The sequence below is a fragment of the Salmo trutta genome, chromosome 3, assembly GCF_901001165.1.
Source record: "Salmo trutta chromosome 3, fSalTru1.1, whole genome shotgun sequence".
In the NCBI taxonomy this organism is placed as follows: Eukaryota; Metazoa; Chordata; class Actinopteri; order Salmoniformes; family Salmonidae; genus Salmo; species Salmo trutta.
In genome coordinates, this window is record NC_042959.1 from 51,049,763 (window position 1) to 51,121,582 (window position 71,820).

The window sequence follows — 71,820 nt, forward strand, 5'->3', positions numbered from 1 at the left end:
CAGTTCCGTGTTTCCAGTTGTTTTGAATGCGGCAGAAGTCATGATGGATTGACAGCATGGCCAATGTATTCAACCTATTCTGGCCCATGGTTTTGCATGTGAATGTTTATCCTTTGAAGCTTGGAAAAAAAGATCCTCAAACCCACACTTGGACCACACACCCTCTCCACTGAATAGCAGGCTAGTGTTTGCTTTGCAAGTTAGCCACTGATTCCTTCCAAACTACTCACTGTTGAATTTGCAATTTCCAACTTGTTGTGTAACTCTTATGTCCAATGGTCGATGAGTACCGAAATGTTTTATGTATAATTTCTCTTCATATGACAAGGATTGAATAGGATTTGCAAGTAGATTGTCAACTAGATTCATGATGATGACTGCTTGTCTGGCTTGCTAGCTAAGATTTTGAAAGTATGATGTCGACATGATGTGTCCAATCAATGCTGATTTGACATCATTTTATCTGTAGACCTTGAGCCTTCTTGGATGGGCACTTCTAATGTAAATCTATGGCAGCACCCAAGGGGCTTGAATTTTCGAGCTCTACCCATAAATTTTGCGGTGCCGTAGTGTCCCCATGTGTGACCGAACACTGAGCCAATTGTGGCACAACTAGAGAACATTACCAAACCCTACGCTCCATATTTTCTGCTGGCTGCCCCACCACCAGAGAAAGGACTGAGCTAGGCTGAAACACCTGCATTTTGGAGATGCCTTACTCAAGAAAGCAAAAAAGATACCATGTTTATTAATTCAATTCTCTTTTTTTTTACATTGTTTGCGTACTGATAGGTGACACGTATTAATGCCAAAATAACATCCAAAACAGGCAACAGCATAAAATGTCTATATATAGTTTTTTGCTAAACAGGTACGGCTCTGCCCCACCTGCCCTGAAAGACGGGTCGCCACTTGATAGAGGACTCTAGAGCCCAAAGGCCGATTGTAGCACAGGCAGAGCCATTGAGGACTTAAACTATTTTGAAGTAGTCAACTGGGTGGGACTTCCTATGGGTTAAAAACGTCTTCAGGATTGGTGGGTCCTCTGCGGGACAGTTGAGCTAACATAGGCTAATGCGATTAGCATGAGGTTGTATGTAACAAGAACATTTCCCAGGACATAGACATATCTGATATTGGCAGAAAGCTTAAATTCTTGTTAATCTAACTGCACTGTCCAATTTACAGTAGCTATTACAGTGAAATAATACCATGCTATTGCTTGAGGAGAGTGCACAGTTTTGAACATGAAAAGTTGTTAATAAACAAATTAGGTACATTTGGACTGTCTTGATACAACATTTTGAACATAAATGCAATGGTTCATTGGATCAGACTAAAACTTTGCGTATACACTGATGCCATCTAGTGGCCAATATCTAAATTGCACCCGGGCTGGAATAATACATTATGACCTTTCTCTTGCATTTCAAAGATGATGGTACAAAAACAAACAAAAAAACGGGTTTTTTTTTCTTTGTGTTATCTTTTACCAGATCTAATGTGTTATATTCTCCTACATACCTTTCATATTTCCACAAACCTCAAAGTGTTTCCTTTCAAATGGTACCAAGAAAATGCATATCCTTGCTTCAGCTTTATACCTGTCCAGATAACACACTCTAGGTGGCAGTATGCACCATTTCAGTTTGTTTGCCCACTCAGAAGTTGGAAGAAGAAAATTCACTACTTCAAAATGGAGATGGCCTCAGATACAATGTCGAACTGAATCTGTGTCGAATGGATACGTGTTCCAAAGTCAACATAGAATAAATGGTGAATGAACTGAAATAGTTCTATAAAAAAAATATATTAATTTTGGAGAATAAAAAAATATTCAGATGAACATTTATACCAGGGATGCCAATTGGTGGAGGCCCCCCTTTTGTAGGGCCACGGATCAATTTCCAAAGAAAAAAAAATATATAATAATATTTTTGTGGAGGGAGTGGAACTCAGTCAGGGTCTCAGCTTACTGTTGAGAGTTAGAATAGTATAATACACAAGGTGTAATTTCGAAATGTGGTTTTGCATCAGCAGTTTCTCTCTTGTTATGTCAGTCACTGATAGTTACTCAATTAGCCCATGTCAGCAAAAAAAAAGATTGGTAAGTTAGTCTAGCGGCCAGCTATCTAAACTTGTAGTTATCATGGTTGAGTTATCGACCGAGGGGGCCCCATTGATTTTGCTAGTCACTCTCACTCAGATATCATATTAAAAGCTGCAAACATTTCTCTCCACCCTATGGCAAAATGTGTATAATTGCAGGAGGCTAACTATAAAACTGCACATTTTTCTCTCCGCCCCATGGGAAAATGTGTGGATTTGAAGCAAACTTGCTTTAAAACTGCAACCTTTTCTTTACACCACATTGCAAAATTTGTAGAATTACAGTAAATTAACTCTAAAACCTCATTTTCTCTCTCCGCCCTCAAGAGGGGAGACGTAAAATGTTGTGCTCGCAAGGTGGTGGAAACAACATTTAACTTAGGGCCTCCAAAAGGATACGGCCGGCTCTGACTTCATGTGTGTGTATGGATGTGGGTATGCAGACCTCTGACCCACTGAGGCCCCCTGTGATGATTTTTTTCTTGTGGCCTCCACCCCCATCAAAGTTGCCCATTCCTGATTTATTCAATTGGTAGCCTATAATTACTGTTGAATGAAAAATGGTAAGTTGGAAAATATACCATTTTTACATTCTTTTATTAACAGATTTCAGAGAACAAACAAAATAATATACAAAAAAAGATTGAGGTAGTGCCTCAATGTAAAACAATACTGCAATAATGCACACTTATGAATAGAAAAATATTCTCATAAACGGGTTAGCTGACAATGTCATGAAAACGATACGCACGTTTCAATGGGGCAGAAGACTGTGTGTTGTCGTGCTTCTGGATGGCCAGATATCTAGCAACAATGACACAATGCTGCCATGTGGGGAATTGTAGGTGGCTTGTTTCATCAAGTTGTATGTTGTTCTTGAAATGTCTTTTTGAGTGTGTTATTTGCTAATATGGCACAAAAAAATGCTACATAGCTAACCAACAACTAACAATGTATTTGAGAAACAACGTGCTCATTGTACAAATGTATTTATATTTTCAAACATTGGAGACTAAATATAGTTTACATGTTGTCAACAATCTAAGCCAACACGTCTGTTTTACCCCATAGTTGTGCACGCATCTGTTTGGTTGCTAATCAACCAACCTGTCTATAGCACACAACCATTAAAAGCATGATGTACTTTTTTTCTTGATTCATTTCATTTGAGCTCTCTGGCTAGCCCAAAATGAGAGTTCTTAATAACATTTTGCCAACATTTCGCCAGTGTATAAGAATAGTATTTACAGAAATATATTGATTACATCCACACATACTACCTAATATCCCCACCCACTTGTCAAATCAAAATGCTAAAATGAAAGGAAAGAGGAGAAAAAAAATATTAATGGTTTGACCTCTCTACTTTTCCAAACCACATCTTTGTCAGTCCTTCCACCTGGTGACAAAACATAATCATTACAAAAGTAAAATGACACATCCTTGAAAAACATTACCAAAACTTACTTATATGTACAACCAGAAAATATTCTTATTGAAAATATAAAACCACCAGATACATACAGTACCATCTGACACAGGGCTGTAAAATAAATCATTTACCAAAACTATTAACTACAGTAGTTTCGAAATTATACAATGTCTCTGTATTATCATAAAACATTCCAACTTGATTCAGCACATGAGGAAACAACACCAAAACTATGGTAGTTTCAGTTGAACAAAAGTCCCAGTATCAACATAAAACTTTCAATCTGGATTCAGGAAATGATATAAGAACACATGGCTATATAATGCTGCATGCTATCCCCAACGTTTCTAGCGAAAATTGCTTTGTCACTTACCACCCATAATAGCCTTGACATTGGAGTAAAGCGTTGTATTCTCATTTGTCTCTGCTGCTGGCTCGTTCTCCTCCTCGTCCATCACTCCACTCCCCTCTCCTCCATCTTCATCCCCTTCTTTCTTGTTCTCTCGTTTGATTTTGGCGTACTCTGACTCTGTTGTGGTGGTCTTCTTTTCTGCCTCCTCAGAAGTCTTCTTCAGTTGGGAGTAGTTGATAGCGGCGTAGTGCACATCTTTTGGTTCTTCCCCTTTGGCAGAGTTTCCTGCAGCTCCACTGGTCTGGGGTCCTGTGTTTTCAGCCCCCTCCATCAGCACCACCTGTAGAGGGGTCTGTTCGCCCCGCACAGCCCGTCATGCATCCGTCTATGGAGTAGATTACAGAAAGCACTGTGTTAGGAGTCTTTTGTTAGCTTGGTGGTCCCAGATCTGTTTATGCTGTCAATGCTAACTGAATGTTGGTAAAGATGAATAAAGAAATTAACTGATACTGCACCTGTTGGTCTTCACATGCCAACATCGCCACGTTCGTGAATGAGCTTTTGGAGTCTGAGTCCTTTGGGATCCTCTCTTTGCATCTAGGGAAAATATTATAAATAAAATGTCTCAATAACTATATGTTGGAAGGGTTAGCAAGCGCCTCCATTACAACATGGTGCAAGGCATTGCAACTTTTGACAATATATCTGATACTCTTGATAGGAAATATGAATTTCTGAAGACAATCACCAACACTCATATAACACTAACTGTACTTCAGTAACAGAATGCATGTACCTTTTACATTTCCCTGTCAAACACAGGAAGATACAACAGATGGTGGCTGAGAAGGCTGAACCAATCGCAAATGCAGCAATCAGTGGTGGGTTCAACAGCATAGCCAAGATGTCTTTAGATACTTCCTCTATGAAGAGAACAAAGCATGTATGTTTTCAGAAGCAGCTCACAATACTTTGTATCCTCTTATTTTCTTTTTAAATGAAAAAATAACATTTTATTTTCTCACTCTAAGCATGTAAATCCTCTATGCTGCATACACAATGGGTGGGATTGGGAAGCTGTTGCTCTCTAACAAAGTAACAACTTATATCTTTACCTCCTTGCTTTCCTTGGCTCTCTTTTTGGGTGACTTGCAGCTTCTCTCTCACTCTGCCCACTTCATTCATGCTGACACACTCCACAGTAGTGTTGGTGTGGTTTCCGACATGCATCCTGATGGTGGTGTTCACTGAGGACCTCAACACTGATTTAGTGAGGCAGTACTCCTCAGTGTTAATCCAGCCTATGAGAGGTAAGGGAACCCCCTGACTGACACACACACAGGTCATGACCTTTGCCTGGATGACACACCCAGAAGCATTGAGAATCACAGGACGGTCTAACGAGAGACAGAGGGGGAAGATATGTCATGGACAATTTAAAGTAAACAAGTTGCAAGCTATTTTCAGTCAGGTTTGTACAGTGTTGTTTGTACTCACACATCACAGTGACAACAATGGAAGCTGTCAAAGTCCTGTTGAGGTGTTGAGCTTTACACACATACTCCCCAGCATGTTCACTTGTCATGTTAGAGATGGTGAGAGCGCCCAGTCCAGAGTTATTCTGTTCCAAAGCTGTTGTCCCATTCTTACTCCAGGTGATAGAGGGTGGTGGTGGGTAGCTGTCAACAAAGCAAGTCAGATTCAGGGTATCACCCTCTCTCACTGTGTTACTACCAGAGATCTTGGGTTCCTTCACATCTTGAAAATAAAGTATATAATCAGTTAATCATGATCATGAAATATAACTGTTGAAGCACAACAAGATGTTGGGTTGTGCAAAGTAAGGTCAGATGATGTAGGCTACTTACGAGTCACATTCAAAGTCACTGTCTCCTCAGTGGTGATGTTCCCTTTGAATGTCACTTGGCACGTGACCTTGGTGGTGTGGTGCTCAGCTGAAGGTGTAAAGGTCAAAGTTGAGAAGTGGGTTATTGTGACGCTGGTCAGATCCTCTCTCTTTAGTGTAGTGGTGTTGTCTCTGAGCTCAGTGATGTTGTCTCCTGTCCCTCTCCATGTCCATGTGATGTTAGGAGGAGTTCCAGAGCAGATCCCTGGGCAGTGCAGGTCAGAGTAACTGGTTCTCCCTCTGTCAGAGGAGGAGTCAACACTGAGGGCTTCTGGGTCAGAGCTGGAGACAGGAAATAGAAACACAGACTGAGGCCTAAATTCAATCAGGATCGTGGAAGATCAGCACAATAGCGTGATTTACATTTAGAGACAATGTTCCCGTATTCATGGTAAATGCACATGTCGGCTCAATAGGAATTTACCTTTACATTTAAGTCACACTATAACATGGATTTTGTATCCATGTCGAAACCTGCAGAAACATATACTCATATAAATCAAATCAAAATCAAATCAAATTTATTTATATAGCCCTTCGTACATCAGCTGAAATCTCAAAGTGCTGTACAGAAACCCAGCCTAAAACCCCAAACAGCAAGCAATGCATGTGAAAGAAGCACGGTGGCTGGGAAAAACTCCCTAGGAAAAACTCCTGAGAAAGGCCAAAAACCTAGGAAGAAACCTAGAGAGGAACCAGGCTATGAGGGGTGGCCAGTCCTCTTCTGGCTGTGCCGGGTGGATATTATAACAGAACATGGTCAAGATGTTAAAATGTTCGTAAATGACCAGCATGGTCAAATAATAATAATCATAGTAGTTGTCGAGGGTGCAACAAGCACGTCCGGTGAACAGGTCAGGGTTCCGTAGCCGCAGGCAGAACAGTTGAAACTGGAGCAGCAGCATGGCCAGGTGGACTGGGGACAGCAAGGAGTCATCATGCCAGGTAGTCCTGAGGCATGGTCCTAGGGCTCAGGTCCTCCGAGAGAAAGAAAGAAAGAGAGAAAGAGAGAATTAGAGAGAGCATATTTACATTCACACAGGACACCGGATAAGACAAGAGAATACTCCAGATGTAACAGACTGACCCTAGCCCCCCGACACATAAACTACTGCAGCATAAATACTGGAGGCTGAGACAGGAGGGATCAGAAGACACTGTGGCCCCATCCGATGATACCCCCGGACAGGGCCAAACAGGCAGGATATAACCCCACCCACTTTGCCAAAGCACAGCCCCCACACCACTAGAGGGATATCTACAACCACCAACTTACCGTCCGAAGACAAGGCCGAGTATAGCCCACAAAGATCTCCGCCACGGCACAACACAAGGGGGGGGGCGCCAACCCAGACAGGAAGACCACGTCAGTGGCTCAACCTACTCAAGTGATGCACCCCTCCCATGGACGGCATGGAAGAACACCAGTAAGTCAGTGACTCAGCCCCTGTAAAAGGGTTAGAGGCAGAGAATCCCAGTGGGAAGAGGGGAACCGACAAGGCAGAGACAGCAAGGGCGGTTCGTTGCTCCAGCCTTTCCGTTCACCTTCACACTCCTGGGCCAGACTATACTTAATCATAGGACCTACTGAAGAGATAAGTCTTCAGTAAAGACTTAAAGGTTGAGACTGAGTCTGCGTCTCTCACATGGGTAGGCAGACCATTCCATAAAAATGGAGCCCTACCTCCAGCCGTTTGCTTAGAAATTCTAGGGACAATTAGGAGGCCTGCGTCTTGTGACCGTAGCGTACGTGTAGGTATGTACGGCAGTACCAAATCGGAAAGATAGGTAGGAGCAAGCCCATGTAATGCTTTGTAGGTTAGCAGTAAAACCTTGAAATCAGCCCTTGCCTTAACAGGAAGCCAGTGTAGGGAGGCTAGCACTGGAGTAATATGATCAAATTTTTTGGTTCTAGTCAGGATTCTAGCAGCCGTATTTAGCACTAACTGAAGTTTGTTTAGTGCTTTATCCGGGTAGCCGGAAAGTAGAGCATTGCAGTAGTCGAGCCTAGAAGTAACAAAAGCATGGATTTATTTTTCTGCGTCATTTTTGGACAGAAAGTTTCTGATTTTTGCAATGTTACGTAGATGGAAAAAAGCTGTCCTTGAAGCAGTCTTGATATGTTCTTCAAAAGAGAGATCAGGGTCCAGAGTAACGCCGAGGTCCTTCACAGTTTTATTTGAGACGACTGTACAACCATCCAGATTAATTGTCAGATTCAACAGAAGATCTCTTTGTTTCTTGGGACCTAGGACAAGCATCTCTGTTTTGTCCGAGTTTAAAAGTAGAACATTTGCAGCCATCCACTTCCTTATGTCTGAAACACAGGCTTCTAGCGAGGGCAATTTTGGGGCTTCACCATGTTTCATTGAAATGTACAGCTGTGTGTCGTCCGCATAGCAGTGAAATTTAACATTATGTTTTCGAATGACATCCCCAAGAGCTAAAATATATAGTGAAAACAATAGTGGTCCTAGAACGGAACCTTGAGGAACACCGAAATTTACAATTGATTTGTCAGAGGACGAACCATTCACAGAGACAAACTGATATCTTTCCGACAGATAAGATCTAAACCAGGCCAGAACTTGTCCATGTAGACCAATTTGGGTTTCCAATCTCTCCAAAAGAATGTGGTGATCAATGGTATCAAAAGCGGCACTAAGATCTAGGAGCATGAGGACAGATGCAGAGCCTCGGTCTGACGTCATTAAAAGGTCATTTACCACCTTCACAAGTGCAGTCTCAGTGCTATGATGGGGTCTAAAACCAGACTGAAGCGTTTCGTATACATTGTTTGTCTTCAGGAAGGCAGTGAGTTGCTGCGCAACAACTTTTTCTAAAATTTTTGAGAGGAATGGAAGATTCGATATAGGCCGATAGTTTTTTACAATTTCTGGGTCAAGATTCGGCTTTTTCAAGAGAGGCTTTATTACTGCCACTTTTAGTGAGCTTGGTACACATCCGGTGGATAGAGAGCCGTTTATTATGTTCCATATAGGAGGGCCAAGCACAGGAAGCAGCTCTTTCAGTAGTTTAGTTGGAATAGGGTCCAGTATGCAGCTTGAGGGTTTGGAGGCCATGATTATTTTCATCATTATGTCAAGAGATATAGTACTAAAACACTTTAGTATCTCCCTTGATCCTAGGTCCTGGCAGAGTTGTGCAGACTCAGGACAATGGAGCCCTGGAGGAATACCCAGATTTAAAGAGGAGTCCGTAATTTGCTTTCTAATGATCATGATCTTTTCCTCAAAGAAGTTCATAAATGTATTACTGCTGAAGTGAAAGCCATCCTCCATTTGCGAATGCTGCTTTTTAGTTAACTTTGCGACAGTGTCAAAAAGAAATTTCGGATTGTTCTTATTTTCCTCAATTAAGTTGGAAAAATAGGATGATCGTGCAGCAGTGAGGGCTCTTCGATACTGCACGGTACTGTCTTTCCAAGCTAGTCGGAAGACTTCCAGTTTAGTGTGGCGCCATTTCCGTTCCAATTTTCTGGAAGCTTGCTTCAGAGCTCGTGTATTTTCTGTATACCAGGGAGCTAGTTTCTTATGACAGATGTTTTTAATTTTGAGGGGTGCAACTGCATCTAGGGTATTGCGCAAGGTTAAATTGAGTTCCTCGGTTAGGTGGTTAACTGATTCTTGTCCTCTGACGTCCTTGGGTAGGCAGAGGGAGTCTGGAAGGGCATCAAGGAATCTTTGGGTTGTCTGAGAATTTATAGCACGACTTTTAATCTTCCTTGGTTGGGGTCTGAGCAGATTATTTGTTGCAATTGTAAACGCAATAAAATGGTGGTCCGATAATCCAGGATTATGAGGAAAAACATTAAGATCCACAACATTTATTCCATGGGACAAAACTAGGTCCAGAGTATGACTGTGGCAGTGAGTAGGTCCAGAGACATGTTGGACAAAACCCACTGAGTCGATGATGGCTCCGAAAGCCTTTTGGAGTGGGTCTGTGGACTTTTCCATGTGAATGTTAAAGTCACCAAAAATTAGAATATTATCTGCTATGACTACAAGATCCGATAGGAATTCAGGGAACTCAGTAAGGAACACTGCATATGGCCCAGGAGGCCTGTAAACAGTAGCTATAAAAAGTGATTGAGTAGGCTGCATAGATTTCATGACTAGAAGCTCAAAAGACGAAAACGTCATTGTTTTTTTTTTTGTAAATTGAAATTTGCTATCGTAAATGTTAGCAACACCTCCGCCTTTGCCGGATGCACGGGGGTATGGTCACTAGTGTAACCAGGGGGTGAGGCCTCATTTAACACAGTAAATTCATCAGGCTTAAGCCATGTTTCAGTCAGGCCAATCACATCAAGATTATGATCAGTGATTAGTTCATTGACTATAACTGCCTTGGAAGTGAGGGATCTAACATTAAGTAACCCAATTTTGAGATGTGAAGTATCACAATCTCTTTCAATAATGGCAGGAATGGAGGAGGTCTTTATACTAGTAAGATTACTGAAGCGAACACCGCCATTTTTAATTTTGCCCAACCTAGATCGAGGCACAGACACGGTCTCAATGGGGAAAGCTGAGCTGACTACGCTAACTGTGCTAGTGGCAGACTCCACTAAGCTGGCAGGCTGGCTAACAGCCTGTTGCCTGGCCTGCACCCTATTTCATTGTGGAGCTAGAGGAGTTAGAGCCCTGTCTATGTTCGTAGATAAGATGAGAGCACCCCTCCAGCTAGGATGGAGTCCGTCACTCCTCAGCAGGCCAGGCTTGGTCCTGTTTGTGGGTGAATCCCAGAAAGAGGGCCAGTTATCTACAAATTCTATCTTTTGGGAGGGGCAGAAAACAGTTTTCATCCAGCGATTGAGTTGTGAGACTCTGCTGTAGAGCTCATCACTCCCCCTAACTGGGAGGGGGCCAGAGACAATTAATCGATGCCGACACATCTTTCTAGCTGATTTACATGCTGAAGCTATGTTGCGCTTGGTGACCTCTGACTGTTTCATCCTAACATCGTTGGTGCCGACGTGGATAACAATATCTCTATACTCTCTACACTCGCCAGTTTTAGCTTTAGCCAGCACCGTCTTTAGATTAGCCTTAACGTCGGTAGCCCTGCCCCCTGGTAAACAGTGTATGATCGCTGGATGATTAGTTTTAAGTCTAATACTGCGGGTAATGGAGTCGCCAATGACTAGGGTTTTCAATTTGTCAGAGCTAATGGTGGGAGCCGTCGGCGTCTCAGACCCCACAACGGGAGGAGCAGAGACCAGAGAAGTCTCGGCCTCCGACTCCGACTCGCTTAACGGGGAGAACCGGTTGAAAGTTTCTGTCGGCTGAATAAGCGACACCGGTTGAGCATTCCTACAGCGTTTCCCTCCAGACGCCATGAGAAAGATGTCCGGCTGCGGGGACCGTGCGAGGGGGTTTATACTAACGTTACTATCTGTACTTGCTGGTGGCACAGACGCTGTTTCATCCTTTCCTACACTGAAATTACCCTTGCCTAACGATTGCGTCTGAAGCTGGGCTTGCAGCACAGCTATCCTTGCCGTAAGGCGATTGTTCTCCTGTATATTATGAGTACAACGACTGCAATTAGAAGGCATCATGTTAATGTTACTTAGCTTCGGCTGTTTGAAGTCCTGACGAACCATGTCCAGATAAAACCTCCGGGGTAGGAAAGTTGAAGGAAAAAAAAAGTTGAGTGAGGGAAAAAGTAAAAATATACGGTAATGAAAAAGTAAAAACCGTCAGGTAGCAAAGTAAAAACGGCAACAAAAACGCACAGCAGCGTAAACAAGTCTGCAAGTTGTGACCGGAGGTATACAGGGGTGTGAAATCATAGAGCCGGTTTAGAAAAAGAAACACTTTGAAATGGGAGACTTGGGAAATCTTGGGCTTTGTAAATTGGATCTACGTATGTTGCAGTCAGTGTACATGATTAATTACACTAAAGTAATACTCATGTCACTGTAACTAACAGTAATAGTCATGCTGTACCTTTCACTGCAATTTTCATTTTCTCTCGGAATGTAGATTTATTTCTATTTCCACTGTTCAATTTTTCGGACAGACTAAATTGATAGTCTCCATCATCAGTCTTAGTGATGTCGTTGATGATCATACTGCAGTTCTTCTTTGTCAGGTCTGTCTCCAGTAGGGACACTCGCCTTCTGTAACCCTCCTGAGCTATAGAGGAATTTTCTGAGTGGAAAATTGTGTCCATTTCGACTTTAATAGAACATTGTGCATCAGGGCATTTAAGCCATATTGCTATGCGAGGAATGAAGTCATCAGGGTGAGTGAACGAACATGGAATAACAGCACATAGTCCAGTCTGTGGTGTTATCTCTGCTGGACTGAAGGTGATGTTGTATGCTGCTGCAGGGGCCTCATCTGATGAAGGGAAATGAATACAGTCATGAGTAATACAAGAAGCACTGATACTACTTCACTTGTTTGTAAAAAATTGTTATGAGATAGTATCTGTGGGGATGTATGCCATGTGTGTATTAACAATAGTAGTGATAAAAGGGACCTTACTGTTGCACGTGGCTCTCTCTGTCAGAGAGAGAAGTAGAGCTGCCCAGATGAGGACCCACATCCTGCCTCTACTGCCTCGATGAGTCAATCACAGCACCGGGGTCTCTCTCCTCTTTCTCCTCTTTCTCTAATGGTCACTATTTCTGTCTGTGTCTACTGGTCTGGAGCACAAGACGAGTGTGAAATAGAATATGAAATGGTGTTGTGATAATATCAACATATAGCAATACACATATTAATATTTCATTACACCTTTATGAGTGCTACAGTGGCATTCATAACAACCTTCTTAGCACTTTTATTCAACTAAGATGTATTTTGCTGTAATGCCTAGAGAGAAAGTCATAGAAACATTTATGGTCAAGGTTTATATGAATGCCTTCTTCACAATTGCTCATAAATATATTTAACTGCATTCATAAATATGTATTCCTATGCTATTTAAAGCCTTATGAAGCAATGTGTTGTAATTCCATAAATGAATAATATTACCATTATATTACATAGCCATAATCAAGTTTTAACAGTCCTTCAATGTAACGAGACAAAAATATTTAATGGTTCAATAGCTTGTCTGTTGATCCATGCAGAGAATAAGACTGAATCAGCACATTACCTCTCTCTGTTACTCCTCCTTCTAACCTGGTGCTGCATCCAGGACGTCCCTCTGTACTGCATACCGCCCAGCCATACTGCATACCGCCCAGCCATACTTATGTAGACCATAATCAACCCAAACACATCATCCAACTCATCAAACCCCACCAAACCACACCTATCAACCAACCTTGATCAACACTGCAATCCCCTTGCCTTGTATACTCATATGGAGTTTTATTTTACTATATGATAGTTTCTATAAGATTTCTATAAGAAAATGTGTACATATTTCAAGATTGGCTGTTTGTAACATGTGCATGTGAATAATATGGATAATGCCTTGCATTGGATAGAGATAAGCTGGCAAGAGCCTCACTGTTTTTGATGCCCTCTGTGGTCTGAGAAATTAAACTCTGTCCCCAAAATGAAAGATCTGCTGCAAAAAGGGTACTGCCATATTCTATAGTAACGACCATATCTATAGTATCTGCCATATTCTATAGTAACTGACATAGTAACTATGGTAAGTATGGTGTTCTGAATGCACTTTTTTTGCATTCAGCTGTGCAACTGACTAGGTATTTCCTTTATTATCAACGTTAGAGGCTAATGGTTTGTATTCAATATATTTTTGTGATGGTTTATACCACAATCTTTCACGTATACAGACATATCAGACCCACTTTGGAAGAGTGATGATTCCTCTTTCACCGTTACATTATGTTGACCTAATAACAAGAAGACATGGTAATAATGCAACTGATCACAGCCTGAAATGGAAGAAATTGGTGACAACAACGCCTGATACTTTATCAATAATATGTAAACTGTCAGATGAATTTCAGTGTCAATTTGTGTAGATGTAATGGAAGTGCATGTAGTCATAAATAGTTTAGTTTATCTTCACACTTTGAGACTGATATTTGCTATATTTGTTAGGTAGGGTGTTACTTCCCCGAAATACTTACATTTAAACTCTACACCATGTTCCTTGAAGTATTCAGACCGCTTAGTTTTTTCCACATTTTGTTACGTTACAGCATTATTCTAAAAAGGATTAAATAAATAAAACATCTCATACATCTACACACAATACCCCACAATGACAATGATAAAAAGACGTTTTTTGCCTATGTTTGCAAATGTATTAAAAACAGAAATACCTTATTTACATAAGTATTCAGACCCTTTGCTATGAGACTCGAAAATTATGTTCAGGTGCATCCTGTTTCCATTGATCATCCTTGAGATGTTTCTACAACTTGATTGGAGTCCACCTGTGGTAAATGAAATTGATTGGACATGATTTGGAAAGGCACACAACTGTCTACATAAGGTCACACAGTTGACCGCGCATGTCAGAGCAAAATATAAGCCATGAGGTCGAAGGAATTGTTCGTAGAGCTCCGAGACAGGATTGTGCCAAGGCACAGATCTGGGGAAGGGTACCAAAAGATGTCTGCAGCATTGAAGGTCCCAAAGAACACAGTGGCCTACATCATTCTTAAATGGAAGAAGTTTGGGAACACCAAGACTCTTCCTAGAGCTGGCCGCCCAGCCAAACTGAGCAATCGGGGAAGAAGGGCCTTGGTCAGGGAGGTGACCAAGAACCCGATGGTCACTCTGACAGAACTCCAGGTTTCCTCTGTGGAGATGGGAGAACCTTCCAGAAGGACAACCATCTCTGCAGCACTCCACCAATCAGACCTGTATGGTAGGTTCGCCAGATGGAAGCCGCTTCTCAGTTAAAGGCACATGATAGCCCACTTGGACTTTGCCAAAATGCACCTAAAGGCTCTCAGACAATAAGAAACAAGATTCACTAGTCTGATGAAACCAAGATTTATCTCTTTGGCCTGAATGCCAAGTGTCAGGTCTGGTGGAAACATGGTACCATCCCTACAGTGAAGCATGGTGGTGGCAGCATCATGCTGTGGGGATGTTTTTCAGCGGCAGGGACTGGGGGTCTAGTCAGGATCGAGGAAAAGATGAACGGAGCAAAGTACAGAGAGATCTTTGTTGAAAACCCGCTCCAGAGCGCTTCGGACCTCAGACTGGGGCGAAGGTTCACCTTCCAACAGGAAAACGACCCTAAGCACACACTCAAGATAATGCAGGAGTGGCTTCGGGACAAGTCTCTGAATGAGTGGCCCAATCAGAACCCAGACTTGAACCTGAATAAACATCTCTGGAAAGACCTGAAAATAGCTGTGCAGTGACGCTCCCCATCCAAGCTGACAGATCTTGAGAGGATCTGCAGAGAGGAATGGGAGAAACTCCCCAAATTCAAGTGTGCCAAGCTTCTAGAGTCATACCCAAGAAGACTTGCGGCTGTAATTGCTGCCAAAGGAGCTTCAACAAAGTATTGAGTAAATGGTCTGAATACTTATGAAATGTGATATTTCAGTTTTTTATTTGTAATAATTTAGCAAAAATTTCTATAAACCTGTTTTTTCTTTCTCATTATGGGGTATTGTGTGTAGATTGATCGGGGGGGAAATAATTTAATTAACTTTAGAATAAGGCTGTAATGTAACAAAATGTGGAAAAAGTCAAGGGGTCTGAATACTTTTCGAATGCAGTGTATGTGTTGCTGCTGTTGAACAAGTGGTGTTAAGTACAGGTCTTTTGAGCAGGCCTCATTCTGTAGAAGGGACTGTAGAGCAATCAGTTTGTAGTAATCATGGTCGAATTACCGACCGAGGGGGCCCCATTGATTTTGTTAGTCCCTCTCACTCAGATATCATATTAAAAACTGCAAACATTTCTCTCCACCCTATGGCAAAGTGTGTAGAATTGCAGGAAACTAGCTATAAAACTGCTAATTTTTCTCTCCACCCACGGGAAAAATGTGTGGATTTGAAGCAAACTTGCTTTAAACTGCAACCTTGTCTCTACGTCCCATGGCAAAATGTGTAGAGTTGCAGGAAATTACCTCCAAAACCTACATTTTCTCTCTCCACTGTCAAGAGGGGAGACCTAAAATGTTGTGCTCGCAAGGTGGGGGGAACAATATATAGCTTAGGGCCCCCAAAAGAATAGGGCCGGCTCTGACTACATGTGTGGGTATGGATGTGGGTATGCAGACCTCTGAGCCACTGAGGCCCCCTGTGATGATTTTTTTCTTGTGGCCTCCACCCCCATCAAAGTTGCCCATTCCTGATTTATACAATTGGTAGCCTATAATTACTGTTGAACGAATTTTGTGGAGATGGTAGGTTGGAAAATATACCATTGATGCATTCTTTGCACGCTTCAATGGGGCAGAAGGCCGTGTGTTGTCATGATTCTGGATGGCCAGGTTGCTACAGTAGCAACAACGACACGAAGCTGTCGTGTGGGGAATCGTAGGTGGCTCATTTAAGCAAGTTTTATGGACTTGATTTTGTGTATTTTTTGTTGGTGGTATTTGCTAATATGCCCCCAAAAAATTGCTACCCAGCTAACCAACAACTGTAACAATGTATTTGAGAGACAACAAGTGCTCAATGAGCAAATGTATTTATATTTTCAAACATTGGAGACTAAATATAGTTTACATGTTGTCAACAATCTAAGCCACCCCTGTTTGTTTTGCACCATAGCTGTACATGCATCTGTTTTGTTGCTAATCAACCAACCGCTCTATAGCACACAACCTTTAAAAGCATGATGTACTTTTTTTCTTGATTCATTTCATTTGAGCTCTCTGGCTACCCCAAAATGAGAATTCTTAATAACATTTTGCCAACATTTTCGCCAGTGTACCAGTATTCTATTTACAGAAATATTGGTTACAATCACACATACTACTAATATCCCCACCCACTTGTCAAATCAAAATGCAAAACTGAAAGGAAAGAGAAAGAAAAATAAATGTTTTGACCCCTCTACTTTTCAAAATCTTTGTCAGTCCTTTCCCATGGTGAAAAAACAATCAATAAAAAAGTCAAATGACACATCCTTGAAAAACATTACCAAAGCTTGCTTCTATGTACAACTAGAAAATATTTTTATTGAAGATATAAAACCACCAGATACATACAGTACCATCTGACACAGGGCTGTAAAATAAAGTATTTTCCAAAACTATTAAGTACAGAAGTTTGTTATTAAATAACATCTCTGTATTATCATAAAACAATCAAACTGTATTCAGCACGAGGAAACACCAAAATGATTAACTACAGTAGTTTCAGTTGAACAAACGTCCCAGTATCAACATAAAACATTCAATCTGGATTCTGAAAGTTATATAAGAACACATGGCTATATAGTACTGTATGCTATTCCCCGCGTTTCTAGCTTAAATTGCTTTGTCACTCACCACCACCCATAATAGCCTTGACGTTGGAGTAAAGTGCAGTATCCGCATCTGTCTCTTCTGCTGGTTTACCGTTCTCTTTCTCCTAATCCTTCCCCATCATCACTACACCCCTCTCCTCCATCCCCTTTCTATCTATCTTTCTTTCTTTCTTTCTTATTCTCTCGTTTGATTTTGGCGTACTCTGACTCTGTTGTGGTGGTCTTCTTCTCTGCCTCCTCAGAAGCCTTCTTCAGTTGGGAGTAGTTGATAGCGGCGTAGTGCACATCTTTTGGTTATTCCCCTTTGGCAGAGTTTCTGCGGCACCACCGATCTGGGGCCCTCCGTTTTCAGCTCCCTCCATCAGCACCAACTGTAGAGGGGTCTGTTCGCCCCGCACAGCCCGTCATGCATCCGTCTATGGAGTAGATTACAGAAAGCACTGTGTTAGGAGTCTTTTGTTAGCTTGGTGGTCCCAGATCTGTTTATGCTGTCAATGCTAACTGAATGTTGGTAAAGATGAATAAAGAAATTAACTGATACTGCACCTGTTGGTCTTCACATGCCAACATCGCCACGTTCGTGAATGAGCTTTTGGAGTCTGAGTCCTTTGGGATCCTCTCTTTGCATCTAGGGAAAATATTATAAATAAAATGTCTCAATAACTATATGTTGGAAGGGTTAGCAAGCGCCTCCATTACAACATGGTGCAAGGCATTGCAACTTTTGACAATATATCTGATACTCTTGATAGGAAATATGAATTTCTAAAGACAATCACCAACATTCATATAACACTAACTGTACTTCAGTAACAGAATGCATGTACCTTTTACATTTCCCTGTCAAACACAGGAAGATACAACAGATGGTGGCTGAGCCAATCACAAATGCAGCAATCAGTGGTGGGTTCGACAGCATAGCCAAGATGTCTTTAGATAATTCCTCTATAAAGAGAACAAAGCATGTACGTTTTTAGAAGTGGCTCACAATTCTTTGTATCCTTGGATTCAAAAAAAAAATATATAACATATTTTCTCACTCTAAGCATATAAATCCTCTATGCTGCATACATATTGGGTGGGATTGGGAAGCTGTTGCTCTCTAACAAAGTAACAACTTATATCTTTACCTCCTTGCTTTCCTTGGCTCTCTTTATGGGTGACTTGCAGCTTCTCTCTCACTCTGCCCACTTCATTTATGCTGACACACTCCACAGTAGTGTTGGTGTGGTTTCCGACATGCATCCTGATGGTGGTGTTCACTGAGGACCTCAACACTGATTTAGTGAGGAAGTACTCCTCAGTGTTAAGCCAGCCTATGAGAGGTAAGGGAACCCCCTGACTGACACACACACAGGTCATGACCTTTGCCTGGATGACACACCCAGAAGCATTGAGAATCACAGGACGGTCTAATGAGAGACAGAGGGGGAAGATATGTCATGGACAATTTAAAGTAAACATGTTGCAAGCTATTTTCAGTCAGGTTTGTACAGTGTTGTTTGTACTCACACATCACAGTGACAACAATGGAAGCTGTCAAAGTCCTGTTGAGGTGTTGAGCATTACACACATACTCCCCAGCATGTTCACTTGTCATGTTAGAGATGGTGAGAGCGCCCAGTACAGAGATATTCTGTTCCAAAGCTGTTGTCCCATTCTTACTCCAGGTGATAGATGGTGGTGGTGGGTAGCTGTCAACAAAGCAAGTCAGATTCAGGGTATCACCCTCTCTCACTGTGTTACTACCAGAGATCTTGGGTTCCTTCACATCTTGAAAATAAAGTATATAATCAGTTAATCATGATCATGAAATATAACTGTTGAAGCACAACAAGATGTTGGGTTGTGCAAAGTAAGGTCAGATGATGTAGGCTACTTACGAGTCACATTCAAAGTCACTGTATCCTCAGTGGTGATGTTCCCTTTGAATGTCACTTGGCACGTGACCTTGGTGGTGTGGTGCTCAACTGAAGGTGTAAAGGTCAAAGTTGAGAAGTGGGTTATTGGGATGCTGGTCAGATCCTCTCTCTTTTGTATAGTGGTGCTGTCTCTGAGCTCAGTGATGTTGTCTCCTGTCCCTCTCCATGTCCATGTGATGTTAGGAGGAGTTCCAGAGCAGATCCCTGGGGCAATGCAGGTCAGAGTAGCTGGTTCTCCCTCTGTCAGAGGAGGAGTCAACACTGAGGGCTTCTGGGTCAGAGCTGGAGACAGGAAATAGAAACACAGACTGAGGCCTAAATTCAATCAGGATCGTGGAAGATCAGCACAATAGCGTGATTTACATTTAGAGACAATGTTCCCGTATTCATAGTAAATGCACATGTCGGCTCAATAGGAATTTACCTTTACATTTAAGTCATGCTATAACATGGATTTTGTATCCATGTAGAAAACAGCAGAAACGTATACTCATATAAAGTATGAAATCATAGTGTAGGTTTAGAAATATAAACACTTTGAAATGGGAGACTTGGTGAAATCTTGGGCTTTGTAAATTGGATCTACGTATGTTGCAGTCAGTGTACATGATTAATTACACTAAAGTAATACTCATGTCACTGTAACTAACAGTAATATTCATGCTGTACCTTTCACTGCAATTTTCATTTTCTCTCGGAATGTAGATTTATTTCTATTTCCACTGTTCAATTTTTCGGACACACTAAATTGATATTCTCCATCATCAGTCTTAGTGATGTCGTTGATGATCATACTGCAGTTCTTCTTTGTCAGGTCTGTCTCCAGTAGAGACACTCGCCTTCTGTAACCCTCCTGAGCTATAGAGGAATTTTCTGAGTGAAAAATTGTGTCCATTTCGACTTTAATAGAACATTGTGCATCAGGGCATTTAAACCATATTGCTATGCGAGGAATGAAGTCATCAGGGTGAGTGAACGAACATGGAATAACAGCACATAGTCCAGTCTGTGGTGTTATCTCTGCTGGACTGTAGGTGATGTTGTATGCTGCTGCAGGGGCCTCATCTGATGAAGGGAAATTAATACAGTCATGAGTAATACAAGGAGCACTGATACTACTTCACTTGTTTGTAAAAAATTGTTATGAGATAGTATCTGTTGGGATGTATGCCATGTGTGTATTAACAATAGTAGTGATAAAAGGGACCTTACTGTTGCACGTGGCTCTCTCTGTCAGAGAGAGAAGTAGAGCTGCCCAGATGAGGACCCACATCCTGCCTCTACTGCCTCGATGAGTCAATCACAGCACCGGGGTCTCTCTCCTCTTTCTCCTCTTTCTCTAATGGTCACTATCTCTGTCTGTGTCTACTGGTCTGGAGCACAAGACGAGTGTGAAATAGAATATGAAATGGTGTTGTGATAATATCAACATATAGCAATACACATAATAATACTTAATTACACCTTAATGAGTGCTACAGTGGCATTCATAACAACCTTCTTAGCACCTTTATTCAACTAAGATGTATTTTACTGTAATGCCTAGAGAGAAAGTCAAATAAACATTTATGGTCAAGGTTTATATGAATGCCTTCTTCACAATTGCTCATAAATATATTTAACTGCATTCATAAATATGTATTCCTATGCTATTTGAAGCCTTATGAAGCAATGTGTTGTAATTCCATAAATTAATAATATTACCATTATATTACATAGCCATAATCAAGTTTTAACAGTCCTTCAATGTAACGAGACAAAAATATTTAATGGTTCAATAGTTTGTCTGTTGATCCATGCAGAGAATAAGACTGAATCAGCACATTACCTCTCTCTGTGTGCTCTTTCTTCCTGTTGACTGTGAGCCCTTTGTGAGACTCTGATGGGTGCGAACTGTCACTTCATGTCCCCAGTCTGATACTCCTCCCTCTAACCTGGTGCTGCTTCCAGGAAGTCCCTCTGTACTGCATACCACCCAGCCATACTGTACTGTATGTAGACCATAATCAACCCAAACACATCAACCAACCCATCAAACCCCACCAATCCACACCTATCAACCAACCTCGATCAACACTGCAATCCCCTTGCCTTGTATACTCAGATGGAGTTTAATTTCACTATATGATAGTTTCTATAAGATTTCTATAAGAAAATGTGTACATATTTCAAGATTGGCTGTTTGTAACATGTGCATGTGAATAATATGGAGAATGCCTTGCATTGGATAGAGATAAGCTGGCAATAGTCTCACTGTTTTTGATGCCCTCTGTGGTCTGAGAAATTAAACTCTGTCCCCAAAATGAAAGATCTGCTGCAAAAAGGGTACTGCCATATTCTATAGTAACGACCATATCTATAGTATCTGCCATATTCTATAGTAACTGACATAGTAACTATGGTAAGTATGGTGTTCTGAATGCACTTTTTTTGCATTCAGCTGTGCAACTGACTAGGTATTTCCTTTATTATCAACGTTAGAGGCTAATGGGTTGTATCGATATATTTTTGTGATGGTTTATACCACAATCTTTCACATAAACAGACATATCAGACCCACTTTGGAAGAGTGATGATTCCTCTTTCACCGTTACATTATGTTGACCTAATAACAAGAAGACATGGTAATAATGCAACTGATCACAGCCTGAAATGGAAGAAACTGGTGGCAACGATGCCTGATACTTTATCAATAATATGTAAACTGTCAGATGAATTTCAGTGTCAATTTGTGTAGATGTAACGGAAGTGCATGTAGTCATAAATAGTTTAGTTCCTCTTCACACTTTGAGACTGATATTTGCTATATTTGTTAGGTAGGGTTTTACTTCCCCGAAATACTTACATTTAAACTCTACACCATGTTCCTTGAAGTATTCAGACCCCTTAGTTTTTTCCACATTTTGTTACGTTACAGCATTATTCTAAAAATGATTAAATAAATAAAACATCTGTCATAGTCCGTGTATGTAGGTGGCAGGGAAGTCAGGCGCAGGAGAAAACAAAGTGGTTAAAAATGGAGTATTTATTTCCAAAACCAACGTAGAAAAATTATCCGGGTAAAACAATAACCCGTCACACACCGATACAGAAACAACACGTACATAACAAACAAACAATCACTGACAAAGAAATGAGGGGAAGCAGAGGGTTAAATACACAGCATATAATTACTGGTATATGAAACAGGTGTGTAAAGAGACCAGACAAAACCAATGGAAAAGGAAAAACTGATCAATGGTGGCTAGAAGGCCGGTGACGTCGATCGCCGAACACCACCCGAACAAGGAGGGGCATCAACTTCGGTAGAAGTCGTGACAACATCTCATACATCTACACACAATACCCCACAATGACAAAGGCAAAAAACTGTTTTTTATCAATGTTTGCAAATGTATTAAAAACAGAAATACCTTATTTACATAAGTATTCAGACCCTTTGCTATGAGACTCGAAATTATGTTCAGGTGCATCCTGTTTTCATTGATCATCCTTGAGATGTTTCTACAACTTGATTGGAGTCCACCTGTGGTAAATGAAATTGATTGGACATAATTTGGAAAGGCACACAACTGTCTACATAAGGTCACACAGTTGACCGCGCATGTCAGAGCAAAATATAAGCCATGAGGTCGAAGGAATTGTTCGTAGAGCTCCGAGACAGGATTGTGCCAAGGCACAGATCTGGGGAAGGGTACCAAAAGATGTCTGCAGCGTTGAAGGTCCCAAAGAACTGGCTGCCCAGCCAAACTGAGCAATCGGGGAAGAAGGGCCTTGGTCAGGGAGGTGACCAAGAACCCGATGGTCACTCTGACAGAACTCCAGGTTTCCTCTGTGGAGATGGGAGAACCTTCCAGAAGGACAACCATCTCTGCAGCACTCCACCAATCAGACCTTTATGGTAGGTTGGCCAGATGGAAGCCACTTCTCAGTTAAAGGCACATGATAGCCCACTTGGACTTTGCCAAAATGCACTTAAAGGCTCTCAGATAATGAGAAACAAGATTCACTAGTCTGATGAAACCAAGATTTAACTCTTTGACCTGAATGCCAAGTGTCAGATCTGGTGGAAACCTGGTACCATCCCTACAGTGAAGCATGGTGGTGGCAGCATCATGCTGTGGGGATGTTTTTCAGCGGCAGGGACTGGGGGTCTAGTCAGGATCGAGGAAAAGATGAACGGAGCAAAGTACAGAGAGATCCTTGTTGAAAACCTGCTCCAGAGCGCTTAGGACCTCAGACTGGGGCGAAGGTTCACCTTCCAACAGGACAACGACCCTAAGCACACACTCAGGATAACGCAGGAGTGGCTTCGGGACAAGTCTCTGAATGAGTGACCCAATCAGAACCCAGACTTGAACCTGAACAAACATCTCTGGAAAGACCTGAAAATAGCTGTGCAGTGACGCTCCCCATCCAAGCTGACAGACCTTGAGAGGATCTGCAGAGAGGAATGGGAGAAACTCCCCAAATTCAAGTGTGCCAAGCTTCTAGCGTCATACCCAAGAAGAATTGAGGCTGTAATTGCTGCCAAAGGAGCTTCAACAAAGTATTGAGGAAATGGTCTGAATACTTATGTAATGTGATATCAGTTTTTTATTTGTAATAATTTTGCTAAAATTTCTATAAACCTGTTTTATCTTTCTCATTATGGGGTATTGTGTGTAGATTGATCGGGGGGGAAACAATTTAATTAACTTTAGAATAAGGCTGTAATGTAACAAAATGTGGAAAAAGTCAAGGGGTCTGAATACTTTTCGAATGCAGTGTATGTGTTGCTGCTGTTGAACAAGTGGTGTTAAGTACAGGTCTCTTGAGCAGGCCTCATTCTGTAGAAGGGACTGTAGAGCAAACAGTTTGTAGTAATCATGGTCGAATTACCGACCGAGGGGGCCCCATTGATTTTGTTAGTCCCTCTCACTCAGATATCATATTAAAAACTGCAAACATTTCTCTCCACCCTATGGCAAAGTGTGTAGAATTGCAGGAAACTAGCTATAAAACTGCTAATTTTTCTATCCACCAACAGGAAAAATGTGTGGATTTGAAGCAAACTTTCTTTAAACTGCAACCTTGTCTCTACGCCCCATGACAAATGTGTAGAGTTGCAGGAAATTACCTCCAAAACCTACATTTTTTCTCTCCACTGTCAAGAGGGGAGACCTAAAATGTTGTGCTCGCAAGGTGGGGGAAACAATATATAGCTTAGGGCCCCCAAAAGGATAGGGGGCCCTATCCTTTTGGGGGCCCTAAAGGATAGGGGGCCTGACTACATGTGTGGGTATGGATGTGGGTATGCAGACTTCTGAGCCACTGAGGCACCCTGTGATGATTTTTTTCTTGTGGCCTCCACCCCCATCAAAGTTGCCCATTCCTGATTTATACAATTGGTAGCCTATAATTACTGTTGAACGAAATTTGTGGAGATGGTAGGTTGGAAAATATACCATTTATGCATTCTTTGCACGCTTCAATGGGGCAGAAGGCCGCGTGTTGTCATGATTCTGGATGGCCAGGTAGTTACAGTAGCAACAACGACACGAAGCTGTCGTGTGGGGAATCGTAGGTGGCTCATTTAAGCAAATTTTATGGACTTGATTTTGTGTATTTTTTGTTGGTGTTATTTGCTGATATGCCCCCAAAAAATTGCTACCCAGCTAACCAACAACTGTAACAATGCATTTGAGAGACAACAAGAGAATCCCAGTGGAAAGAGGGGAAACCGGCCAGGCAGAGACAGCAAGGGCGGTTCGTTGCTCCAGCCTTTCCGTTCACCTTCACACCCCTGGGCCAGACTACACTTAATCATAGGACCTACTGAAGAGATATGTCTTCAGTAAAGACTTAAGAGACTGAGTCTGCGTCTCTCACATGGGTAGGCAGACTATTCCATAAAAATGGAGCTCTATAGGAGAAAGCCCTGCCTCCAGCTGTTTGCTTAGAAATTCTAGGAACAATTAGGAGACCCGCGTCTTGTGACCGTAGCGTACGTGTAGGTATGTACGGCAGGACCAAATCGGAAAGATAGGTAGGAGCAAGCCCATGTAATGCTTTGTAGGTTAGCAGTAAAACCTTGAAATCAGCCCTTGCCTTAACAGGAAGCCAGTGTAGGGAGGCTAGCACTGGAGTAATATGATCAAATTTTTTGAGCATTGCAGTAGTCCAACCTAGAAGTAACAAAGGCATGGATTAATTTTTCTGCGTCATTTTTGGACAGAAAGTTTCTGATTTTTGCAATGTTACGTAGATGGAAAAAAGCTGTCCTTGAAACAGTCTTGATATGTTCTTCAAAAGAGAGATCAGGGTCCAGAGTAACGCCGAGGTCCTTCACAGTTTTATTTGAGACGACTGTACAACCATCCAGATTAATTGTCAGATTCAACAGAAGATCTCTTTGTTTCTTGGGACCTAGAACAAGCATCTCTGTTTTGTCCGAGTTTAAGAGTAGAAAGTTTGCAGCCATCCACTTCCTTATGTCTGAGACACAGGCTTCTAGCGAGGGCAATTTTGGGGCTTCACCATGTTTCATTGAAATGTACAGCTGTGTGTCATCCGCATAGCAGTGAAATTTAACATTATGTTTTCGAATGACATCCCCAAGAGGTAAAATATATAGTGAAAACAATAGTGGTCCTAAAATGGAACCTTGAGGAACACCAAAATGTACAGTTGATTTGTCAGAGGACAAACCATTCACAGAGACAAACTGATATCTTTCCGACAGATAAGACCGAAACCAGGCCAGAACTTGTCCATGTAGACCAATTTGGGTTTCCAATCTCTTCAAAAGAATGTGGTGATCTGTAATGGATCTTCTTAGAGAAGTGGAGGAGTCAGGCGCAGGACACAGGGATAAATGTAAACAAAAGGTGTTTACTAAAATTATTCAATCCATCTTCTCATAAAAATACATAGTCTGGAGAAACACCTCCAACTACACTAAACAGACAAACAATCACCGACAAGACAAACAGGAAATGCAGAGGTTTAAATAATGAACATAATTAGGGAAACTCAAAACAGGTGTACACAATAAAGACAAAACCAAACGAACAGTGAAACATCGATCGGTGGCAACTAGTAAGCCGGTGACGTCGACCGCCGAACGCCGCCCGAACAAGGAGAGGGGTCGACTTCGGCGGGAGTCGTGACAGTACCCCCCCCCCGACGCGCGGCTCCAGCAGCGCGCCGACACCGGCCTCGGGGACGACCCGGAGGACGGGGAGCAGGGCGATCCGGACGGAAGCGGTGAAAATCCTGGATTAACGATGGATCCAGGATGTCTTCTGCCGGTACCCAGCTTCGCTCCTCCGGGCCATACCCCTCCCACTCCACGAGGTACTGAAGGCCCCTCGCCCGATGTCTGGAGTCCATAATGGCTCGTACGGTATATGCCGGGGCCCCCTCGATGTCCAGAGGGGGCGGAATAACCTCCCGTACCTCCGACTGCTGGAGCGGACCAGTTACCACCGGCCTGAGGAGAGACACATGGAACGAGGGGTTAATATGATAATCAGGGGGAAGTTGTAACCTATAACAAACCTCGTTCAATCTCCTCAGGACTTTAAATGGCCCCACAAACTGCGGACCCAGCTTCCGGCAGGGCAGGTGAAGGGGCAGGTTTTGGGTCGAGAGCCAGACCCGATCCCCCGGTGCATAAACCGGGGCCTCACTGCGGTGGCTGTCGGCACTCGCCTTTTGCCGCCTGATGGCTCGTTGCAGACGTACATGGGCAGCGTTCCATGTCTCCTCCGAGTGCCGAAACCATTCATCCACCGCAGGAGCCTCGATCTGGCTCTGATGCCATGGTGCCAGGACTGGCTGATACCCTAGCACACACTGAAAAGGGGTAAGGTTAGTGGAAGAGTGGCGTAAGGAATTTTGGGCCATCTCCGCCCAAGGGATAAATGATGCCCACTCTCCCGGCCGGTCCTGGCAATAGGACCGCAGAAACCTACCCACCTCTTGGTTGACTCTTTCCACCTGCCCATTACTCTCGGGGTGGAACCCTGAGGTAAGACTGACCGAGACCCCCAGGCGTTCCATAAACGCCCTCCAGACTCTAGACATAAATTGGGGACCCCGATCAGAGACTATATCCTCAGGCACCCCGTAGTGCCGGAATACATGGGTAAATAGGGCCTTCGCAGTCTGTAGGGCTGTAGGGAGACCGGGCAAAGGAAGGAGACGGCAGGACTTAGAAAACCGATCCACAACGACCAGGATCGTGGTGTTCCCCCGTGACGGGGGAAGATCCGTCACGAAATCCACCGATAGGTGTGACCACGGTCGCTGCGGAACGGGAAGGGGTTGTAATTTCCCTCTGGGCAGATGTCTAGGTGCCTTGCACTGTGCGCATACTGAACAGGAGGAGACATAAACCCTCACGTCCTTGGCTAACGTGGGCCACCAGTACTTCCCCGTAAGGCAGCGCACCGTCCGACCTATACCAGGATGACCAGAGGAGGGTGATGTGTGGGCCCAACAGATCAAACGATCGCGAACATCAAACGGCACGTACACGCGCCCAACGGGACACTTGGAGGGAGTGGGTTCTGCACGTGACGCCCGTTCGATGTCCGCGTCCACCTCCCATGCGGTCACCAGGCATGAGGCTGGAATTATGGGAGTGGGCTCTGTGGACCGCTCCTCTGTATCATACAGCCGGGACAGTGCGTCTGCCTTGACGTTCTGGGAACCTGGTTTATAAGAAAGAGTGAAAGAAAAGTGTGTGAAAAACATAGCCCACCTAGCCTGGCGAGGGTTCAGTCTCCTCGCTGCCCGAATATACTCCAGATTTCGGTGGTCAGTCCAAATGAGGAAAGGGTGTCTAGCCCCCTCAAGCCAATGTCTCCACGCTTTCAGAGCCTCGACAACAGCTAACAACTCCCTATCCCCCACGTCATAGTTTCGCTCCGCCGGGCTGAGCTTCTTCGAAAAGAAAGCACAGGGGGGAGTTTTGGTGGGTTACCCGAGCGCTGAGATAGCACAGCCCCTATTCCAGCCTCGGATGCATCCACCTCAACTATGAACGCTAAGGAGGGATCAGGATGCGCCAGCACTGGAGCCGTGGTAAACAGAGCCTTCAGGTTACCAAAATCTCTGTCCGCCTCAGCCGACCACCGCAACCGCACCGGTCCCCCATTCAGTAAGGAGGTAATGGGAGCCGCCACCTGGCCAAAGCCCCGGATAAACCTCCGGTAGTAGTTGACAAACCCTAAAAACCGCTGCACCTCCTTACCGTGGTTGGAGTCGGCCAATTACGCACGGCTGAAATGCGGTCAGTCTCCATCTCCACCCCTGATGTGGACAAACGGTACCCAAGGAAGGAGATGGACTGTTGAAAGAACAGACATTTCTCCGCCTTGACGTAAAGGTCATGCTCCAACAGTCGACCAAGCACCGTACGCACAAGGGACATATGCTCAGCGCAGGTGGTGGAGTATATGAGAATATCATCTATATACACCACTACACCCCGCCCGTGCAGGTCCCTGAAGATCTCATCCACAAATGATTGGAAGACGGATGGAGCATTCATTAACCCATACGGCATGACGAGGTACTCATAGTGCCCAGATGTAGTGCTAAATGCCGTCTTCAACTCATCCCCTCCCCTGATACGCACCAGATTGTACGCGCTCCTGAGGTCCAATTTTGTGAAGAAGCGCACCCCGAGCAATGACTCTGTCATACTGGCGATCAGAGGTAGCGGGTAACTGTATTTCACAGTAATCTGGTTCAAACCTCGATAGTCAATGCACGGGCATAAACCTCCATCCTTCTTCTTCACAAAAAAGAAGCTTGAGGAGACAGGTGAAATGGAGGGCCGAATGTATCCCTGTCCCAGAGATTCAGCGACATATGTTTCCATAGCCGCCGTCTCCTCCTGTGACAGAGGATACATGTGACTCCTGGGAAGTGCAGCACCCTCCAGGAGATTTATCGCACAATCCCCCGGTCGATGGGGTGGTAATTGAGTCGCCTTCCTTTTACAGAAGGCGATTGCCAAATCGGCATATTCGGGGGGAATGTGCATGGTGGAAACCTGGTTTGGACTTTCCACCGTAGTGGCACCCAAGGAAACACCTAAACCCCTCCATGAACACTGACAGGACCATCCCTTGAGAACCCTCTGTTGCCACGAAAAAATAGGATCATGAGAAGCCAACCAAGGAAGCCCCAATACAACGGGAAACGCAGGAGCGTCAATCAGAAAGAGACTAATACTCTCTTCATGACTCTCCTGCGTCACCATAGCAATGGGAACTGTGACCTCCCTAATCAGCCCAGACCCCAAAAGACGACTGTCTAGGGCATGTAAAGGGAAGGGAACATCAACGGGAACAATAGGAATCCCTAATCTATTGGCCAAAGACCGATCTATAAAGTTCCCAACTGCGCCTGAATCTACTAGCGCCTTATGCTGGGAATGCGGGGAAAACCCCGGAAATCTTATAGACAACCACATGTGAGCAACAGGGGGGTCTGGGTGAGTCGTGTGCCTACTCACCTGAGATGAACCACCAGTGTTCCGCCTACCACCTCAACTACCTGGAAAACCTCCCCAGCACCGACCAGCAGTGTGTCCTCTGCGGTCACCTCTGGTGCATGGAACGGTTTCCCCTCCGGTCTCCCTAGTACCAGCCCCGCCCAACTCCATTGGTGTTGGGTCTAAGGGACTGGAGGATGGAACCAACGGACCCCGATTCGGACGTCTGCGGGAGGCCAGCAGGTTATCCAGCTGGATTGATGTCCATCAGCTGGTCCAGGTGGAGGATGGTGTCCCTGCAGGCTAGCTCCCTACGAACGTCCTCTCGCAAACCACACCTGTAGTGATAGATCAGGGCCCGCTCATTCCATCCTGCACCAGCCGCCAGAGTTCTAAAATCCAGTGCAAACTCCCGAGCGCTCCTCATCTCCTGCTTTAAATGGAACAAGCGCTCTCCCGCCGCTTTTCCTTCTGGTGGATGATCAAACACTGCCCCAAAGCGGCGGGAGAAATCCTCGTAGTTTTCCCGAGTCGAGTCTTCCACCTCCCAGATGGCGTTGGCCCACTCTAGGGCTTTACCAGTCAAACAGATGAGGGCGCTCACTCTCTCGCGTCCCGAGGGCGGCGGCTGGACAGCCGCCAGGTAGAGCTCTAGCTGGAGTAGGAACCCCTGACACCCGGCAGCTGCTCCGTCATACGCTCCCAGGAGCGAGAGCCGAATCAAACCGGATCCAGACGGCGGTTGGATAGGATCCAGAGGTGTACCGTCACTGTAACTAACAGTAATAGTTGTGCTGTACCTTTCACTGCAATTTTCATTTTCTCCTGGTATGTATATGTACTTATTTTTCCAGTGTTCAATGTTCCGGACAGTCTTAGTTGATAGTCTCCAGCATCAGTCTTAGTGATGTCGTTGATGATCATACTGCAGTTCTTCTTTGTCAGGTCTGTCTCCAGTAGGGACACTCGCCTTCTATAACCCTCCTGAGCTTTAGATGGATTTTTTGAGTGGAAAATAGAGTCAATTTCGACTTTAATACTACAGCGTGCATCAGGGCATTTAAAACCTATTGCTATGCGAGGAATGAAGTCATCAGGGTGAGTGAACGAACATGGAATAACAGCACATAGTCCAGTCTGTGGTGTTATCTCTGCTGGACTGTAGGTGATGTTGTATGCTGCTGCAGGGGCCTCATCTGATGAAGGGAAATTAATACAGTCATGAGTAATACAAGGAGCACTGATACTACTTCACTTGTTTGTAAAAAATTGTTATGAGATAGTATCTGTTGGGATGTATGCCATGTGTGTATTAACAATAGTAGTGATAAAACGGACCTTACTGTTGCACGTGGCTCTCTCTGTCAGAGAGAGAAGTAGAGCTGCCCAGATGAGGACCCACATCCTGCCTCTACTGCCTCGATGAGTCAATCACAGCACCGGGGTCTCTCTCCTCTTTCTCCTCTTTCTCTAATGGTCACTATCTCTGTCTGTGTCTACTGGTCTGGAGCACAAGACGAGTGTGAAATAGAATATGAAATGGTGTTGTGATAATATCAACATATAGCAATACACATAATAATACTTAATTACACCTTAATGAGTGCTACAGTGGCATTCATAACAACCTTCTTAGCACCTTTATTCAACTAAGATGTATTTTACTGTAATGCCTAGAGAGAAAGTCAAATAAACATTTATGGTCAAGGTTTATATGAATGCCTTCTTCACAATTGCTCATAAATATATTTAACTGCATTCATAAATATGTATTCCTATGCTATTTGAAGCCTTATGAAGCAATGTGTTGTAATTCCATAAATTAATAATATTACCATTATATTACATAGCCATAATCAAGTTTTAACAGTCCTTCAATGTAACGATGTCAAAAATATTTAATGATTTAATAGCTTGTCTGTTGATCCATGCAGAGAATAAGACTGAATCAGCACATTAACCTCTCTCTGTGTGCTCTCTCTTCCTGTTGACTGTGAGACCTGTGTGAGACTCTGATAGGTGTGAACTGTCACTTCATGTCCCCAGTCTGTTACTCCTCCCTCTAACCTGGTGCTGCATCCAGGACGTCCCTCTGTACTGTTTACCACCCAGCCATACTGTACTGTATCTAGACCATAATCAACCCAAACACATCAACCAACCCATCAAAACCCATTAATCCACAGCTATCAACCAATCTTGATCAACATTGCAATCCTCTTGCCTTGTATATTCAGATGAAGCTTTATTTCACTATAACAACATTTCTAGAAGATTTCTATAAGAAAATGTGTACATATTTCAAGATTGGCTGTTTGTAACATGTGCATGTGAATTATATGGAGAATGGCTTGCATTGGATAGAGATAAGCTGGCAATAGTCTCACTGTTGTTGATGCCCTCTGTGGTCTGAGAAATGAAGCCCTGTAACCAGTATGAAAGATCTGCTGCAAAAAGGGTACTGCCATATTCTGTAGTAACTGACATAGTAACTATAGTAAGTATAGTGTGCTAAATGCACTTATTATGGGTGACAGGTAGCTTAGCAGTTAAGAGTGTTGGGCCAGTAACCGAACGTTTACTGGTTTGAATCTAAGGGGCCAGCAAATGGTAAGAATATGAAAGGTAGGGTTAAATGCAGAAGGCACATTTCGGTTGAATGTGTTCAGCTGTGCAACTGACTAGGTAATCCCTTTATTATCAACATTAGAGGCTACTGGGTTGTATTCAATATATTTTTGTGATGGTTTTATACCACAATCTTTCACATATACAGACATATCAGACCCACTTTGGAAGAGTGATGATTCCTCTTTCACCGTTACATTATGTTGACCTAATAACAAGAAGACATGGTAATAATGCAACTGATCACAGCCTGAAATGGAAGAAATTTGTTGCAACAATGCCTGACACTTTATCAATAATATGTAAACTGTCAGATGAATTTCAGTGTCAATTTGTGTAGATGTAATGGAAGTGCATGTGGTCATGAATAGTTTAGTTCCTCTTCAAACTTTGTTACATCCCCAAAATACTTACATTTAAACGCTACACCATGTTCCTTGAAATATACAGTGCCTTCGGAAAGTATTCAGACCCCTTAGCTTTTTCTACATTTTGTTACGTTACAGCCTTATTCTAAAAAGGTTTAAATAAATAAAAAATGTCATACATCTGCACACAATACCCCACAATGACAAAGGCAAAAAAAAAAATGCTTGCAAATGTATTAAAACAGAAAACAGAAAACAGAAATACCTTATTTCAATAAGTATTCAGACCCTTTGCTATGAGACTCGAAATTGAGCTCAGGTGTATCCTGCTTCCATTGATCATCCTTGAGATTTTTTTCCAACTTGATTGGAGTGTGGTAAATTCAATTGATTGGACATGATTTGGAAAGGCACACACCTGTCTATGTAAGGTCCCACAGTTGATGGCGCATGTCAGAGCAAAAACTAAGCCATGAGGTCGAAGGAATTGATGGTAGAGCTCCGAGACAGGATTGTTTCAAGGCACAGATCTGGGGAAGGGTACCAAAAGATGTATGCAGCATTGAAGGTCCCAAAGAACAGTGGCCTACATCAGTCTTAATTGGAAGAAGTTTGGAAACACCATGACTACCTAGAGCTGGCCACCCGGTCAAACTGAGCAATCTGGGGAGAAGGGCAAGATTCTCTAGTCTGATCAAATCAAGATTTAACGTCTGGAGGAAAGCATGGTGGTAAGTGCATCATGCTGTGGTGATGTTTTTTAGCGGCAGGGACTGTGAGAATAGTCAGGATCGAGGGAAAAATGAACGGATCAAACTACAGAGAGATCCTTGATGAAAACCTACTTCAGAGCGCTCAGGACGTCAGACTGGGATTGAAGGTTCACCTTCCAACAGTACAATGACACTGAGCACACAGCCAAGAGAACGCACGAGTGGCTTCGGGATAAGTCTCTGAATATCCCTGAGTGACCCAGCCAGAGCCCTGACTTGAACCTCATCTAACATCTCTGGAGAGACCCTAAAATAGCTGTGCAGCGATGCTCCCCATCCAACCTGACAGAGCTTGTGAGGCTCTGCAGAGAAGAATGGGAGAAACTCCCCATTTACAGATGTGTCAACCTTGTAGCTTCATACCCAAGAAGACTCTAGGCATGTCATCGCTGTAAAAGGTGCTAATCAGATGGCGCCGGAGGGGATGGATGCCGTTTTATGGGCTCATAACTAACCATGCTTTTATGTTTGTTTTTTCGCATTGTTTGTAACTTATTTTGTACATAATGTTGCTGCTACCATCTCTTATGGCCGAAAAGAGCTTCTGGACATCAGAATAGCGATTACTCACCTTGAACTGGACAAATCATTTTTCTTTAATGAGTCGGACGAGATGGATTTACTCCAGACACCTGACAAGGCCCTCATCCCGTCATTCGCAGGAGAAAGAGGCGGAGATATCGCAGATGGAGGTCAGGGTGCCTTGTAAGGTTGCGGCGATGAGTGGCTAATCTGCCTTTACCATCGGTACTATTGGCCAACGTACAAGTATTGGATAATAAAGTGGACAAACTACAAGCACATGAATAACATACAGCTGGCGGGTTATACACTGTATCGGCAGGAAAGAACAGCAGCCTCTGGTAAGACACGGGGTGTTGGTCTATGTATATTTGTAAACAACAGCTGGTGCACGATATCTAAGGAAGTTTCAAGGCTTTACTCGCCTGAGACCACCTTTACGCTGTAGACACACAGAGACGCGAACAAAGCTCTCCCTCACCCTCCATTTGGCAAATCTGACAGTAATTCTTTCTTCCTGATTCCTGCTTACAAGTAAAAACTAAAGCAGGAAGCACCAGTGACTCGGTCAATAAAAAAGTGGTTAGATAAAGCAGATGCTAAGCTACAGGACTGTTTTGCTAGCACAGACTGGAATATGTTCCGGGATTCTTCCGATGGCATTGAGGTGTACCCCACATCAGTCACTTGCTTCATCAATAAGTGCATAGATGACATTGTCCCCACAGGACTAAGATCGAATCGTACTACACCGGCTCCAACGCTCATCGGATGTGGCAGGACTTGCAAACTATTACAGACTACAAAGGGAAGCACAGCCGCGAGCTGCCCAGTGACACAAGCCTACCAGATGAGCTAAATAACTTCTATGCTCGCTTCAAGGCAGTAACACTGAAACATGCATGAGAGCATCAGCTGTTCCGGATGACTGTGTGATCATGCTCTCCCTAGCCGATGTGAGTAGGACCTTTAAACAGGTCAACATTCACAAGGCCGCAGGGCCAGACGGATTACCAAGACGTGTTGTCCGAGCACGCGCTGACCAACTGGCAAGTGTCTTCACTGACATTTTCAACCTCTCCCAGTCTGAGTCTGTAATACCAACATGTTTCAAGCAGACCACCATAGTCCCTGTGCCCAAGAACACTAAGGTAACCTGCCTAAATGACTACCGACCCGTAGCACTCACGTCTGTAGCCATGAAGTGCTGTGAAAGGCTGGTCATGGCTCACATCAACACCATTATCCCAGAAACCCTAGACCCACTCTAATTTGCATACCACCCCAACAGATCCACAGATGATGCAATCTCTATTGCACTCCACACTGACCTTTCACACAAAGACAAAAGGAACACCTATGTCAGAATGCTATTCATTGACTACATCTCAGCGTTCAACACCATAGTTCCCTCAAAGCTCATCACTAAGCTAAGGACCCTGGGACTAAACACCTCCCTCTGCATCTGGATCCTGGACTTCCTGACGGGCTGCCTCCAGGTGGTAAGGGTAGGTAACAACACATCCGCCATGCTGATCCTCAACACGGGGGCCCCTCAGGAGTGCGTGTTCAGTCCCCTCCTGTACTCCATGTCCACTCATATCTGCATGGCCAGGGACGACTCCAACACCATCATTAAGTTTGCTGATGACACAACAGTGGCAGGCCTCATCACAGACTATGATGTGACAGCCTATAGGGAGGAGGTCAGAGACCTGGCCATGTGATGCCAGGACAACAACCTCTCCCTCAACGTGATCAAGACAAAGGAGATGATTATGGACTACAGGAAAAGGAGGACCGAGCACACACCCCTTATTTTCGGCGGGGCATTAGTGGAGCAGGTTTAAATCTTCAAGTTCCTTGGTGTCCACATTACCAACAAACTAACATGGTCCAAGCACACCAAGTCAGTTGTGAAGAGGGCACGACAAAACCTATTTCCCCTCAGGAGACTGAAAAGATTTGGCATGGGTCCTCAGATCCTCAAAAAGTTATACAGCTGCACCATCAAGAGCATCTTAACTGGTTGCATCACTGCCTGGTAGGGCCACTGCTTGGCCTCCGACCACAAGGCACTACAGAGGGTAGTGCGAACGGCCAAGTACATCATTGGGGCAAAGCATCCTGCCATCCAGGACCTCTATACCAGGCAGTATCAGAGGAAGGCCCTAAAAATTGACACCCTAGTCATAGACTGTTCTCTCTGCTACCGCACGGCAAGCGGTACCGGAGTGCCAAGTCTAGGTCCAAGAGGCTTTTAAAAAGCTACTACTCTCTGCTTATAATCTATGCATAGTCACTTTAATAACTCTACCTACATGTACATATTACCTCGACTAACCAGTGCCCCCGCACATTGACACTGTACTGGTACCCCCTGCATATAGCCTCGCTATTGTTATTTTACTGCTGCTCTTTAATTAGTTGTTACACTTATTTCTTATTTTTGTAGGTATTTTTCTTAAAACTGCGCTTTTGGTTAAGGACTTGTAAGCATTTCACTGTAAGGTCGCATGTGACAACTGATGATTGATTTGATTTGAACAAAGTACTTAGTAAAGGGTCTGAATGTACATTAAATATTTGTTTTCTTATTTTTATACATTTCCCAAAATTTCTAAAAACCTGTTTTTGTTTCGTCAGTATGGGGTATAGTGTGTAGACTGATAAAAAATATTATTTTATACATTTTAGAATAAGGCTGTAATGTACAAAATGTGGAAAAAGTCAAGGGGTCTGAATACTTTCCGAATGCACTGTATAGGTTGTTTATACTCAATTTATGCAGACTTTAATAAACTATAGTTTTATAAAATCACCTCTTTATAAAACACATCGTTTCATGATTCGGACTAGGCCCCTTAGTTCCAGTGAAGGGAAATCTTGAGGCTACAGCATACAATGACATTCTAGACGATTCTGTGCTTCCTTCTTTGTGGCAACAGTTTGTGGAAGGCCCTTTCCTGTTTCAGCATGACAATGCCCCCGTGCACAAAGCGAGGTCCATACAGAAATGATTTGTTGAGATCGGTGTGGAAGAACTTTACTGGCCAGCACAGAGCCCTGACCCTCAACCCCATCGAACACCTTTGGGATGAATTGGAACGCCGACTGTGAAACAGGCCGAATCGCCCAACATCAGTGCCCGTGGCTGAATGGAAACAACCCCCGCAGCAATGTGCCAACATCTAGTAAAAAGCCTTCCCAGAAGTGGAGGTTGTTGTGGAGTCTGTTACAGCAGAAAAAGGGGGACCAACTCATTATTAATGCCCATAATTTTGGAATGAGACGTTCGATGAGCAGGTGTCCACTTACTTTTGGTCATGTAGTGTATGTCAGTTACCACATTTCCATCCACAATGTTTATGCTGGTAAAGTCAACCTCTTTTTCAGAATAATCTCTCAGGATTTATGCACCAAAAAAAATCTATTATAACCGAATTGTGTAGTATTTTATGTAAAAGCACAAGTTACAAGTTTTTATCTTCAACTATGTTGCAAATATTATCAAGTGAAATGGTTTAAAATAAAGCTTTGTGAGATGTAGCAACTGCAAACAATGAGGTGTGGTGTGGGGGGAATAACTGTTACATACTGTATCAATAAAGTAATACTAATGCATGGAGATACAGAATGTATTCAGGGTGTATTTTCCATACTGTTTTGGGTACGACAGAACAGATAAACTATATAGATAACAAACTGAACTAGTCACATTCTCTGTTGTTTACTTTTTTTATTTGTTGTTTGGAACCAAAGAAAGATGGCTTTGCTTGAGGTGGGACAGACTTGTAAAATAAAGAGAATGATCAAACGTCATCATAGAGCTCTTATTGTCATTAAGTAATAACAGTGCTAATTTGCAGAAGGATTGCAGAATTCTGATCGGAATTATTGTGTCAAAGATATAAAAAAAATCCTCACAATAATAATAATGAATACCACAAAGTAAAGAAAGTACAAATCTGCTTTACAACACACTATGTGACAAACAAATTAGATAAGACATGAACAACGCTTCTCCATTTTGTTCCCAGGTTCAGAAAGAAATAAACCCCCCATGAGGCGCTCAAGAGAACTGACGACAGTAAGTGTTACTAATCGGATGTCCATATTGGCATGTCTCAATGTTGGGTAACACATCTTGAACGCTCTGCCATTAGGTCTAGTGACTTAACCATGTCAGAACAATTACATAAAATATGTTATTAACAGTCATAACAGCTGACATAAGCTTGACACTGTCATGGCACAAATATTTGCTTCAGTCAGCTTATTGGCTTAGCATACCGCTAGCCAACTAATTTACATAAATACCAATTTGTGTCATGACAGTGTAAAGGGTTGTCAGTATTTTGACATCAGTTTTCATGACCGAAAATGACATGTGTTATGTTATGACAGCGTTATGTCACCCTTATGACAGAGAAGTCAATTAAAGTGTTACCGAACATGTATCCGACTTGCCTGTGTAAACCATTGTTGTAGTGAGCATGTACATACCGTAGTGTATTTACACATATGGCTGACAGCATAATAGTCATGCAGGGTATTTATTTACATAATGTATACTGGTATCCTTTTACCCATCCATATGCAGCGTATTAATATTGTATTAACAGTCATTGTTATCTAGTGTTGCCATTAGTGAGCTTACATTACATTACATGAGTTGATAAAGTATATTTGAATAGCACAACCAACTGGTATAACAACTTCATTGTTGTGCCACTCAAATGACTCATCTGATACAACCCTATAGGATTAGGCATCGATTTCACACTTCACAACCTTTGAAGAAGACATTTTGTGGGAAGCGGTCTCAGGTAAAGTGATCTTTTGAAACAGCCACAGTGATCAGTGTTCGCTGATCTTTCAGCACTGTTTACATACACACACACACACATTGTCTCAACGAGATACATTTTGGCCTGCTGTGCGAGTGTTACAGTTGAGTATTGTATGCCAGATTGATCCAAAAATGGATTCTAACCTATTGGTTCCCATTTAAGGATAAGTTAACACTTCCCCTTAGCAAAACAGAAATTGTCCAAAAATACTAGTAATTAAATCATTGGCAACGGCATAAATAGAACATTCTGTGTTACCCCGGCATATTTCCTCAAGAGCAAAACACAATGCAATAAGTGCTTATAATGCATAAAAACTAAAAAATCAGGCCACTTCTTGCACAAACAGAACCTTGTGTTCGAGGCTCGACAAACCTCTAAGAGTATCCATCTTCTCTCTTTATATAAAATCAAAGAAATATTTATTTCTCATCATCATCAAAAGCCACGGAGTCACAGCACACATCACTATTGAACTATATGTGGGAACAGAATATGTGAGATGAAGATGACTGGCTTCATTTGGATGTGTATCAGGCCTGACGTTTGTTGAACACTGGTCAGTGTTGACAACCACTGGATCAGGAAGAGAGAAGAGATCCCTCATTTCCTCCAGATCCAGGGTCACAAATAGAGATTAAGAAAAGAAAAAGCACAAAACACACCCCTTTCCCTGACACTTCGACTGGCAGCGGACACAGTGGAGAAGAACTATAACGGACAGATCTAGAACAGGAGCAGGTACAAGTTAGCCTGATATCCAAACTGATTGCGTTGCGTTTCACAGGAAAACCGGTGAGCGCAGCGTTCAATCTGGTTTAACCAGGCTAGCTATGAGTATGATATAGGGTGACATACAGAAGGGGAGCCCCAGAAAAGCAATGCCAACAATTAATGGTGTAGAGATGGAAATAGCAACATTGAATCTAGATGATACAGTACAGTACAGTAACTAACACATTGCACCTGTTGTGAGGGAATTGTTTGACTATGAACAGTAGAGTAAGAGCTGGGAGACCGACAGATGCTGATAATACAAAGATCTTTTTACATTGTCCACTGGGCCGTGTTCTGACCCTGCAAGTAGCTACCAGCAGTCCTGGGTGGCGAGATGTGACTGGGGCTCCCCCTGGAGGCCGGGGGGTCGACTAACAGGGACGTCATTTGAGATGATTCAGGGATGGGCGGAGACGATGGGGGTTCTTGGTGTGATGGTGATGGTTGGTGATGGTGTCTACGGGGGAGGGGGGAAGACGTTTGAAGAGGGGGCGAATGACGTGAGGAGGGGGGCGACAATATGGCTGCCACTGTGTCCCGCGGTGACGATGGATCAGGGAAGGATCGCGATTCATTTGGCCTTGATCTCGGTGTAGTCGCTGCCGTCATCCCCCCTCCCTGAGGCTCCCCCATCCCTGGAGCGCCCCCCCAGAAACTGCAGGGCGGCGTAGTTCAGCTCTTGCCTCTCCAGGTCTGCCATAGAGCCCACAGGTTGATAATCCCCGTCTTCTCCCTGTTGAAGGTACGGAAAGAGAGAAGGCCCATTAAGAATCACAGGTTATATCAGCACAGTTCCACCAATGCCATTGACACCTCAGAACATTCAGAGTATAAAGGGATAACATGACAGACATTGAGAGAGGAGAAAGGAGGGTTAGTAGTTATTAGTGAGCAGAGGCATAAAACAAGGAGATTGAGGCGGTTTAGCATATCCTGTTAGTATCGAGGCAGCCGTGCAACAGTAGTCGTGGAAATCAAAGGCAATACAGCACATGGAAGCTGATCTCAGACAGCAGACGACTGTGGGCCAGATCTGGTTGTTTTGTGACACATACAATGTGGCTCAGTTCTGGCACCACAATGAGTCATATGGCCCAGATCTGGTCCGAATGTAGGAGATGCGAACTGGGGGAGGGTTGGCACTTTGCGTATGGGCCATCTCTGGTTTGAGTTATGTGGCTCTAACAACTTCCCAGAGTTACTTTTGGTCTGAATGTGGGCCACATTGCCAGGCAAGGTCTGGACATTTCATGCTACAGATCCACTTCAGGATCGTAACACCAAGTGGTTAACTGAATAAAATGGTAAGTCGTAATATTGTAGATTAGGGCCGAATTTGGGCCATCGTATAATTTTGCTGTCTGGGATGTGTGAGGGATGCTGTCTACCACTGAGACTTGGAGTTGGGATTGGGGCTGGGTTGTTTAGGAACCTTACCGTGCTCTCCTCTAGAATGGAGTTAAACTTTGAGCCCAGAAGCTCTGTCTTAAGCTGTGCAAGAGTAAGGGAAGAGAAAACAGAGACAGAAGAACGCAGAGAAGCGATGAAGCAGAAAACAGTGGTTTGGAAAGGCTATGGTCGCAGCTACACCAGTGGAACTGTGATAGATAGCTATAGTGGTACTGGGATTCTCAGGCCAGGCCAGTAGTTGGCTGGGGAAGTTTACATGTTCTCTTTAACATAAGAGGTCATATAGGTTTTTTATTATTAGTGAGTATCTCCACGGAATGAACCTTACTTTACATCAAAAATAGGACATGAATTGAATGGGTATAGTATAGTTTCAGTATCAGCAACGGGTAAGCTATCATTCTCCCGTTTAAGACAGATCTGAGAATGGCCATTATCATCATTATAGTCATCATCATCAACATGTCTCACCACTTTCTTCCTCAAACATTGTTTGTCCTTCTTGACTGTGCTGTAGTACAAGGCTGGGTTCTCCAGTTTAGAGACCAGGTCCTGCCCAGGGTTGCCATTCTCTCTGGGGGGTGGAGTCACAAGATCAGACTCGGTCTCATGGCCACTAACTAACTCAGGGCGACACTCCAAGCCTGGGCATCCATTTTAAAACAAGGGCCTGTTTCCCAACGTAGTTAATAATCTACAGGCCTATGGTTCATGGTTGTGGTCGACGTTCATGGTTGTGGTTATTGTTTCATGGGTTTAGTTGCGGTTGAGCCGACACCCTCTCTGGGAGCGACTTTCAGTAAAAGCTTTTGTCGGAATGTGATGTATTGGTATAATGCTGAAGCACCTTAGTTAAGTAGGCTACCGTGGCTGTATTTTTAGCATAGCAGGTCAAGGGTACAAAGCAGTATCAAAGCAGGGTATTGAGCCTGCAAACTATAGGCTACGGTTAGTCTGGCTTGCTAACCCCACTCCACCAGGCAGCCATTTTGGATCTCCATCTCAGAGTATTTCAGGAATAGGACTAGGGATGGCAAATGAATTGAACTCGCTCTGGCGTTAGCATAACTTATGACTATGATTCTCAAGTCCGTTCATCGATCAATCATTCACTCATGAATACACAGAGGTGTTTTAGAATGGATGGCTAGGCTGAAGTGTTTCCTTATCGTCAATTCAAACAGGATATGACCTGTACCTGTAACTCGCATTGACCCCTGTCACAGTTAGTGAAGGGTGGATACTCACTTCTTGTTGTTATGGCCCACATATCTCACTGCTGCGATGATGAAGGCGATGACAGCCACTCCACCGATGGTGCCAACGATCACTGCCATCATGTACTTCTCTAACATCGGACAAGAACATCATATTGAAGACAATGTAGAAACATAAAATACTGTTTAGCTAGGTCATAGTACTATAACGTATTTACATTCAAGATAATGCCATATCAAGCCAATGGGGTAGCCAGTTTATGCTCTTACTTTTACAGTCAATCTAGATATTATATAAAGGTACTACACTTCTGATTTCAGTTCAATATCTCATGTATGCTTGGCTATACAACATATAGCATTTTAATTGTATGCATTTTTTTGTGTTTAACGATAAACCTGAACTTCTGTACTCACTCTCCTGCTGTAACTCCAGATGAAAGCTCTCCGACCCGTACATGTTGCTAATGCTGCAGTGCACATTGACAGCACCGTTGCCCAAGCGCTCACCCTTCTCCCGTAGTTTTATCATGCCCGTGGACGTGTGGCCGTCCGTGTGCGTGTAGTAGTTGTAGCGGCCGTCCGTGTCGTTGATGGTGATGTTCTTGTCGGGGAGGTAGAACTCGATGACGGGCTCAGGGTTACCCGTAGCCATGCAAACACACTGGACTCCCTCCCTCACCACCGTGCACTTGGACTCGTCCAGAAGGACAGGGGCGTCTGAAAAGAGGGTGGAGGTAGGGGTATGACTGACATGTAGAGTGGGATGGCATGGTGTAGCGTGGTGTAATGTAGGTGGTACAATACAATATGATACCATATGTTATGATACCACATGACATGATGACCCACTCACATTCCACAGTGATGTTGAGGGAGCTGCTGGCTCGTCCGTGTTCGTTCTCTGCCAGGCAGCGGTACTGTCCGTCTCCCTGAGGGGTGAGCTCCAGAAGCTCCAGCACAGACACCTCTTCGGCCGTGATGGTGCCCACCAGCTCCCCGTCCTTCAGCCAGGTGAGGGTGGGCGCGGGATTGCCTTGGGTGCTACATTGCAGGGAGATGGAGGAACCTTCCAAAATGGTCAGGGAGCCGTTTACCACTGGCTCACTGGGAGGGTCTGCAAGGAAGATAGGGAGGGGATGAAAGGTAGAGTTATATGAGGAGAAAGAAAGGAGTTAACATGTTTTACTGTGTATAAACAAGAGCAAGAAGCTATGGGCCAGGTTTATCACATGACTAATATGTCGTTATATATATTGCGCGTCACTTCTTCACAGGAGAGGCATTTGACTGCAAACATTAAATTGTTTTCATCAAAATAAGTTTTGGGGCAAAAATGCCTTCTGGATCATGTGAACTTTCATGTGCCTTAATAACAAAAGTGTATGCCATCTGTAAATATGAATACAATTGTTAAATTACAAGCCTAGTAGGTTTAGCCACAGAAAAAGTCAGGAACCTTCCCACTAGCCATGATTGGCTAAGATAATGGACGGGCTGGACAGGCTGAGATAATGGATGGGCTGGACATGCCGAGAGATGAGTTCGGATTGGTCTGCCATGTAGCATGCTTCTGTCTATAATGAGCTGCTCAGTATGTCTAGGTAATCCTTTCTTACGCAGATTTTTTTTGGAAAGATAGTTTTCAACTTTCTGGAGGGCCGAGTTTTGAAATCAGTGAATTCCCGGTGGAAGCAGAGTATGATAGCTAAGGAGATGGAGAAAATTCAAGCGTTTGATAGCAAATGCGGAGGGAGTCGAAAAGAAAACACAGAAGTCTGTTGTCTAAAACACCTGTCTCTGGATTACATCTTCAAAACTAAGGGCAACCATGTCATCCGTGACAGAAAGGGAGAAGCGTTCATCCATGTACTGTATACATGTAAAAGAGTATAGCTAGCTACATTTTCAGATATTATAAATTTCTAATTTTGTCAGAAAGTCGTTTTCATTGCAAGTTAAAGCGTACTGTTAGCTGTGTAGTAATATTATTTGTATCTCAGAGCAATTTGCTAGTTTAGCTACCTGTAGATTCATGCAGGGTACTAATGCTACGAGTTGGGATAATGTTTCATTGTTTAGCTAGCTAGCTAGTTATCTACATGTCTGAACAAAAGACTCCACTATGCAAGTAACCATTTCACTGTACAGTTTACACCTTCTGTATCCTGTGCATGTGACAAATAAACATTGATTTGATTTGATATAGTGTGTGTTTACCAGAGACTGTAATGTGAAGAACAGCATGAACTGCACCAAAGTCAGATATAACGTTAGTCCAACGAGACAGTGTCCAAGTTCTAAAATTCTCTGGTAGAATGCCCTGCTTTTATTTTGTCACACTCATAACCGTAAGCAATTAGCTTGCCGTTAACTTGTAAATAATGATTGTGTTGTGAGTTTATTTTCCTGGAATAATTCATTGATAACTGTTTACAGACATGTTGATAGACCAGCCTTTAGTCTTGAAATCTTGTTTAGTACATGACCATACTCACTGTTTAGCACAATGCCTCATGTGAATCCTTAAAGAGATGGGTGGGGCTATGTCTTAAGAGGGTGTGAACAATGCTTAATGGGTGTAGACAAAGAAGAGCTCTCCAGTAGGTCTACCAAAACATTTTAGTGTCATTTTCTTAAAAGTGGGGTCACAAGTTTATCAACTTTCAAAGCAGAATTACTTTCCCATTGTTCCTCAACTGTAGTGTCTGATATACTATTTTCTAGCTCTGAGTCTTTACTTTTATCCAATGTAAAAAACACAATTTCAAATTTTACTAAATAAGACCGAACCAAGTCGGTCGGTCACATATGTCACTGCAAATGACATAAACTAAAATGTCAGCTTGGTTGACATACTGTATAACTACAGTGGTTAAATGTAACTATTTTTGATTATTCCAGAAACACCATGTTGCACAATAACACTTACACAAGACGGCCAGGTACATGGATGTGTTCATGACGCCGTAGCCATTATCCCCCACGCAGGTGTAGAAGCCCTCCTGAGAGGGGGTTAAGTCCTCCAGGGAGAGCGAAGCGTTGGAAGCCGTGTCCCACAGCAGCTCCTGGTCCCCAAACAGCCAGGAGATCCTGGGAGGAGGGTTACTGTCCACCTCGCAGTTCAGTGTTACCGAGCTGCCCTCCATCACCTCCATGGACCCGTTCACCCACACCGAGCGAGGGGCATCTGGGGTGAGAGGAAGGGGAAGGTGGGGTTAGACTTGTAAAAGTGACAAGTGTATAACCTGGTTAAACCCGACCCAACACTGCACTCATCATTGTTTCAAAGAAAAACAAAAGGTGAAACATAGAAAAACAGATTTGAATGTCAGGCGAACATACCCAATGCGTACCATGTCACAATCATGCAATATATTTCTAAATCAAGTTACTATCCTTCTACTTTAGATGTAGAATAATGGATGACTGTAGATATTGACAATGGTTCTACAATGTGTATATCAGAAATATGTGTAACACTGCTAATTTACATTTGGCTTAGTCGGCAAGATTAGTTTTTCTATATTAATATAATCCCCCACATTACATAATGTGTCCCCTGTTGTGTCCCAATGACACACTTCTTACAGAATTTGAGGATTCAAAGCTACAGGTTCGGTGACAACAGTCAGTTGGTCACTTACACTTGACATCCAGAGAGATGAGTCTCTCGTAGACCAGGGTGGTGTTGGGGTAGTAGACCCTGCAGCCCAGCAGCTGACCGTTGTGTATGGGCCTGGGGGTGAAGATGAGCGTGCTGGACAGCACGGCTGTGTTGCTCTCTTCCACGTAGCCTGCGGTATACTCAGTTTCAGGCAGGTAATCTGTGTGCATCCATTGGATCTCTGGGCGAGTCTCTGGACAGTTGTCTGGAGCATAGCACGTCAACTTCAGATTCTCGTCAGCGACTATCTTCTCCGGGATGTCAATGTTGGGCTGGTCTGGGGGACAGAGAGGCCATAAGCGTACGAGTGAAGATTCACCAGTTCACAATATTTACCAATTCTCATTAAAACTATAATAATTATAATCCCAGCTAGGGCAATCCTAGCCTGGTCCCAGACATATTTGGGCTTGCCAACTCCTACTGTCATTGTCATGCCTTGTCATGCCAAACAGTGTCCACAGTCGTTGGCAAGACAGCACAAACAGATATGGTACCAGGCAAGGGCAATCCAGCCCATAAATGTGACACATTCAACTGTAAACAATTGTAAACATAACCTCTCAGGGTCTCTCAGCAGGCTTACCCAGCACCTTGAGCTCAGAGAAATCTGGGTAGGTGTAGATGTTGGCACCGCCCAGGTCGGCACGGAAGTAGTACCTCCCTGAGTGCTCTGTACCTATATTACTGATAAGCAGGGTGCAGTTTCTCTGTTGCAGGTCCCCAATGAGCTTGGTACGCCCTTTGTAACTTTCATGTACGATTTCTGTGCGCGTCTTGATCACCACAGGAGGGAAGAGCTGGGGGTAGGGCTGACCAAAGTACCAGATGCCGTGGGTGCCGCGGTTCGTCAGGATACCGGACGGGTACATGAATGTGCAGGGGATGACCACGCAGGAGTTGGTCATGGCCGAGATGTCCCTGGGTATCCATACGTTCCACTGGCCACTGACATCTGAGGGATGGAAGGAAGGATATGGGTCGAAGATTGGAAATGGGAATATTGAGAGCGAAACTGTATACTGTATCAATGAACAATCAATCTATAATACATCTACAGTTTCAAATGGAATCACTGAGAAAAGATGAACAGATAGAGAGAACAGAGGGCGATATCATGATGTTCTCCCTGGTTGAGATGGTAAGAGCAGAGACCCTATGTGGAGGAACCATATGGCACCACTGGCACCACTGTTTAAGTGAGGGACAAGGTTGAGTCAAGCCAGCCATCAGAAAGCACTGGAACATTAGTCTGATTCCCTGCTGCCATGTGTGCCAGGATCCTATGTCTACTCTGTACCCTTTTGTTTTAGTGCTGTTTGCTGTAAGTTTGACACACTCTAAAAGGCAACTGGGTCAATGCAGTAAAACCACCAAATCAGTTTTACAGTGCATTTGCATACAGTTGAGTCATTAAAACTAGTTTTTCAACCACTCCACAAATTTCTTGTTAACAAACAATAGTTTTGGCAAGTCGGTTAGGACATTTACTGTGTTCATGACACAAGTAATTTTTACAACAATTGTATACAGACAGATTATTTCACTTATAATTCACTGTATCACAATTCCAGTGGGTCAGAAGTTTACATACACTAAGTTGACTGTGCCTTTAAACAGCTTGGAAAATTCCAGAAAAGGATGTCATGGCTTTAGAAGCTTCTGATAGGCTAACTGACATCATTTGAGTCAATTGGAGGTGTACCTGTGGATGTATTTCAAGGCCTACCTTCAAACTCAGTGCCTCTTTGCTTGACATCATGGGAAAATCAAAAGAAATCAGCGAAGACCTCAGAAAAAAATTGTAGACCTTCACAAGTCTGGTTCATACTTGGGAGCAATTTCCAAATGCCTGAAGGAACCACGTTCATCTGTACAAACAATAGTACGCGAGTATAAACACTATGGGACCAGGCAGTCGTCACACAGCTCAGAAAGGAGACGCGTTCTGTCTCATAGAGATGAACGTACTTTGGTGCGAAAAGTGCAAATCAATCCCAGAACAACAGCAAAGGACCTTGTGAAGATGCTGGAGGAAACAGGTACAAAAGTATCTATATCCACAGTAAAACAAGTTCTATATCGTCATAACCTGAAAGGCAGCTCAGCAAGGAAGAAGCCACTGCTCCAAAACCACCATAAAAAAGCCATACTATGGTTTGCAACTGCACATGGAGATAAAGATCGTACTTTTTGGAGAAATGTCCTCTGGTCTGATGAATCAAAAATAGAACTGTTTGGCCATAATGACCATCGTTATGTTTGGAAGAAAAAGGGGGAGGCTTGCAAGCTGAAGAACACCCTCCCAACTGTGAAGCATGGGGGTGGCAGCATCATGTTGTGGGGTGCTTTCCTGCAGGAGGGACTGGTGCACTTCACAAAATAGATGGAAAATGATGTGGATATATTGAAGCAACATCTCAAGACATCAGTCAGGAAGTTAAAGCTTGGTCGCAAATGGGTCTTCCAAATGGACAATGACCCCAAGCATACTTCCAAAGTTGTGGCAAAATGGCTTAAGGACAACAAAGTCAAGGTATTGGAGTGGCCATCACAAAGCCCTGACCTCAATCCTATAGAAATGTGTGGGCAGAACTGAAAAAGCGTGTGCGAACAATGAGGCCTACAACCTGATTCAGTTACACCAGCTCTGTCAGGAGGAATGGGCCAAAATTCACCCAACTTATTGTGGGAAGCTTGTGGAAGGCTACCCGAAATGTTTGAACCAAGTTAAACAATTTAAAGGCAATGCTACCAAATACTAATTGGGTGTATGTAAACTTCTGACCCAGTGGGAATGTGATGAAAGAAATAAAAGCTGAAATAAATAATTCTCTACTATTATTCTGACATTTCACATTCTTAAAATAAAGTCAACCTCCGACTTCAACTGTATCTAGATTACTTCATTTCTAGTATTACATCTGTAGTCTTAAAACTAATTTCCCCAGTCTGAGTTATTGTGGTGTAATTGAGTAGTTATTCACACTGAATAGGGAATGACAAACATAAGAGTTTTACCTTTGATGATTAGCAACACTGGTAGAAGCAGCTCCAAACACCACATGGTGTCTATTTAACCCTGAACCGGAGACCTCTGCAACAGACATCGGACTTCAATTACGCAGCCACAACTTCACACTTTACCATTCTGTTCTGGACCAATGGAGCCCAATGCTATGTGATATATATTGAATATGCCAATATAGTGACATATAACTAATGTCAGTAGTGGTGACATAACTGCAATGGTTAAATTATATTTTTTATATATATATTCTAATGAACCTATGTTGCTTTTATCTCAGGTAACAACGACAAAAGTCAATATGATTGTGTGTAAAAATAGACATTACTGACTATTACCTTGAATTGCTCAATGGGCGAAAAGTAGCCAAGACAGAAAATGTCTGATTCCTCAGCTTGGTGGTCGTAGTAGTAGTAGTAATGTTCACTAGAGGGCGCCCAATCACATCCAGGCACCTCAACAGCCCTCTCCCTTATCTTCTCTGTAAAAAAAACAAAAAAAAAACACACACACAACAATTGACATCAGCATCAGGCGATGACATCAGCCCTGCTGCCTGAGACAGACTCTTCAGGTTCTTCACAGGCACTGGCACATAGACATGGTGACGCACACTCTCTCTTTCTCCCTCGCGCTCTCTCTCAGACGGCACCTGTTCGGGCGACGTAGTGTGAGTGCTAGTAAAGTCACTCATTAGGCTATTCATACGTAAGTCCCAGGTCTTCGACAGACAGTCACTGTTGGGCCCTGTTCAGAACCATGACTCACTACCCTAGTCCCTAGGCCCCTATCCACTACATTACACCATGGCATCAACCATAATCATTTGGTCCGTTGGTTGTTTGGACCATTTAGTCTGTATCTACCAGTCTGTATCTCCCCCTGTATGTCATCCATGATGCTATGGAGGCAAAGACTTGTCTTTAGCCTCCCTCCGAGCAGCCGGCGGCTGCAGATGGTGGGCCTAAGAGTGGATTGTGTTGGAGAGCTCCATGATTAACACATCACTATGTCCCCAGACAGTCTATAGGCTGATAAGCTGTGTTCCTACGGAAAATAAGGGCAAATTCTGTTGGTTTTATGCAGTTTGGCAACAACAGGGAGAGGTTATTCTGGGCTGAGGCACACGAACATCCCGTTCTCAAACAAGCGATTGTACGCACACAAAGAGCACGCTCGTGCGTATTTCCAAACTGTGTCATAACACTTATACACACACACACATTTGAAAACCAAAGTAAAATGTACGGTCCACATACAGATCACTTATAAAGTTGACTTGAACCCCTTTAAACCAAACCATGAGGCTCTAGGTTATGGCAATCATAGCCAATGCCCTTAAAATATTTCTAAAACATTGCGTCAAGCTGTACCATCTGCATTAGACAAAACCCCAAGAGAGGGACTGTGTCTGAGCTGAGAGTCAACACATCAGCCATGTCAGGAGGAACAGAATAGCCCGGAGAGCAGGGCACTGACACCACCAGCAACAACAACGAGAGCCATTGATTGGCAGACAAACGGCCAGCACAGAGACCAGCCATAGACCACTTGCCTCATACCAGCTTCAGCACCAGGCTCCGGCTCCCTCTCGGTTCCTTCCCTCGGTTCTGTCGGTTCTACGTTCTCCCCGAGCGTGTGGTTCCCTTGTGGGTCTCCAAAGGTTGAAAAATCCTGTCTGTCGGGTTCTATGGATTCTAGGACAGGGGACGAGGAGAGAAAGAGGGACAGAGGCAGAGAGAGAGAGAGAAAGAGAGGGAAAGAGGGGAAGAGAGACTGTGTGAGCTGCAGGCTGTTGTGAATGTGTGTGGTGGGTAGTTTTGAATATGAATTCAAACATTTCTTTGCCTTTTCCTAGGCCCACTCCACGCATTCCTCTCCTCTATCGCCCTCTCTGCTATTGCCTGTCTCTCTGTCTCAGACCATGGACCAGGCTTTTGACTCTCACAACCAGGTCAAATTAACCCTGCTAGCATTAGATAACTTCCCTGCTAGGACCTACTGTATCCACAAAGAGCCAGTGACCTCAGGGTGAGTGGAAGTTGAGTCATAATATCACTATGACTAGTGAGTATGACTAGATAAGTATGGCTGGGTTTATACCCATACAGATGACAATATTCTCAATTTTCCAAACAGTTCCATTGGAATCATACATCCCCACAGTTAGAGGCTTTAGTTATTGTACGGTGCCCACGTTGACTACCGTTTGCAACCAAAATGAGGAAATATTTAAAAAACTAAGCCAAAAGATGCAAACCTGAGATTCTGATCTAGAAACGAACAACAATGGTTCTTATTTTATTACAACAAAAAAAACAAGAATTTTGGTGTTGTAAAATGTTTTGAGCATTCCCTTGGACTCACCACACACACACACACACACACACACACACACACACACACACACACACACACACACACACACACACACACACACACACACACACACACACACACACACACACACACACACACACACACACACACACACACCAAATATTTTCCTGCATAAGGTATGTTTGTGGATGTGGGATGACAACATGGTCCAGCAAGCAACTAGAAGGACCCCCACCTTTACATATCAATGCAACAAAGAATACTTCTATTTCATGGTGGAACGGTTATTACAGTGAGTCACTGTCTCCATAAGCCATTAAGTCATAGGCCAAATGATGACATCCACCAAGCCAAGGATGTTTTCAAGGGAATCCCTACACAAACACACTTGAGGATGGGCTGAGTAGGCCTGGGTGGGGGAAGGTTGGTAGAGTCAGAGTGAATACCTCATTCACAGACTGGAGTCTGTACAAACGAATGTGCAGCATGCCACAGCCCCCTACACACATGAGGCACACGGCGTGCCAACACACTTCGCACTGTGGCCCTTACGGCAACACAACAGCTATGTGACCTTCCTCCCCGCCTCCTCCTCTCTCCTTCCCCCATCCCCTCATCCTCCTCCACTCGCTTTCGTTCCATTGGGACAAAGCAGTGTTTCCCTGCGCCATGGTCATTGTGTGTGTGTGTGTGTGCCTGTGTGTGTGTATGTACGTGTCCACTTGGGGGAGGTTTCCTCCTAAGTCATGTCAAACATTTACAGAGCTGAGAGTGTACAGTCGTGGCCAAAAGTTTTGAGAATGACACAAATATTAATTTCCACAAAGTTTGCTGCTTCAGTGTCTTTAGATATTTTTGTCAGATGTTACTATGGAATACTGAAGTATAATTACAAGCATTTCATAAGTGTCAAAGGCTTTTATTGACAATTACATGAAGTTGATGCAAAGAGTCAATATTTGCAGTGTTGACCCTTCTTTTTCAAGACCTCTGCAATCCGCCCCGGCATGCTGTCAATTAACTTCTGGGCCACATCCTGACTGATGGCAGCCCATTCTTGCATAATCATTGCTTGGAGTTTGTCAGAATTTGTGGGTTTTTGTTTGTCCACACGCCTCTTGAGGATTGACCACAAGTTCTCAATGGGATTAAGGTCTGGGGAGTTTCCTGGCCATGGACCCAAAATATCGATGCTTTGTTCCCCGAGCCATTTAGTTATCACTTTTGTCTTATGGCAAGGTGCTCCATCATGCTGGAAAAGGCATTGTTTGTCACCAAACTGTTCCTGGATGGTTGGGAGAAGTTGCTCTCGGAGGATTTGTTGGTAACATTCTTTATTCATGGCTGTGTTCTTAGGCAAAATTGTGAGTAAGCCCACTCCCTTGGCTGAGAAGCAACCCCACACATGAATGGTGTCAGGATGCTTTACTGTTGGCATGACACAGGACTGATGGTAGCGCTCACCTTGTCTTCTCCGGACAAGCTTTTTTCCGGATGCCCCAAACAATCGGAAAGGGGATTCATCAGAGAAAATGACTTTACCCCAGTCCTCAGCAGTCCAATCCCTGTACCTTTTGCAGAATATCAGTCTGTCCCTGATGTTTTTCCTGGAGAGAAGTGGCTTCTTTGCTGCCCTTCTTGACACCAGGCCATCCTCCAAAAGTCTTCGCCACACTGTGCGTGCAGATGCACTCACACCTGCCTGCTGCCATTCCTGAGCAAGCTCTGTACTGGTGGTGCCCCGATCCCGCAGCTGAATCAACTTTAGGAGACGGTCCTGGCGCTTGCTGGACTTTCTTGGGCGCCCTGAAGCCTTCTTCACAACAATTGAACCGCTCTCCTTGAAGTTCTTGATGATCCGATAAATGGTTGATTTAGGTGCAATCTTACTGGCAGCAATATCCTTGCCTGTGAAGCCCTTTCTGTGCATTGCAATGATGACGGCATGTGTTTCCTTGCAGGTAACCATGGTTGACAGAGGAATAACAATGATTCTAAGCACCACCCTCCTTTTGAAGCTTCCAGTCTGTTATTCGAACTCAATCAGCATGACAGAGTGATCTCCAGCCTTGTCCTCGTCAACACTCACACCTGTGTTAACAAGAGAATCACTGACATGATGTCAGCTGGTCCTTTGGTGGCAGGGCTGAAATGCATTGGAAATGTTTTTTGAGGATTCAATTAATTTGCATGGCAAAGACGGACTTTGCAATTAATTGCAATTCATCTGATCACTCTTCATAACATTCTGGAGTATATACAAATTGCCATCATACAAAATGAGGTAGCAGACTTTGTGAAAATGTATATTTGTGTCATTCTCAAAACATTTGGCCACGACTGTATGCATGCTCATCTGCTAATCTGTCCACTATCGCATTGTCAGTGTTAGCAATGTTGGCACAGCAACATTTCCAAACTGCTATACTTTAGTTAATGGTAAAGAGAAAGAGAGAAAAATAACACCTTGATGAAATATTTTTAGAAAGTTGTTTCTTACTCATGATTGTTGGTTTCTGTGTGTTATACAGTAATAACAACATTACACTGCTACAGGTCACAGTTCTGTATTGTGATAAATACCGTAGGTGAAATGTACACACTAAGGTCATCCACACTAAATGACCTTAGTGTGGACCTTCACTCTTGAAACATTCACATTGTAAAAATGACTGCAACACAAATTCCCCTTTAGGAGTCTATGGGAGAATTTCAATTGGTTTTGCTCGCCTCCTGCATCCTCTCCTCTGTCCAGGGAATCTGGAAACAAATGTGCTTGTATGAAATGAGACTCCCCTTCTCCACTTGCGCGTCATCAGGCAAATGACGTTTCTAGGGGTGGAATCCCCAAATAAATGTGTAAAGTGATAAAAACCAAATGTAGCTAGTTGTGCAAGACATTTTAAAGGTAAAAGGTTAAGTAGTGTATCGTTTTTAAATGTGTGCATACTTTTCTCCTTCGAGAAAACAACAGCTGATTCAAAGGGGGTGTGGCGGACGTTAAAACCCTTCCGTGCTAGCCGCCGTTGGGATGCTCTTGTGCGTCCTCTGATTAAATAATCGAGGAGAGGAGGACACTTCTTCATTCGCCAACTAACGAATTGACGCTCTCCTCCCCCACTTATCGGTTTCCGGGTTACGGAGGAGAGGAGGACGGAGGAGTCGAGGAGAGGGCGTACTTTTCATAAATTGAGAATCTCCCTAGGCGTACACTCCACCACTCCTCCTGTTCTTCATGGTGTTTCACATAGCCTGTGGGAGGTGCATTATCCCAGCGCCAACACATTAGTTAATAGGCAGAATAATCACAGGCATCCTTATCCCTATTATTTCATTCTAACAATTATTCTTCAAAGAGAAAATCATAGTGTACACTGCATATGGCCTAGTGTAGGCTATTTCCATGATGTCTAGTGCAACAATGAGACTATTGACACAGAATCAGTAAGGCCGAAACAGGCCATGACACCTTGCCATATTATCATGACTCATATTCCATATTCCAAATGATCAACCAATAACAAATGGCCCCACTGTCCTCAAGAGAAGGAGCCAGCTCAGCCAAGATAATTTGTATTCTTAATATCATATACTGTATGTATGTGAAGCTCGCTGGTGGCTCATATGAATAAAGGAAACACTGTGTGCGGAACACTGCCCATTGTGAGGCAGAAACTGGAGGAATTTTCCGGAACAGGCCAGCTCACAGCTTGCGTTGCTGTTCGCCTGTGACGTGCACTGGTCCACAAGCTCTGGCCCCCACTAAAATAATCCAAAGAGCAGATGGTCTTAAAGCACACCCGCTCCCCCCTCCCATACACACAGCACTCGTAGCTGCCTGTGAGAAGCCCACCCCTCCACCATCACTCCACATGACACAGTCTGTGTGAGGTAGAGTACTGCTTATAAGGCCACAATTACAAACTGTAAAATGATGACAAAATGTAGGTGTGACATGTACAGTGCCTGTACAGTATCTATGTGTGCATGTACAGTACCAGTCAAAAGTTTGGACACACCTACTCATTCAAGGGTTTTTCTTTATTTTTACTATTTTCTACTTGTAAAATAATAGTGAAGACATCAAACATATGAAATAACACATATGGAATCATGTAGTAACCAAAAAAGTGTTAAACAAATCAAAATCTATTTTATATTTGAGAATCTTCAAAGTACCAACCCCTTGCCTTGATGACAGCTTTGCACATTCTTGGTATTCTCTCAACCAGCTTCATGAGGTCTCCTGGAATGCATTTCAATTAACAGGTGTGCCGTGTTAAAAGTTAATTTGTGGAATTTCTTTCCTACTTAATGCGTTTGAGCCAATCAGTTGTGTTGTGACAAGGTAAGGGTGGTATATAGAAGATAGCCCTATTTGGTAAAAGACCAAGTCCATATTATGGCAAGAACAGCTCAAATAAGCAAAGAGAAACAACAGTCCATCATTACTTTAAAACATGAAGGTCAGTCAATCCGGAACATTTAAAGAACTTTGAACGTTTCTTCAAGTGCGGTCGCAAAAACCATCAAACGCTATGATGAAACTGGCTCTCATGAGGACTGCCACAGGAAAGGATGACCCAGAGTTACCTGTGCTGCAGAGGATAAGTTCATTAGAGTTACCAGCTTCAGAAATTGCAGCCCAAATAAATGCTTCACAGAGTTCAAGTAACAGACACATCTCAACTTCAACTGTTCAGAGGAGACTGTGTAAATCAGGCCTTCATGGTTTGAATTGATGCAAAGAAACCACTATTAAAGGACACCAACAAGAAGAAGAGACTTGTTTGGGACAAGAAACACGAGCAACGGACATTAGAACAGTGGAAATCTGTTGAATCTGATGAGTCCAAATTTGAGATTTTTGGTTCCAACCACTGTCTTTTTGTGAAGCTGGTTGAGAGAATGCCAAGATTGTGCAAAGCTGTCATCAAGGCAAAGGGTGGCTACTTTGAAGAATCTCAAATACAAAATAGATTTTGATTTGTTGACGCTTTTCTAGTTACTACAATATTTCCATATGTTATTTCATAGTGTTGATGTCTTCACTTTTATTCTACAATGTAGAAAATAGTAAAAATAGAGAAAACCCCCTGAGTAGGTGTGTCCAAACTTTTGACTGGTACTATATGTGTGTGTACGGCCCAGTACATCACTGGGGCCAAGTTTCCCAGGACCTCTATACCAGGCGGTGTCAGAGGAAGGCCCTAAAAACTGTCAAAGACTCCAACCATCCTACTCATAGACTGTTCTCTCTGCTCCCGCATTGCAAGCGGTACCGGAGCGCCAAGTCTAGGTCCAAGAGGCTTCTAAACAGCTTCTACCCCCAAGCCATAAGACTCCTGAACATCTAATCAAATGGCTACCCAGACTACTTGCATTGCCCCCCCCCCCCCCCCCACACACACCCACCCACTCTTTTTACGCTGCTGCTACTCTCTGTTATTATCGAAGCATGGTCACATTAATAACTTTACCTACATGTATATATTACCTCAATTACCTCGACTAACCGGTGCCCCCGCACATTGACTCTGTACCGGTACGCCCTGTATATAGCCCCATTACTGTTATTTTACTGCTGCTCTTAATTATTTGTTACTATTATTTCTTATTTGTGTAGGTATTTTTCTTCAAACTGCATTGTTGGTTAAGGGCTTGTAAGTAAGCATTTCACTGTTGTATTCGGCGCATGTGACAAATAACATTTGATTTGATTTGCATGCGGGGTTGTATTTTCTGAGTGCATTTGTGTGTGTGTGTGTGCACCTGCACGCATTCAAGAGTGCATTTCTGTGTGTCTATACTAATGTGTGTATCCTCTACCTGGCAGCCGTGTGTCTCTGGACCAGTATCCAGTAAAGTGCTGCCAAATGCAGTCCCAGCACAGTGGGCAGATGGTGAGCCACAGGCCTCCTCGCTCATTAGAGTGCTCTCTCTTCCGCCCTGCCCAGTAGGGGGCGACAAACAGAGCAGTCACCTGCATAGAACCACAGGCATGAGGCCAAGACCTACTGCGGAAAGATACGTATCGCCATTTTCAATTCTCCCCCAAACCTTCCCAATGTCCGAATCCCTTGCCTTCGCATAACCTTCCCACACTGGTAGTATTTCCTTTTGTACAACATATAGACTGAAGGAGTGTGTCGGTTAATACCATGTTCCTCACTCCTATAAAGTCTTTTTTCGCATCAGCGGTCACGCAGGAGAAGAGCCAAAGAAAGGACACATGGACATTATGGCACAATAAGCTCAAAACAGTCCGCCCAAATTTATATTTGGAATCTTCATCTGCTGTTGTATCTGCTTTCAGAATTCTAAGTTATTGTGGTGAGACACTGGCAAAAGGTCTGGTAAAAGCAGGAACTGTTCATTTCTGTGTGGTACTCGGAGGAAAATCTGTCCTGTGATTATTGCATGGCTTTCACTAGCCCCAACTCACGCAAATGCGCACGCACGCACGCACACACGCACACACACACACACACAAATGCAGATTCACACAAACTCACACAATACTCAATCACTAGATCACTCACTTGCTCATTTGCCACTTCACTTACCCACTCACCTTAGAATACATGTTGAAAGACGTATTTTCTATTTTTGTTTACTGCATATGAAAATCAAGAAGAGAAGCATTCTCGTTTCCCTCAATGTCTTACCAATTTCAAGTCATGCCGCCGAGTATTAAATGAAAAACAACTGAAATCCAGTACATTTGCTGTATCACTGTATTGATGAGGACACATTGAACCGTCATATAGACACTGCTCCTCATACATTCAATATTACTGTAGAAAAGCAAGAGTCATTCAAGTGTAACAACTCATCCAAAGTCAGCACCTAGACCGGTGGTTCCCAAACTTTTATGAACAGCGGCACACCTTCATGGGATAAACATTTCTATAGAACACCTAACATTTCCCTACTAATTTATTTAGTGGTAATGACCTCCATCTAATCTGATCCCTACTACAAATCTTCTATTTTCTGTGACAAATGTTTTTTTATAGATTAAATAGGGTTTATTTGAACTATTTTAATAGTTGGCATAGTTCCTTACTCATTATGATTCACTTGAGTGTAGGCTACCCCTTCAAGAGCGTCCAAGAATCCACGGCAGAAGTTTTTTTAAAATATGCTCAGGTAAAATATGTCTTTAGTTGTGAACGGTTTGAGCTAGAGAGGACCGGTTTTCTGCATTATAAAGGTTCAACCACGGACACAAAGCCATGGTCGGTTTGTTTCTATGCTGGAGGCTGTGGTACAGCTTAGCCTAATCAGACTTGCCTGTGCTAATCGTTCTTGCAGGCAAAGTAAAATTATACAAATTACTTTTCTCTTGATGAGAGGCCTGAGCACATTGGACTTGAAAAACAACGATAGAGGTGTAACCATGTGCCAATGCCGATATTGTATTAATGTATTGTCAATGTATTAGCTGAGCTCCCAAGTCAAAATTCCATGTGCATTCCACAGGTCAGGTCACCGTCACAAATATTCAGCACACCGGTTGAAAACCACTGACCTAGACATCTCTAACAAAAGGTATGACACACAGAGAGGCCAAGAAACACTGAATAACCAAGTCAATAGCTTCCATTAATCCGAGTAAATAATCTTGGCCATGAAACCAACTAACCTCCATGGACCAACTGACTTCAACTATCTCCATGAAAATGATATTGTCCAGAGCTTTTACTCACCTGTGCAGTCAGGTGAGTGTCACAGGCGTTTCTCTCCCTCTCTTGGGCTTATAGCCTCAGTGCCAACAAGCCTGTCCCCAACAACAAGCACATGTACTACTATACTCTAACCATCACGCCACCGCTCACGCTGCCATCAAGAGACCTCTCGCCCCTCTCTGTACCATGCCCCATCAAGAGGGGAGGAATAAACTGCCCTCCCTCCTTCTCTCCCATATGGAAATCAGTCTCCTCAGTGTACCAGCATTGTTCCGTGCCTTCGCCTCGAGGCCCAGCCATTCATAAATGCACACCCCGCACCGCCCTGGCAACAATGACCTCCACTGTTCCCACTCATCCCAACACATGTGGGTGAGGCTTTGAGCTCCAAGACCCTTTCCATCCAATACGGCCATTAGTTTAACATTGGATGGGTCTGAGCATATTCGTTTGTTTTGGATTGATGGAGTGCAATGTCCTTGTTTGAGGTCACTACTACGCCAAAGGGGGTGGAAGAACGGACGCTGGAGAAGGGGGACAAACAGGGTTAAGATAGAGATGGGAATTAAAATAGCAATGTCATTGTGTGGAAATGGTTGTTGTTTTGTGGTAGAAGACCTCTCAGAGGCTAATATAGTATATGCCACTCATGTCCATATGTAATCTATAGACCTTTTTGAACTATAGCTATGGTACTTGTAGCTGCCACCTAACCTGACCAATACAGGGCTTGACCAATACATTTTCCACCACAAATCTTCTAAACGGCTGGATATTGAGAATAATGAAAGTCACTAAACTTCTCCTGTGGCTGAACCATACTGAACAGGTTTTGAGGGCACAGTGAGGAGCATGTGACCTCAAACTGCATCACTTCCTTTGTGACCAGATCATAAACCATGAACGCATTGTCAAAAATTCCCTTACAGTTCTCAAGAGGCCCTATTCTTCCCTCCAGCCCTATTTGCTATGACCTTGTCCAAGATTGAAGGCTGACAACTCAAATGTACTATAAGGAAGGTCAAACAATATATTTACTGAACAAAATATAAACACAACATGTAAAGTTGGTCCCATGTTTCATGAGCTAAAATAAAAGATTTGCCAAGACATTCCATCCACCTGACAGGTGTACCATATCATGAAGCTGATTTAACAGCATGATCATTACACAGGTGCACCTTGTGCTGGCGACAATAAAACTTTTGAGAGAGCCTGCAATTGGCATGCTGACTGCAGGAATGTCCACTAGAGCTGTTGCCAGATAATTGAATGTTAATTTCTCTACCATAAGCCACCTCCAACATCGTTTTAGAGAGTGGCTGGACAACTGACCAGCCACCCGGACAACTGATGAAACTCAAGACTATTTATGTCTGTAATAAAGCCCTTTTGGGGGGAAAACATAGGTCCTGGCTCCCAGTGGGTGGGCCTATGCCCTCCCAGGCCACCATGGCTGCGCCCCTGCATAGTCATGTGAAATTCATAGATTAGGGCCTAATTTATTTATTTTAAATGACTGATTTCCTTATATGAACTGTAACTCAGTAAAATTTTTGAAATTGTTGCGTTTATATTGTTGTGCAGTATATTTACAAACATTTATTTCACGATAAAAACAATTATAACAATAACGATGTGACGGATGATATGACCACTTAAATGAAGAAATTGGACAAATCTATTGGGGCAAGTCCAGGTGGCACATCTGAAAATGTTTGTTTCCATTTTGAGCCCTCTGAACATGACCCATTCACTACAGTGACTGTAACTGCAGTATGAGAACATTCACAAGTGTTTTGAGGGCCAGAGGAAAGGTCTAAATATGGTTAAATGCTGAAAACCAATCATATGCACATGGCATATATCCACATCTCTATAATAATACTGCAATATTAATTATGATATTGCGATATACACTGAGTGTATACAATATTAGGCACAACTTCCTAATATTGAGTTGCACACAGTTTTGCCTTCAGAACAGCCTCAATTCGTCAGAGAATGGACTTTATGAGGTGTTGAAAGCATTCCACAGGGATGCTGGCCCATATTGACTCCAATGCTTCCCACAGTTGTGTCAAGCTGGCTGGATGTCCTTTGGGTGGTGGACAATTCTTGATATACACAAACTGTTGAGGTTGAAAAACACAGCAGCGTTGCAGTTCTTGACACAAACCACAGCGCCTGGCACTTACTGCCACACCCCGTTCAAAGGCACTTACATTTTTTGTTTTGCCCATTCACCCTCTGAATGGCACACATACACAAACATGTCTCAATGTGACAAGGCTTAAAAATCCTTCTTTAACCTGTCTCCTCCCCTTCATCTACACCGATTTAAGTGGATTTAACATATGACATCAATAAGGGATCATAGCTTTTACCTGTATTCACCTGGTCAGTCTATGTCATAGAAAGAGCAGGTGTGCCTAATGCTTTTCAGACTCAGTATACTCTCTATATTGCTCAGGCCTTAGAAAATAGAGCATGAAAACACAATGGTGAGGGGAGCTGCTCCCTGCGCCCCTTGACTGAACCTCTCTCCACCCAAGACTCCTCCACCCCCCCACCCCTTCAACCCACCCTGCTACCACCCCCTCCTGTCCTGACACAGTAGCCATTGTCTCCCAGGTCCTGCTGGGAGAAAAGAACAGCACAGCTCGAGCCTGACACCGCACAACACTGGGAAGTCGATGTGCACAGATAATTGTCTTTTAATCACAACAATCCTCTTTTCTTTCTGCTCTCGCTCCTCTCTCTCTCTCTTGTTGGATTTTTCTCTCTTCTGGTGGCATTAGCTAATTCGACCCATCGCCCTTCTTGTTCTAAGATTTCTCACATTAGTCTTCCATTGTTTGGTCATGGCAGCATTCAAGTGAATCATATTTCTTCTTTTGCTTCTTCTAGTTCACCATCATCAACCACTACCATCACCAAACACACAAAGACACACTTACCCACTTACTCTCTCTCTCACACACACACACACACTTACTCTCTCACTCACTCTCTGTCTCTCTCTCTCTCACACACACACACACACACACACATTTACTCACTCACTCTCTCTCACACACACACACACACACACACACACACACACACACACACACACACACACACACACACACACACACACACACACACACACACACAATCCCCCTATTTGTAGTGTAGGATTTTGGGGGGTTTGGGCTCTTGCTGGACAGAGATGGCCAGGCCAGGGAGAGAGGGTGAGAGAGCAGAGCACACACTGAGAAAGGATCCACACCTACCCATCCACCTTTGGTGGACAGGAGAGATGCATGGTTGTCATTTGTGACCTCCCAAGTGGAGCAGCAGTCTAGCGGTGCTAGAGGCGTCACTAAAGACGTGGGTTGGATGCTGGGCTGTATCACAACCGACCGTGATCGGAAGTCCCATAGGGCAGCGGACAATTGGCCCAGCGTCGTCCGGGTTAAGGGAGGGTTTGGCCGGGGGGGCTTTACAATTAAGCTGTCATTTTAAATAAGAATTGCCTACTTAAATAAAGGTTAAATTACATCTTTTTTTAATTAGTTATTGGTACGCATAGACACAGGGTGTCAGTAGAGAGACATCAATCAATCAATCAATCAAATGTATTTATAAAGCCCTTTTTACATCAGCCGATGTCACAAAGTGCTATACAGAAACCCAGCCTAAAACCCTAAAACAGCAGATGTAGAAGCACGGTGGCTAGGGAAAACTCCCTAGAAAGGCAGGAACCTAGGAAGAAACCTAGAGAGGAACCAGGCTCTGAGGGGTGGCCAGTCCTCTTCTGGCTGTGTCGGGTGGAGATTATAACAGTACAACAGTCAAATACTTAAGCTCTGAGGGTACTACTATCACTGATGCATTTCTTTTTTTTTTAAGAACCGTAAAGTCATTATTTTCTCTCTCATTAACATTTCTCATCATCTTCTGACACTACTAGCTTGCTACCTTGGTACATTCCAGACCTGGGTTCAAATACTATTTGAAATCAAATACTTTATCTGGTGCTTTATTGAAGTTGCCTGGCTTAATGGATCAATAGAATAATCAAAACAATGCAAACCCCATCTGGCACTTTATGCAGGCTAGAGCAAACACTCAAAGTATTTGAAAGATTTCAAATAGTATTTGAACCCAGGTCTGGAACCTTCCGCTACATTCTGCCATCGTTGAAGTCTCATGACATTACGATGACATAGAAATGAACATGTTGTCATTACGTCCATCTGTTCCAGCCATTGTTGGGTCCAAAGGAATCAGGTCACTAGATTATTGGATGTGTCTGTTGTACACTGTCACTACTGGCTTGTGTCCCTGTGGAATGGAGGATTTACTCCCCAATCTGTGCCCCACTTTGCCTCATACCCAATTCTGGCTCTATCTTGGGAATTAAGTAAACTATACTGATATATAATGCCAAGATCAACTGAATTGTATTTGTTTAAACTGATTGTCCCAATGGACCCTTCTCCCGAGGCACCTCATCTTATTATCTAAAAGCTCAAATGGGATCACCCTCTCGAATAAGAACAGAATAAGAGAACAAAACTTTGTTGGGATATGAAACAGCACACATGCCCATCTAGCTATCCTAGATGTTCTGTTACACTCATGCATATAGATCCAAGACAACATGCTGTACACCCCTTAGCATTAATGAATTGGTGTGAGTCATGATGTTGTTTTCAGCCTTTAAAAAAAAGACCACGGATGAGGAGAGAAACTCTGTTGCTATATCAAGGCTTCTAAAGCCTTGCTGGTACCAAACCTCCACAGCTTTCACATGAAAACAACTCTTATGTTCTAAAAGGTCACCAACTCACTCTCACAATGCCACACTCATCCTGTCACCAAAGCCTGAACGTGACTGCCAACAACCATGTGCTAAAACACTTGAGACACGAGGCTGAACTCGCAAACCATACCTAACCAATGAATTGTAATGGTACCCTGATACAGATCATGCAATACAGTGTGAGGTATTAAAGACAAACACAATGGGATACAATGGAAGCATTTCAGCAGACTATCACATAAAGTAGGACTACGCAAGAATACCAATATTGCTCTCAATAGGTATTACAGCCCTGAAAAGACTGATGCAATTAACAATAGTAATCAAAATTAATAAAAGTCAATTAACATAATTGCAATAAAATCGAGATTAGTAATCTAAAGCTAAAAGCAAACATAAGAACACAAGTCTCATACATTTAGGATAGCTCTTACCTCATCAGTTGATATGCACCCAGTGAAGCACTCTAATGCCCAGCAGACAGGAACCAGCAAGTCCTCCTCTCCTACTCCCTCCCTCCCTCCCTCTTTCTCTCATTTTCTCGCTCTCTCCCTCTCTATCCATTGGTGAATCGATCAAAGAAAACTAAGGGAAAACACAATTCTGTATCAGTTGTGTTATGTGTAACAGGTATTGATACCCATAGAGTAAATCTGTCATAAACCGCTTCCTTTATATAGGCAAAACATTACATTGTAGTGGCAGGCAGGTTGTAGTGAGTGAATAACATTTATTAAAAGACAGTTGGGCTTTCTTTGTGAAACACTATTCAATATATACCACGGCTTTCAGTCAATCAGCATAAAGGGCTCGAATCACTCGGTTTATAATTACCTATATAAAACTCTTATAGTTTGCATATTTGATTTCATATCATTCGGTCTATTCTAAAGCAGGGTGACACAGCAAAATCTGGTGTGCTGCTGGAGCTGACGTACCAAGCAGGTGGCAGCAGGGTTCTTACCTTGTACAGTACCAATCCTCATGACTTGCCATAACAAAATGGGGCAACAATTCAAATCCTGAACATATTTCAATCAGGTATAAACAGAGGGCACCCTTCAGTCAGACACAGTGTTACACCACATCCATCATGTATACATATTGGCAGACATTGAACATGGAAATTGGACATGCAATGGGAATGGCCTTAAGATTTCAATCTATGAAAATAGGAAAGAAAACGTATGGTTATGATGTTCATGTGGTCAAATAGTAGCTACCCATAAAGACAAAAACAAATACTGAAATACTAGTGTGCTTTCTATATGTCATACTGTATTCCCTGCATGATACTCCCTCAGCGAACAGCTCTTCTTCATGCCAAAGAAACAAGACAGTGACATCCGGTGGTACCTCCTAGAACAGCACGTCAGATAGCCTATTATTGAATTTTCCCTTAGTTTCCAATTGACATCAATGCATGACTAAGTGAATATTTGACTTAAGTAGAAGTTCGCCCCATAGACTGTATTTTATAGAAAAAAAAAGCACTGAGCATTTTGAAAAAGATTTATTGTAAAATGACGCCTATTGTAAATCACAGTAAACACAGCACGGACAGTGGGTATGACAAGTAGACTGTACAACAATGCAGTAAGTTCGTTTTTCATACCAATGTAAAAATAAATATACATATAATCTGCCTATGGCTGACATTCATGACAAATACATGCTGGACAGACAGTTAAAACTAATCCAAAACTCTAAATACGATGATAAACGCAATGTAAAAATAAAATGGCTATTATTCGATTAAAGTCATTTAGTAGACGCTCTTATACAGAGCAATTAAGGTTAAGTGCCTTGCTCAAGGGTACATCGGCAGATTTTTCACTTAGTCGGCACGGCGACTAAGTGAAGAACGCTCTTACCCGCCAGGCTACCTCCCGCCCTAATAAAATCTATTCCATTTCAAATGTACAGCATGATCTAATTTTCAATAAAGTTAAAATTAATACTTGCTTTAGAATCTTAAAGCTCCGGGTTACTCACATTCATACTCACATTGACTGTAAGATGACTAAGGTGAAAATGAATGGTTAAAAAGAGTGAATGAAAGCCCTTTTCGGGTTTACTTTGGCTACTGCCATTCCAGCGTAGGCTACTTTAATTAAGCCTCAGTATGTTCAACCACACACTACACTTAGCACTTCAGTTAGAGCTATTCTGTACATTAAAAAGAATTGAGAGGACATAAGGCTGACAATGTTTTCAGTAAATATGAAGCACGCAATTACTAAATTACCCCAATAAGGTAATTTGTACATAAATATCCAGCTTCAAATTTTGATATCTGAGTTTAGGCATTGAATATAAAATCATGGTAGCAAGTTTGCAACATTAGTACTATTTACATAGACAACTGATAAATGTGTTACGGGACGCTGGTGGATATTTAACGTCTCACACCACCAGACTCTCCCGACTCACGGCTCCATTCTGTCAGAAAAGAAAAAGAGTTGAAACAAACAGAATGATGAGTTGGCCTGGTACTGTACTATAATGCATTACAATCAGTCTAGAGACAACAAGCTAAAAACCTGCTAAAACATACCACCACAATTCTGGCAAAACTAAGATCTGGATATGTTTTTTTTGTTCTGCTAAACATGATTATACAACTTTTGTAACTAGCATGAAAAGGGATACTTGGGGATTTTAGCAATTAAGCCCTTTATCTACCTCCCCAGAGTCAGAGGAACTCGTTGTAGCCTCTACGAATCCGAGAGTGGAAGACTCTTCTCTCGTCTCTAACATATAGGCTCCCTTTTGTGAACAGTCCCATCCCAAGTCAGAATGCTGAATAAACTTCATTTGAACATACTTTACCTTAATCTGACACAAAATATCCAGAGTATTGTTATTAACCAGACTTTCAGTATGCTGGTCTGTATATCGGTTTGTAGTTTCAATAATGGTGCAATTCGCACGCTACTTGCACAATATGTCAACAATGGCCGAGCTTAACCGAAGCACAGACCGAACGTTATCGCACGCAATCAGCTAGCAGATTTCACAAGCACTTCCAAATGATTGTGAGGGAATGTACTTCAGTCGACAACATTCGGTTACATTCGGATATTCTTTACATATTGTGCATCACGTGAACTGCATCAGGAAATGGAAAATACATACAACATAAACCTACCGGCGCCGCAAAAAGTTGGGTAAACAATACTTTACTGTGGACATTTGATCTCCACTACCTTCCGGCAAAAGGACCAATAGCACGGACCATTTTTGTCAACATTCTGGCTTGTAGAGACTATTGCGTCTTTTTACAGTGACTTCTTTGACTGATTATCCATGGAATAAGCATGGTAACAGTCTGATGTTTAGGTAAAACTCGTGGATAACATTTTTATGTCACGACATCCTGTATGAACGAAGTTTGTGGTATTTTCGCGAGCAAATGCTAACTAGCTTTAGCGCAATGACAAATGCTACAGCATGCTAGCTTTCCCTTCAAGCTGCACGCAGAGACATAAAAAAGGGCATCCACTAGTTCATCTGAATCTGGGGAAGTAGATAAAGGGCTTCATTGCCAAAATCCCAAAGTATCCCTTTAACTATGTTGATGAAAGTAGTTCTATGAATGAAACAATCAATGAGGCATTTTGGCAATGCAGTAAATAACGCTGTGGCCTTGAGTGGCACCCTGAATGCTCAATACCCATATGCAAAACTCTGTGATGAATGACTGACCTTGCGCAGGTTGCTCTTCTTGCAGGACGTCAAGCTCTCGTCATCGCTAATGTAGGGAGGTGGGGGAGGGGCTGGGTAGTTGTCATCGTAGCGATGGTCGGGGTAGGCGGAGGGCGGGGACATGGGGAGTGGAGGGGGTCCGCGGGGGGCCCTGCCTCGGTCCGAGCGCTCGCTGTCGCTGTCCAGGCGCTCGCGGCTCCTCGCCCTCTGCTGCTCGCCTAGACGCTTCTTCTCCATGGCTTCCCGCAGAAAGCTATCATCGTAGGCGTCCCGCCTACCACCAGGGCCGCCACCACGCTCCCGATCACGTTCGACGGCCATTAGGTCGTCACGGCTACGGCTGTGTCTCCCCTGGAGACTGCTGACCGGGCTGCCTCCGCGGCGACGGTCGTCAGGAGAGGGCTCACGCCGTCTGCGGTCGTCAAAGTCACGGCTGCGGTCGTAGCCTCCGCGGCTGCTAAAGTCATCATCCGAGCTGAGAGGAGAAAAAAAACAGTGGGTCGAATCATTATCTTCCCCAGATTTGACCTCTGAGAGGTAAGGCTTATGCACTAGAAGGAGAAAGAGTAAGAGAGGAACCAAATAAGAGCCTCACCCTCTCCTGTCTCTGGCTCCTCCTCCTCTGTCACGGCGGTGGGGAGGGTAGTCATCGCGGGGATCCCGGGGGTCTCTGGGGTAGCGGTCTCGGCGGGCGATGTCATCCAGATTGTCCATGGAACGGGCGCGTCCCTGGGCCCCCATGTGGGGGGAGGGCCCACCTCCTCGCCGTGGGTAGTCGTCACGCCCCCGCCGGCCGTGCGTGGACACGCTGCTGATGGTGCTCATGGCCTCGTCCTGGTCGTACACAGTGGCGAGGGGCGGGGCCTGGGAGCGGCCACCGCCACGGCCCCGGGGGTCATCGTGTAGGGAGCTCACCTCGCTCATCCCCCCATCCACTGAGAGAGAGCGAGAGATGGGGGGAGAGAAGAAGGAAAAAGGAAGAGGGTGGGGAAACGCCCAAGAAAGACAGACAGAGATCAAGCACGAGTCAGAGTTAAAAAGCCCTATCAAAGGACATTACAACACATTAAAGTTGATGAACCCAGTTGAAGGCTTCATGTGAAATGAACGAAAACTTGACCCTTTCAATTGAACAACAACCACAAAACACAACATTGATTAAGAGACGAGCCTAGAAACCATATTCAAAAAGCGTCTCCTATGATCTAAAAGTTTCAACTGATCCTAGAACAGCACTCCTACTCTGAGGCTCTTTGTGATTACAGGCCCCGAACTCTGCAGTGCAGTACAGTTGGCATGGGTGTGTTTATGTGTAGATGTAAGACTCACAGCGGTTGTACTTCCCAGCGGTATCACCAGACCGTGTGGGGTCCAGGTTGGCTAGCTGTCTCTCCATGTAGTAGATGGCCCGCGTTGCGTTCCCATCTGGGTCCACCTGGATACGGTAGCCACTCCGAGCTGAGGAGGAGGGACTAAATCATGAGACATTGTGACAAGCAGGGTTGGTCTCAGTTCCATTTCAATTCAGGAAGTAAACTAAAATTCCAGTTTACTTTGTGAATTGACTGAATGGAAATGGTACTGAGCCCAACCCTAGTGACAAGATGAAATATGCTGACATTTCTCAGCCCCCTGAGATGATTCGGGGGCTGAGCTATAGCTCTGGTTAGACTTATGTATTATCACAAATAATCAAACAGACTGAGGATTTTGTAGTAACCATTTTATCTACTCACTTTGGTCTCCTGCGCCACTGTCCTGGTCATGCAGCAAAGGCACCTGGGAGCCTTGTCCAACTACAAACAGAAAACAAAAACAGAGATTTGTCAACAAAAAGGTTCCTCACACCAGCGTTGAAAACAATATTGCTGCGAAAACCTGCAGTAGTGAGATCTGAGAGCAAGACGAGCATCAGTCCAAACAAAACTGAGAAACGAAAGTCACACATCAAGTCCTTACTTTTATCTAGCTAGTTGTCATGTTAAAACTGGAGAGGGGCTGTAAGTCACCTGAGCTGGCTCTGTCGTACTCCCGTCCGTAGCCGTTGGGGTGCAGTGGGGGGACGCCCATCCCCTGGGGTAGGGGCAGCATGGGTATGCCGGGCTGTTGCATGCCCCCTCCGTAGGGTGGCTGGGCGTACATGCTGGGAGCGTAGAGCGTGGGGGGGTAGTGGCTGGGGATGCCCGACTTCACCGCCTTGCCTGCTTCGTACACTGAATTGAGAGGAGTCAATTCACAGTATTACGACACATTAATGTTGTAGTTAGGTCGCATACTGTAAATGCATATTCTGGAGGGCTCACTTAATTTGCCAGGGTTTACTTTATTGGTCTGTTAAAATGTGTTTAATTGTAAGTCATGATGAAATTCAATACAACTAGTGTGTTGTGGGCAAAACCTTGTCTTTCTAGGAACTGTATTTTATTTATTTTTATTTAACCTTTATTTAACTAGGCAAGTCAGCTAAGAACAAATTCTTATTTACAATGACCGCCTACCAGAGCCAAACCCTAACCCTAATTGTGCGCCGCCCTACGGGACTCCCAATCACAGCCGGTTGTGATACAGCCTGGAATCAAACCAGGGTCTGTAGTGACGCCTCTAGCACTGAGATGCAGTGGCTCAGACCGCTGCGTCACTTGGGAGCCCCAAGAAGACAATAGCAGCAGCACATACTGTATAAATAACATGTACATGAGAATGGCAAATGAAAGGTAAACAGTGCCAGGGTCACAAACTGGCCAAGTGAAACTGAATGAGAAAAATAAGTTTGGTTGAATGGAAAGGGCATACTAATGTGAAGGTGGCAATGGAAGCAGGATGCTCTGCGCCCAGTGGAAGAGGAACATGTAGGGCTGGTGGTGGCGGGGGTTTTCTACAGAGCGGTGGAGAGTGGTACTTACGTGCCCGGGGGCAGCAGCATTTCTCAGGGCAGCAGGGGCAGCTGATGTAGCAGCAGCAGGTGTGGGGGCAGCACTGGCACCAGCAGATCGCTATGAGGAGCAACAGCAGCAGGAAGCCAAACACTACCAGTACCACCAACAACCAGTCTGTAGACAGAGAAAGAGTAGAGAGAGAGCGAGACAGAGAGCGAGATATTATAATTATGTATGTATGGGCAAGCTAATGTGTGTGCCATTCAGTCAAAATGAAACATCTCTGCATCCTCTGGGTGACTATCAGTGTGGTTGAATATTAACGTTTCTGTATTTACATAGCACTTGTTCATGCAGTTCTAGGTTTCCCTTGGCTCTGCTTAAACCAGAGAAGTGGAGGACTTCTACTGTTCATATAGCCAACTTGACAAAGCTAATTTCTTCAAAAATGTGGACCAGAAAATGACAATTTACAAGTCTATCAAGAACACTGGAGAACAGAGCCCTAGTATAGAAAAATAAACATTTGTATTAGAACCTGTAGCTTGGCTAGTCCAATGGTCCGTCTATTATGCAAAGGCTACGGTTTGTATTGTGTGAAAAGTCACAATGACAAGCAGTAAACATTGGAGCATCTACACGAGAGGTTCATTTCAGACATCAGAGAAACCAGATAACACAGTGAGATGAGGGAGCTAGCCGCACGGGAAAGAAAAACGATATATGCCAATATAGTGAAAGAGGACATAATCACTTCAACCACACATCGCCTATAAAATGTCATAGGCTGCAGTCTGACTGAACAAGAGTCCATTTGCGGTTTGAGCCGACACAAAACAGACCAGAGCTATGTGCTGAGTGGCCTCATATTTTGCAGCAATGTCACAGCCTTTAGGGCTATAGTTATGTTCTGCTGAGAGTTTTTTTTTTTTTTGCGGTCTCGACCATGAAGGAGAGAAAAAGCAAGTTAGAGTTGAATATAACTTTTTAATCAATGCAACCAACTAATTTTACATTTCAAGGGTTAACAATCAGTTTTTTAAGTTGTTGTGAGGGGACTTTCCATGCAAGGACAAGTCAAAACAAGATAATTATAAAGAGGTGGTTTTTTTTAGCTGTCTGTTGAGCATTACTTTAAGATGTTAAGCAATGTGGCTCCTCATACTAAAAAGCAGACCTTGAAGGTGTTGTAATGTTTAAAAATTGACAAACAGAGGCTTGATTCAGTACAGCCAAAATCATTGCACGAACTACCTTGATAAAAACATCGACAAGCTTGTTAAAGTAAACCAGGCTTGATAAATCAAACCAGCAAAACCTTAGTTTTTGTCAGCCTTTTTCAAGGGAGGCTGCTTCTCAGACTACATTTTCTAACCACACTGACCATATGTTGTCCCATTCAAAGCTGTGGGTTCAGACCAAATGTTATTCACCGGAAACTGAACAAAAAACAGTGGCATAGTTTACATATTATCTTAAAAAAAACAGGGCTCTTAGGCTAGAGTTAGGCTCTACTGATTATAAGGGGCAA

At 43.5% G+C, this 71,820-nt stretch overlaps 3 protein-coding genes and 1 long non-coding RNA gene across 11 annotated transcripts in view; all 4 read right to left on the reverse strand.

Annotated features, from left to right (window-relative positions):
• Window positions 1-4,175: 4,175 nt before the first annotated feature.
• LOC115177414 (sialic acid-binding Ig-like lectin 14) lies at window positions 4,176-21,229 on the reverse strand. 2 transcript variants are annotated; one of them, XM_029738172.1, is made up of 9 exons: window positions 20,955-21,229; window positions 20,339-20,499; window positions 20,108-20,191; window positions 19,088-19,408; window positions 18,717-18,977; window positions 18,335-18,616; window positions 4,690-4,816; window positions 4,409-4,490; window positions 4,176-4,278 (listed from the first exon to the last, which is right to left on the reverse strand). In XM_029738172.1, exons 2-9 carry the CDS (start codon window positions 20,397-20,399, stop codon window positions 4,267-4,269), a joined length of 1,230 nt encoding a protein of 409 aa, XP_029594032.1. In that variant the 5' UTR covers window positions 20,400-20,499; window positions 20,955-21,229; the 3' UTR covers window positions 4,176-4,266. The 2 variants fall into 2 exon arrangements, with proteins under 2 accessions (XP_029594032.1, XP_029594026.1); XM_029738166.1 differs by lacking the exons at window positions 4,176-4,278; window positions 4,409-4,490 and having other exon boundaries at window positions 4,608-4,816; window positions 19,796-20,191.
• A 9,248-nt stretch (window positions 21,230-30,477) lies between these two features.
• Window positions 30,478-31,560, reverse strand: LOC115177430 (uncharacterized). Its single transcript, XR_003872400.1, has 2 exons — window positions 30,962-31,560; window positions 30,478-30,814 (listed from the first exon to the last, which is right to left on the reverse strand). It is a non-coding gene; the product is annotated as an uncharacterized LOC115177430 (long non-coding RNA).
• Window positions 31,561-37,628: 6,068 nt separating this feature from the next.
• Window positions 37,629-59,075, reverse strand: LOC115177436 (myelin-associated glycoprotein). 5 transcript variants are annotated; one of them, XM_029738191.1, is made up of 13 exons: window positions 58,914-59,075; window positions 50,424-50,558; window positions 49,200-49,342; window positions 48,855-48,930; window positions 46,420-46,788; window positions 45,814-46,110; window positions 45,099-45,356; window positions 43,023-43,283; window positions 42,584-42,886; window positions 42,198-42,297; window positions 41,421-41,523; window positions 40,977-41,030; window positions 40,111-40,272 (listed from the first exon to the last, which is right to left on the reverse strand). In XM_029738191.1, exons 4-13 carry the CDS (start codon window positions 48,898-48,900, stop codon window positions 40,111-40,113), a joined length of 1,953 nt encoding a protein of 650 aa, XP_029594051.1. In that variant the 5' UTR covers window positions 48,901-48,930; window positions 49,200-49,342; window positions 50,424-50,558; window positions 58,914-59,075. The 5 variants fall into 5 exon arrangements, with proteins under 5 accessions (XP_029594059.1, XP_029594051.1, XP_029594069.1 ...); XM_029738199.1 differs by lacking the exons at window positions 50,424-50,558; window positions 58,914-59,075 and having other exon boundaries at window positions 37,629-40,272; XM_029738209.1 differs by lacking the exons at window positions 40,977-41,030; window positions 50,424-50,558; window positions 58,914-59,075.
• A 6,127-nt stretch (window positions 59,076-65,202) lies between these two features.
• LOC115177453 (lipolysis-stimulated lipoprotein receptor-like) overlaps window positions 65,203-71,820 on the reverse strand; it is a 9,446-nt gene continuing 2,828 nt past the window's right edge. For all 3 annotated transcript variants that reach the window (XM_029738248.1, XM_029738239.1, XM_029738258.1), the window contains 7 exons: window positions 70,317-70,463; window positions 69,423-69,626; window positions 69,150-69,209; window positions 68,743-68,871; window positions 68,009-68,348; window positions 67,414-67,888; window positions 65,203-66,147 (listed from right to left, as the gene is read on the reverse strand). In XM_029738248.1, the coding sequence (XP_029594108.1) occupies window positions 66,112-66,147; window positions 67,414-67,888; window positions 68,009-68,348; window positions 68,743-68,871; window positions 69,150-69,209; window positions 69,423-69,626; window positions 70,317-70,463 (1,391 nt within the window). In that variant the 3' untranslated portion in view covers window positions 65,203-66,111. The remainder of the gene's footprint in view (window positions 66,148-67,413; window positions 67,889-68,008; window positions 68,349-68,742; window positions 68,872-69,149; window positions 69,210-69,422; window positions 69,627-70,316; window positions 70,464-71,820) is intronic.

What these genes read in the sequence shown, in the direction of transcription:
- LOC115177414 (XM_029738166.1), bottom strand. Translation starts at nt 20,399, where the DNA reads ATGTGGGTCCTCATCTGGGCAGCTCTACTTCTCTCTCTGACAGAGAGA. An exon ending in AGTGACTTTGAATGTGACTC is followed by an intron (nt 18,978 to 19,087) that starts GTAAGTAGCCTA and finishes TTTATTTTCAAG; the next exon opens with ATGTGAAGGAACCCAAGATC. An exon ending in GAGCCAAGGAAAGCAAGGAG is followed by an intron (nt 4,817 to 18,334) that starts GTAAAGATATAA and finishes TTCTCTTCATAG; the next exon opens with AGGAAGTATCTAAAGACATC.
- LOC115177436 (XM_029738199.1), bottom strand. Translation starts at nt 48,900, where the DNA reads ATGTGGTGTTTGGAGCTGCTTCTACCAGTGTTGCTAATCATCAAAG. An exon ending in AGTGTTGCTAATCATCAAAG is followed by an intron (nt 46,789 to 48,854) that starts GTAAAACTCTTA and finishes TCCATCCCTCAG; the next exon opens with ATGTCAGTGGCCAGTGGAAC. An exon ending in CATGTACCTGGCCGTCTTGT is followed by an intron (nt 43,284 to 45,098) that starts GTAAGTGTTATT and finishes TCTTCCTTGCAG; the next exon opens with ACCCTCCCAGTGAGCCAGTG.